This window comes from Mustela nivalis (assembly GCF_964662115.1).
Source record: "Mustela nivalis genome assembly, chromosome: 6".
Classification (NCBI taxonomy): domain Eukaryota; kingdom Metazoa; phylum Chordata; class Mammalia; order Carnivora; family Mustelidae; genus Mustela; species Mustela nivalis.
This window is the reverse complement of record NC_139025.1, coordinates 132,945,797-133,017,885: the sequence shown is the minus strand read 5'-3', so window position 1 is coordinate 133,017,885 and position 72,089 is coordinate 132,945,797. Positions and strand designations below refer to the sequence as shown.

Below are 72,089 nucleotides of genomic sequence, written 5' to 3'. Positions count from 1 at the left end.
GGAATGCCGAATTATCCTAAGAATGTCTGATTTAGTAGAATTTCATGTTGGCCAAGAATGAAGATCATAGGCAGAGAGAGGAAGATGTGTCCTCATCCCTCATCCGATGTTAGACTCGCGGCCAACAACAACAACAGAAAGGAACCACCCCCACACCCACCCCAGGCCTAGTAGGAGAACGGGGTCCACCAGACTCCTAGTCTGACCTGGCTTTCCCAGGCTGGAAATCCTAAAGGACAGGCCCTTGTGTTGCAGGGTGCTTGTGATGATTTAGATGCACGAACTCTGTGACATGGAAGCTTTTTGCTCTCAAGAACACAGATCTTTCAGTACCTCCTGGGTTTCTTAATTTTTACAACCATCATCAAGCAAGAAAAAGTTCCTTTCTTTCTTGTCAAGCCTTAATATACAAGCTGAATAATTAGTATGAGTTATCACCGCTCTTGTTTTAAGCCATGTAGCCACATTCACAAATATCAAAGTACTCTGCAAGATGAAAACAACCTCAGACATGTAGGAGTGAAGTACTGCCAACATCTAGGAGAGAAATAAAATGTCTTTCATTCTTTCATTCCGTCTCTGGACCAAATTTCTTTGGAGAGTAACTTTTACTGGAATGGGGTAAAAATATGAAAAGTCTGAATATAGCCCTTAACTGTCCTTAATTGCTGTCCTTTTTGGCCTTCTGGAAAAAAACCCCAAACACTAAAATGGTTTGGGGGACTAAGTTCTTCTCTGATCCCTATAAGTGCTTCTAGTCTGCAAAGGAAAGAGATGAATTAGGAAAAAAGAACGATTCTCATGATCAATTTCACAGTAAAGAAGTGGCTTTCTATGGCTCAGGTTCTAGTGCATTTCATCCAGACTTACTTACAAAACATCTGCAATAAGAAGGCAAGAGAAAGTTTAGAAGAAGGAAGATTCCTTGGGAAGAAATAAAATTGGATTCTAGGGAAGTTTATTATCAGAGCAGAATTTTCTGATACAGGATTCATATTTCCATGTCAATTTTACTCTGAGATCTTCAAGGAATGAATCCAAGAAGTGTCCCATGCTGAATTACAATAAACAATTAACTGCTTCTAAAATAATCTTAAAATGAGGTGTCCTGGGTACAAGTTAGGTAAAATATTTTAAATTTAAATAAGTAAAAGTATCTCACAGGAATGGTTGCCTTACAGATAGATAGATAGATATTACTTTTTATTTTTTGGTTTTTCTATTTTTTTAATGCAAAAATACCACTGAAATATAACAGCACAGGGTCTGCCAACCCTGACACAGTTGGTATTTGGGACCAGATAACTATTCTTTATTGTGGGGGTCTGTTCTGTACATGGTAAGATGTTTACCAGCATCCCTAACCCCTGCTCCCAGGACCCCTGCTGGAGCAGCCTCTCCATCCCCAGCTGTGACCACTGAAACTATCTGCAGATGTTGCCAAATGTCCCAGCGGCTAAAAATCCACCTGGGGCTAAGGACCAGGGCATTTCTGCTTTGCTACACTAAACTCCAAACCTTCTGTGGCAAAATGTCTTTCTGTGGAAGATTGTATAAAAGTTCTTGTGTTTTAATTATTTTGTTGCTTAGCATCATTGAGACTAAGTTTCTGATACATTTTTAAAAGAATATGTTTGGGTGCACCTGGGTAGCCTCTGCCTTTGGTTCAGGTCATGATCCCAGGGTCCTGGGATGGAGTCTCACATAGGCTCTCTGCTCAGCGGGGAGCCTGCTTCCTCCTCTCTCTCTGTCTGCCTCTCTGCCTGCTTGTGATCTCTGTCAAATAAATAAATAAAATCTCTAAAAAACAAAACAAACAAAAAAAAGAACACATTTTGGTTTTAGTGGGCATAGTCAGCTCCTTTAACACATATCCCTATGACTTCTAATGTGATCTGCTGTCAGATTTCGGACAGGTTATATGGCCCTCTAGCTCTGCTGTCTCCCTGAGAAAACAATGATACCACCAGCTTGCCTTACAAAGTCAGATCATTTAACCCAAAGAATAGGTTAAAAGTTCTGACTGTGTGAAGTAGCAGGGAGAAGCAACATCACACAAAATCATAATACAACATGTATATGAGGTGATACAATTCTGAACTATTAAGCATCACTGGTATAATGTACTTTCGCTCTTCTGAAAGGGTGAAGGCAGGCCCTAAACCATTTTCGAGAATGAACTTAAAACTCTTGCACCGGAACAGTATAAAACTCATCTCGAGAAATATCTTTTGTCCAAGGTGCACTTCTTTTTTAAGTCGGTTTCCAAAAGCAAACTACCCTCTCTTTTCTAACTTGGTCGGTAGACAGCTATGCAATCTCGTTGGAAGGGTGTTTTGGAAACGACTTTGCACTAGAAGATGGGTCACAGGACAAATGTACCTGGGGGAGGATCCATTTTTGCGGGCTCCTCCGTCTTTTAGGAAACAGTGAAATCAGGTAATGAAGGGAAGGAGGGGGTAACATAGAGACTGACTTAACAGAAACAGCAGTAGCCGATTGGCAGCTGGTCTACCTACTGCCCTTAATTCATTTGACTGTGCGTGGGCTGTAGCCGACCCCAGAACAGGGTGCACTGTGGTGTGTACTATGGGACAGAGCAAGTAGGGCAGGAGTTGGGAACAGAACACCAACCTTACATCTCTGTGTTCATTAAGCCATATCGTTTGACGCTCACCTCCCTAAACGGTGTGCCTGGTGTGTCATGGGATACTGTGATGTGTAAAAGAAGGTAATGGAGGCAGAGTCAGTCACTCACGCCAACAAAGACTTCTTTCTTCAGCCTTCTGAAAGGGTCTTTGGACACAGTTTCCTTGTGTAACAATCACTAAATCCTATTCTCTCGGAATTGTGACCCTTCCTTGCTTCTGGCTACCCTTTCAGTAACTTCTCCCCTTTCACTTGTGGTAGGTGACCTATTTTACAGGACGTTCACCAAACGTTGCTCTAGTTACCTCCAAAATTAATTCTAACAAAGGCAAGGCCATCTTGGGGGAATCAAACTGTGCCTGCCATATCCTGGAAAGCTTTGTCGGGGTGGGGGGTGTGGGGTGCCCACGTAGGAAAGGCTGCTAGTTGTGTCTGTTTTCACATTCTCTGGATGGAACCTGGGCTTAAATAAATCTTTTCGTTTAAAACAAATGTGTGAAAAGAAAATAAAACTGTCTCAACCTGCAAGCTCTGATTGCTATGTAGAATTTGACAGCCTCTTCAAGGTGAGAGCACTAGAGCCCAGAACTCGGAAGACACAACATAAAAACTCAGGAAAATCTGTTCTGACTTTCTGTCAAAAGGACCGGAACTTTTACGTGAGCCAGACACGCCGTGTCCATGGGCCTGTGCAAAGGACAAGGTCACCTCTTACTTACAATGTCCTTGTAAAATCTGACAGTTTTTACCTATTAATACAAACCAGCATATTTTCGGAGGTGGAAAGTAGGGGGTGTCTGTTGGTCAAATCAGCATTTGTTCTTATGGGTCCTTCTTAGAGTGGCTTAAGTTGCAAACCAGAGTCTGAAACCAAAATACCATATGTTCTGCTGTTCGTGGGAAAAATAAATTTTAAAACCAATGAACAGGAAGGCTTTTAGTTCATTTATATAATAAGGGCAATAACACCACACACGTCTCCACCACAATTTTATGATTTTCTTGCGCACTGTGGGATAGCTCTGGTTTAAGGCACAAATAATCTCGTGTTGGTTGCTATCTTGCCTGTGTCTGTCATGGATCAAAAGGGGGCCAGGTGAGAACTCACAGTGAGACAAATCTATCATTTCTCCTGGATAAAACAGCCCAACTGTAGTTCTGTGGCTATGTAAGTAGTCCATAAGATTGATGCTCCTTCGAAATATCATCTTCAAGCAAGGGAATTTGTTGTTGATACACCAATGAACTTTCTTCTTATTCCAACTGAATCCATCACCGTGGGCGTATTGATTTCCATTTCTTTGCCTCAGCATGTCCTTCCTTTCCTTTTTGAAGTAATCCCCCTTGAAATTTGTAGTCAAAATGGAATTCATCATGTTCCTTCCTTGGATCCACTCATCTTGGAACTGAACACTGCTTGAACACAGACGTCCCAGAGAGTCCAAATTTGAACTTCTGTTTCTGGGCTGGGAACCATATCAGTCATCCCCTAGGCTGAGAAATGATTTAGGGTTTGTGGAATCTTTTCTTTTTCTCTTTAAACTAATCTCAAACAATACTCAATCGCAAGGTCATTGTCAACAGCTTGCTCCATTTGTCCTTTTCGAGAACCGTTCCTTCCAGGCTTGGCCAGCTGCAACCTCTTCACTTTCATGTGCTGCCATGTAGCAGCCTTGGAACTCGGTCTGGCCTTGCATTTCAGCTGACTTTATAATTTAAATATAATTGCTGATGCACTTTCAAAAAAACTTCAGGAAACTGTAAAGGCTCATTTTAGTTGAGAATAGCAACAGTGTTTTATGCTGGAAGAACGTTAGCATGAGTACCAGAAAAATGCACATTCATCATGCTCTATAATCTTGGACTTGTTAGCAGGTTTAGTCTGGAGAAATTTTCAGAGTGTTTTGTCTATTTATTTTGGAGGGTCCAAAGTGCCTAAAGTGGGTTTGTGACCTAAGGTGAAAAGAGGAGCCAGGAAGGAGTCTGCTTTCTGGTCCCAGACTTACTGTTGATGCATCAATAGCCATCCCTCTTCTTCCTTCATGGATGCTTTCACTGCAGAGCTATAAGGCATGACAGGATGTCCCAGATGTTACGTGCTCTAGTAGGAAGCAAAGCCTAGGGAATTGCCATCCACTGTTTTTGGCAGTTCATAGCATGGCTTCTGGAATCATCCTCAGAGTCTGGTGTCATCCTAAGACTGGCCATGGGTGAATGGACACCTTCTACCTGGCTGCTGACAGTGTAGTCGTGCACACTTCGTGCTAGCTGGGCGTTGACAGGATTAAGATGAAATACGTAGGCGTGGCATTCAAGGCTCCTCAGTAATCCACACCTTCCCTTCAAGGCACTGTGTGTTTGGCCACTCAGAGTCCCTTAATTTGCCCTGATGTCATTCTCTTCTCTCACACCTTCAAATCCTTCTAAGTACACTTCCAGCTGCTTGAATGTTCTTCCCTATTTCTTAGCCTGAGTCCAGAATCCATAAACTTCGGTATCTACAGAGCTATGTCTTCTTACTGTAATCAATCCCTTTAGTCCCAGGGAAGGGAAGGTGGCCTTCCCTTCATAGTTTCTTGGTCCCTTTACATTTAGTTTTTTACCGCTCTTCACCCATTAGTTAACTTGTCTCTGTTCCCACATCTACCACCTGGAGATAGTGATCTTCTTCAAGCGAGGACCTGAAAGCCATGGTTTTTTGGTCCCCCAATCCCATATTGCTTAACAAGTATGGAAGGGAGAAAGAAAGAGAAGGAGTGAATGAGGATGGCCGTAGGTGTCTCCCAGACATTATATTTGGATTTAACAGATCCAAATGGGACATCATAATTTCCCCCACCCCCACGCCCCACACGCCGTAATGGTCTTTCCTTGGACTTGGACTCCTCCATTTCAAGCACCATCTGCTGCCTTATACCTGCAGGTCTTCTGTGGGCCTCCCTTACTTCTTCCATGGCAAGGCCTGTCTGTCCTCCAGGCCCAGTCCAGTGCGGCCCCGTCTCCCCTTCCCCACTCTCTCATCTTCTCTTCCTCGGCTACAGGCACAAGAACTTCTGACAAGTGGTATGCTCATGATACCCTGCACGTTCTTCCTCCACACCCCTTCAACTAGATCCTTCTCAACTGTGTACCTTCAGTTTAAATACTATTTCCTTAGAGGTTTTTTCTTACTTCCCTACTGAAGCATTCACCTTCTTTCTCATTCTCATGCTCCTCATTCATTCTCTATGACTAGCCCATTTGGTCCCTTTACACACAATCCTGACCACCCTGTGGGTCATTAGTTTATCCTCATCCTTGCCCATCGCCATTTGAATTCTTCTGTGTAGTTGTGTGTTCATATGTTGTCTGCTCCTCTCTTCAGAATGTATGTTCCATGAGTCCTTGCCATCTTATTCACCACCAGGTCCTTAGCACTTGGCTTTTTCAAGCTCTTCTTTCCTGCTACCTGCAAAGAAATCTGCTTTCAAATGATTCCATGCAACCCTCACAGGACAGTCTAATTGTAAGTGGGTTTTCTTCTCAGCTCTTTTTCTCACCTGTTGAATAGTAGCCCCTATGAGACATACTGGCTCATGGGAACTCACTTGCTTTGGGAGGGGAGAGCTCCAATAATGTGTGCAGATTTCTAGAGCATTCATTTATAAAGTTAGAGTATTCAAAAACTGTCAAAAGCCTAGATGCTAAAGAGTAAAAATGCCCCCATTAAAGAATAGCTCATTAATATGTAAAATCAAAATATGTAACACTGTCCTGAAGCCCACCAGTGAGAAATGATGCAGATCCTATTAACAAAGTGTGAAATGATGAACATTCGGTATGAGAAAGGAGGAAAGGTCAAATTTTAATGGACCTTAAAAACTTTCATGGAGGTCCCCCTGTTGAAAATCCTATAGTTACGCTTAGCCAAAGCAATAGTTCCTATTTGAAACTTTTCCAAACTGGTTTTACCTTTTATTCCATCTCATAACAAAACAGTATTGTCAAAAGTATTAAAAATATATTAGTGTTGATTTGAAACCATATCTCAAATGGGTGTAAGGTACTAAAGACCATGTATTTTTATTTATCAAGATTTCTTGCATTCAGCCCAGGGAAGGGTTCTGGGCTCTTCAGACTGTGAGCTTTTGCTGCATGTGGGTCCTGTGTAAATAGATCTGGTTGTACTTCATTTCCAGCTGTTGGTGCTTAACAAAACTAAGATGCTCTTGAGAACACCAGATGGTCCAATCATGGAAGTGTAAAGAGGGGATCTCCTTTGGGGTTTTTAGTGCCCATTAGAAGTTTACCTAGCCCCCTTTTGTATGCTAAATTTTCATCATTACAACACTTTCAAAATAGCATCTGAATTGTTTCTCATTGGCATACTTCAGGATACTTCAGGGCATCAAGTTTTAATTTTATTTATTAACCATTATGTGTTCTGGGGCATTTTTCTCATTGGAAACCGAGGCTTTTGACAAAGTCATTGAATTCTCCCATTTAAAGAAAAAAATGAATGTTTTTAAAGCATTTTAGATCTCATGATTTTATGATGAATTCATGAGACAACAATTCAGATGGAATATTAGAAAAATATTCCAGCTGGGAAATAACACCTCAGGGGAAGAGGGAGAAGTCCCGCTGCTTGAGTCAGACCAGTTTGGATGGAACTTGGGTGGGGGAAGGAACAGGGAGACCAAGCCAAAGGGAAATGGCTGCGCATAGCCCAAAATGGTCTTTCCATCTCTAATTTCTGAGTTTGTGACTCTTGTGGGAATTTTTCGGCCCATAAAATGTGCCCTTTTTCTGTCCCTGGTAATGGCCTAATGAAATAAACACACATAAGTATATGCAGATCCTAAAGATAAGATCTGAATATCAGCCTCCCCTCTCTCTCTCTCTCTCTCTCTCTCTCACCTGGCAGTGGATGTTTAACCATCAGAGTATTGGTCATGTGATCTCTTTGAGGTTTTTTTTTTTTTTTCCTTACCCCATTCCACACTGAGCTTCAGAACTTTTGACAAACTGATTTTTAATTTTTTCAATATTTATTTATTTGAGAGAGAGAGAAAGAGAGAGGGAGAGAGTGCATGTGCATGGGAGGAGGGGCAAAGGGAGAGAATCCCAAGCAGACTTCCTGCTCATAGTGGAGGCTAACGTGGGGCTCAATCCCACTACCCAAGAGATCATGACCTGAGCCAAAACCAGGCTCAATCGACTGAGCCACGCAAGTGTCCCAACATTTGATTCCCTTGACTGTTCTGATGCCTGAGTACCTTGCGCTAAGTTATGAAGGAGAATTCCAGATTGGGGTTGTCAGAAAGGCTTGGCTTAAGGAAGTAGGGTTGAAGAAGGGACTTGTCTCACCATGAGAAACGAAGGGTATGGACATTGTGGATGAGGGCCAGTCAGTAGAGGCCAAGGGACGACAGCTTGAGCATTTTCTGTGACATTTCCTTATTGCCCTGGATTTAATTTCTTTATCCTGGTGTCCACCACTAGGCTCTGTAAATGGGGTGCACCGCTATTAGCTCATGCTTTTTCTAGTGCCTGATGAATTTCTTGCCATAGCATGACATATCCCTTCAGGCATGCTGGCTGGGCCCATTCTGTGAACGAATGCACTTCAGAACATTTCCACCTCCAGAATTTCTCCAAGCTTCTGCTCTCCTCTTTCCTTCCCACTCCCATCTCTACGGAACAAACCCTTTTTCATTATGACCCCCTTTCACCAATATCTCTTTTCCTGGGCTGTCTTCATGAGTCTCTTGCTTCGCCCCATGCAGTGTTGGCATTTGCAACAATTCCTCTTTCTAGCCCTCAAGTTTTTTTTGCATCATTGTCATTTACCATAATCTTGTATTCTTACCTGGAGTTTACCAACCAATGCGTTTCAGCTCTCAAGCTGCCTACTCATCCTGGATGTGATATTAGCTTTACTAATATTTCCACTAGCATCTCATTCAGTTGCTTCTCATCCCAGTTCTATAGTAAAGAGTCCAAAATATAACCCCACACCTTAATTGTTTCCCTTCCTCTCAGAGGGAGATCTCACTGCTGATGTATTGAAGACAGGGCCTGCCTAGTTCAGACATTCCCTCTTCACTGATCCTCTTCTCGCAGCAAAGCCACTACTCCAAGAAATCTGGGCTCCGTAGTCCATTAAGCTTAGAAAGGATGACATGCCATGTCCTCATTTGGGATATTTACAAGACAAATCCAGCCAATTAAAAATGATAAAGAACCTTGTTCCACTTAGTTTAGCTTAGAATCTTTTAAATGTTTTTGAACACGGACTCTATTTTTTTTTCCTTTGAGTAACACTCATTGATACTATAACACTCTTGTGATACAGAACATACTTTGGAATACTGCCTTAGCATATAACATGTCCACGTCCGTACTATTGCATAAATTAAAATAAACTATGCCCTTCAGAGTGTTGATAATGTTCAAGATTTTGTCTTCTCATTTCTCCTTTCTTTGACCATTATGCTGATTGAGATGAGGTCTTGATCGCTAACCCTCTGCAGAGTAATTCTCTACATTTTATGGAGTTACCATTTACACGTAGACATCCCATCAGTAGCTCTAATCTCAAACTCTGTCCTAAGTTATAATGCTCTGTTTCTGACTGTGTGCTTAAAATCTCCACCGAGTGACCTCTTGTAGCACCAAGCTAAATATGTCTAACTCAGCTCACTGTGACCAACTCCCACCCTGAACCCGCTCTCAGTTGGTGGTGCCAGGATCATCTTTGTCCCAACATCGATCATTTGAATTGAATAAGGAAAAGTAGAAGTGAGCATTTTCTTTCAAATCAGATATACCTGGAGTTCAATTCGGGTAGTGATTTACTAGTCATTTCAGCTTCAAGGTCCTCATCTATAAAACAATCGTGAGATTAAATAACGTTTACCTACAGAGTCTTCCTGAGTTCAGTGAATGTTTCATGAATGAAATGTCTTTGCAAAAGCAAAACCCTTTGAAATAGCTCATAGATCCATTTCTTCTTTCTATTCCTCTTCCACTCCTGGTTCAGACTCTGATAATCACTTAATAGTCCCAGTATTTGTTTTCAGGACTTTAATATCTCTCTTCCCTCCATACTCACTATGCACAGTTTCATTGCTTACCTACAAAATATAAATATGGAATTATGCACAGTTATATTGGTGTGCTGAAACAATGATATCCTTAGAGGAAGAGAAGAAGACATTTACATGATACATATTCTATCCATCATACAGTCAAAAAGTTATGCTTTCTTTCACTGGGTATTTGGAGTCATGATTTGACTCCAAACTATAACCAAATATTTGGAACAATGGGGTTCTTTAGAATAGAGTTTTGCTAAGTGCATTTCCCATTGTCTCCTGGGAGCAGAGAGGGCTGAGAAATGTGGTTTAAGACAAGAGTACATCATCCTGTCAATACTACTGATTGTTTTACCAACTCAACTTTTAGATACATGGCCCACACCCAAAACAGGAGAGAGAAAAACGACAGTGGCTGAGAGATACAGAATTTCCTTCTAACTTCACAACTTGGCATTTAAAAAATATTTATAGGGAGCTTGCTTCCCTCTCTCTCTCTCTCTCTGGCTGCCTCTCTGTCTACTTGTGATTTCTCTCTGTCAAATAAATAAATCTTTAAAAAAATATTTATAATTTACAAGAATAAACAATGAGGTAATGGTCCATAGGGTTCTCTGTGGCCAATTTGGACTTAAAACAGTGGTAGGTCACTCTCGAATATCTGAAGTTCACATTCAGTTTGGATCATGACCAAGGCATTCAAAAGAATAGACAGAGTTTTTCAAACCACTGGAGATTGGAAATGCGAGCTGGAAATCTCATGTGCCTTCATGGTATTTTTGATTCTTCTGGTTTAGACAAATGAAAAATTAAGTTTAAGTTAAACATTTCACATTACTAGAAAAGAAACTGATGGGTGTCCAAACATGGACTTTATAGTACTCAATAAGCATGCCTCCTTTCCAAAGTTCACCATCATTTTCATAAAATGGTCTCCCTGATCTGTCTTAATTTAATTTTAATTTATCCATTCCTTTGGATAGTAGATAATAGGAGAAATCATGCAGCTACCAAATAGTCTTTCAGTAGAGTGGTTCAGTTGATTTCTCCATTTTAGAAGTCATTTGAAATGCACCTCCACCATCTTATTTTTGCCTTTCTGGTCCTAGAAACAAAAGCATACTTTTCTCAGTTCTTTATAGTTATTTAAAGTGCTGCGCCCTATTGAGAGGAAATCACACCTCATTTGGTTTAGCTACATTAAGGTTGGGTCTACACAACTGGGGATGAAATGGAGCAAGACTGAAAAATATAGGTACCCTGATATCCTGGAAAATGTAGATGTTCTGTCATCAGGGCAATAGTGGGGATGGCATTTCTGGGTCCATGCTCTTTGTCTTGATGGTGAAGAGGAACTGTGACAAGTTAAATCATCTGAAATCGTCTTGGTATGACGTGAATTAGCGGAAATGGCTTAAATGTGCGATATAACACTTTCCAATATATGAATCACAGACAGAAAATTTCAGTGGTTCTCAGGGACAGAAGGACTAATCCGTTCTGAAAGGTATATGAAGATAGTCTCATCTTGGCTTCCTCTTGTCCTAAGTTTGGAAAGATGTGCCCTAACCTTGGAGCTCATTATTCTTTCTATGTCGTCATGGTTTTATTTAAAGCAGAGGAAAATATGACATACTTATGACTGCAACCAATAAGCAGGCAGAATGCTTTCTGAGAGCTACTCCTTTTTGTTTGACTGAGTACAACTATCCTTGCACCTAGCTGGTGAACATTAGAAAATAGGTATTGAATTTAATGTATTTCTTTTGGGCAACATCATTCAGGCTTAAAAAAAAAAAAAAAAAAAAAAGCTGATGAGAAATGAAAATGCCGAGGTGGAGTCATACAGTTTAATTGTTTAGTGTCCTTCCCCCCTACCCCACTCTCAATTCAAACACCTTTGCACAGGAATCAAGGGAAGTTGGAAAATCTTTACTGAGTAAAGGGAATGGTATATTTCCCTAACACTGAATACAGACGGACTTCGGTTCAAGTTCTGAATCCACCATCTCTTCATTGCCATATGGAGTACCTTATGTACGCAGTCCTTCAACAATCCTCCAGAAGGGTCCCCATGATGCACATGATGCTTGGGGCACTGGGGAGGGAGCAGACTACCCAACAATGCTCAGAGGCCATTGCAAGATGCTTATGAATTCGCATATCCTTTTACCACAACCCCACTGTCTTAGGATCTCTCTAGTGGAACCCGGCACTCTGTATGTAGTAGGCATGAGCCAAAGAAACAAATATGGTGAGAACACAGTTTCTTTACTCTAGGCATTCCTCAAGTGGAAGAGTGGCATGCATATGATTCATTCAGGAGACTGCCAAGAATAGAGGTACAAACTTAGCATTCTGGCAATAGGGTATTTTTGAAATCTGGCCACGGGAGTTAGAGAAGAAGCATGGCATGTTTTTTATGGGAGGATCACTTGGGACAAGAGATGTGACAACATTTTAAAAATTGCATCATCAATATAAACATGTAGATATGTTTGTATATGACTACCCATGCATATGTATGACTATATGTGTGTATGATCTCGTCAATGGCATGTGTATCTTACACACTGTCGAGCGTGTTTCAAGTTGTCATTATGTCAACGGACTTAAAAAATATGCTCTAAGTTGTTCGACACATGAGATCAACTTTATATTCTGAAATTAATAGGCAACTTCATTAATACTTTTTTGATAAGTATAATTATGTTTTCCCTGAACTTTTAGTATTATCTCACTTGGGGTGTCTTTGTGGTGTGTGTTTGTATGTGTGTGTGTTTCTGGTTCCTTTTTCTTTCTTTCCTTTTTTTTTTTTTTTTAAATCCTCATTTCTGGTATTTGTTTATTTGTTTGCTTTACTCCAACACATTATGTGGGCAAAATCTTTGGTTAAGACGAATCAATACAACATTGGTCAACATTCACTATTTATAGCCTACATTATTTCTCTTTCATGTCTTATTGATAAACTAGAAAAAAAAAAACTAGAAAAAAAACTTACTCTTTTAAAACTCCTCAATTAGCATTTCCTTTAAATTTTTTTTTTTTTTTTTTTTTTTTTTTTGTAGTCTACAATCAGTGGGATTCTGGAGAGACTATTTATTTATTTATTTATTTATTTATTTTCCCTTTTCTCTTCTTCACCCCCTCCCACCAGATGCCCACAGGCATTTGAGCAACCTTTGTGCACCCTCAGTGGAAGTTGTCACCCACTCCACACCAATATCTTCTACAACAGCGCCAATGAAACGATCAGCACAGAGGCAGACGGACAGCTGATGTCACAGCTGTAAGTCATCCTTACCCTTGGAATCTTCATTTTGTCATTTTCTGCTCATGACAAGTCACTACTAATGGAAACGGGAGAGCTCTGGAGAAGGTCCTTGAGCTACTCTTCCAGAAGCATCTTTCCTGCCAGAGAAAGCTTCTCTCGGTGCCTCCTCCTCAGCCCTAGTTTGGACGCCAAGGCTCTCCACCGCCAGCCTTTGTACTACACAGAGTACACCTTGATTCGAAGTCTTATTGAGCGCTTTCCGTTGATGGGGTCCAGACGCCATGTGTTTCTGGGCCGTGCATGGTGTAATACCTACATGGAACTATCTTTCCTCCATCAATCCAGCAGTCGGCCTCAGAAGAGCGCCGGCTTTTCAAAGTGCTCTTTAGCTAAAGCCCACTGCAAACATGCTTCGTTATTTCCTTTCACACCTGATTTCTTTCCAGAGCCCACGAACTCAGCACCTGGTGAAGCCATACTTGAAAAATAATTTAATGTCTCCATTCAGTCAGTTGTCAGTTACAAGGCCTGAAATTCTTCTAGGGACATCTCAGGATGCCTTACTTTTATTCATTATTAAGAAGCATTTAGGCAGTTGGAAGACTGAGCTTTGGGAAAAAGGCTGCCTAGGAGATCAGTTCTGACTTTGCCATTAGACACATCAGAAGAGTTCTTTCACCCAGCATTTCAATCTGACCTAAAAATGTAGTAGTATATACTATATCAAGTATAGATTGAGAATAGTTGCAGGAACTATTTTTTTTTAAAGTATGTGTGTAAAGAGCCCAGCACACAGTAGGCCTTTCAAAAATAAAATAAAAAAACACCACCATCTATTGAATACAGTTCTAAGGACTTTTTAAATTAAAAATAAAACAAAACAAAACAAAACAAAAAACTCTTAAAATGGATTGAAATTCCTTTTGTTCTCTCAGTATAAGACTTCTGGAAATTTCTCTAAAGGATGAGGAGGCTCTTCCACTTTCTCCATCACTGTAAAGTCTGAAGTGACAGAAAGCTTTGCCTGAAGAAAACTCGAGTTCCCAGATGAAAATGGTTTCTACCAACTGGACCCAAAAAGGGGCGGTTGACTTCAAGGTGACACTCCTTAAAATAATTAACTACTCCCTACTTAAGAGCTGGACATCATGGCCCACTTTTATTTGTTTTACTTCACACACCACTCCCTCATTTCCAGCAATTTTTCAGTACACTAAAAATAGTCTCACCCTAAACCTAACTGGGCCGGCCTCTGATTTTTTCATTATACTCCCCGGTCTTCTCACTCCTCTAAATCTCGAACTTTCGTGCCAGAATGTTATGGAGAATGTGTTTTGTTTATTTGAACTAAGCCAATGACCTTTTCAAACATTCTCTTCATGAGCTGCCTATTACATAAAGGACCTTCTGTGCATAATGAACAGATAGGATCACATTCCAGGACCTTATGGGATAGAGCGCATTTCCCCTTAGATCGTCAACTTTTTAAAGAGATGTTCTGCAGAACCGGCAACGTTAACATGATATGATAGAGACACATCATGGCAAAATAGCATTTTGTCACAATGGTGATGTGTGAATTTCAGAAGATTTGGATCCCGAGTTTGGACTCACTGCCAAGAATGTGGATTCTTTTTAAAGTGTCCAGATGTCTTATGTCTGTAGGACTGGGCTTTTAGAAATTGTTTATTTGTTGGTTTATATCAGGACAAGAAAGAGTACATTGCCTTCTTGAATCTAATTCAAGTCGCTTTAAGAGTATGAGAAACAGACCATACCTTCAGACACTTATTTTTATCTCTTCTGTGGTAGTCTTTGATTGACTGAATCAAAGCTAGGCTTATTAAAAAAAATAATATACAAAAACAAGCCCTTTATTTTAAACCAAGTCAAAATGTTAAATATAATTTCATAAAATCATAGGGAATGGGATGGAAAACGAAGAGAATTATTAGAAGCTGACTTTTTCTAACCTTGACATCTCTCCGTAAGCGCCAAGCAAGCACGGTTCTTGGGACTTGTCTCCACCATGTGCCTGAGTGTCTCCTGCCCCAGATTTGGCTCAGTCTCCTGTTTATGGTGGCCTCTATATGCACACTCCACAGGGGACCCTCCGTGGTGGCAATGGGATGGCCAAGGTACAAATTAATCATCTGATTCGCTTTGACCATCCTTTTTCTAAAACATTAAGAGCACCAAGAATTGTAATTCTCTCAGAAAATCAAGACTCACTTTTTTTCATCTACTTATTTCTTGGGAAACTTCACCAGCTCCAGGTGACAAAGAGAGGGACCCAAAGGGCGCACTTAAAAATTCATGTCCTTTAGGAGCAGAGAGTTTTACTGTTTTGTCCACTCCTGTGCCCACAGTGCCTAGAAACATCCAGAGCATGTGATGGGTGCTGCTTACCTATGTATTACAGGAATGAATAAACTGTTCAGACCAACATTACTGACGGTCTCCATTTGAGCATAAAAATCAGATATGCATTCTCCTACTCACAGTTAGCTGTTCTTTTTTGGTGGTTTGTGCAGATGAGAGTTAAGGTTCCCTACAATATGGAGTTAATTGTTCACGAAAATGATTTGATTTCAAGGAAAGCCTCATCCTTGGTGGCAAGACAGAGGATGCATCTTTGTGATGTGGTCCCTGGGTGATACCGTAGATGGCTTTCACCTCCCCTTCTATTGGATTTGTTCCTATATTCCTCGAAGCACTTTTCCAAACATTGTAAGCCATTATGATTTTCATAATTCTGGTTAGCAGGTCCCAAGTCCTGTTCTTCATTTTTGCAAAAGAGTCATCAAGAGGAAGAAATTACGGAAACCTTAATGAAACCATGGTCGTTTCATACGCACTTGCAGAAAACAAAATAACGGCAGGCCATAGGTTACCTAAATGGTACAATATTTACACCCAGGACCACAGCACTGGCGACACGGTTGCTCAAGACAGCCCCTTGAGGAACTGAAACATCAGGGAGGAGCCCTTGAATATTACACTGTCCTGAGGTCGAACATCAAATCACATTTGGTTTGTTCGTTCACTTTTCAACCAGCGATACACTTGAAGATATGCAGTCTCCCAGGGAAAGAATAATTTAGAAACTTGTCAATTTACAGTTAGTTAATTGACAAGCCTAACAAAGACCCAGGAGAGACCTTAAGAGTCACCCGGCCAATCTTTCTGCATTGTGCACTATTTATACCGGGATTGGGGAGCTCAGGGGTGGGGGTGCGAAGATGTGGCGACTCCCTTGTACTGATGATCGTTATATAAGTAATGGACACATTCCGGGGAGGGATGAAAGTGATATCTACGGAGTATCTGTGTGGTCCTTCAAGTGTCGCCTTATTTTAGCCTTTCAATAACACCACGTAATGTCATGCTACTCTCTTTACTTTTATGCACGTATAAAAGTATACAAGTATGCAAATACACATGTGAGTCACCACTTTGCCAGAAGATTAAATGAGATAATGCACCCGAAGTTGTCACCTAAACTGCAGTGCGCCATGCCAGTATTAGATACTGCTAGAGCACATGAATTTATAAGGACACACTGTTCTTACAGACCTACAGTCTCAGTGAGCTGGTAGCAGAAGGCCTTCTGTCCTGCTGTGCAGGACCTCACAGCAGTGACAAGAGGGCACTGGGGTAGGGACGGGGGGGGGGCGTGGTAAAGAACTAATTAGTGCACAATTTGTTAGTTCTTGGGGGATTTCACTTCCATTCCTCTGGCTCACTAATGAATAATAAGCCTTTTACTGGCTTTCTGGCTTTTCAGGACCTAGAAGTCAGGATGCCAACAGACTTTCGCTGAATCTGGTAGCAGGAAAGAAGGAAAAGCTGGTCCCTCCCCAAGGGGTGTTGTAATTGGCAAAGAAAATATGAGGATCCTGGCATCGGAAATAGTCTCAGGAGCTTGAAGCTAACTAAGGCTTTTCCTAAACTCCAGTTCTGGGTGAGGTAAAAAGCAGTGTCCACAGTAGAACCTGTCGGCAACTTCTCAGGGACAAGAAGCAAATACCACAGCAGAACAGGGGTAAGATGGGTTGCAATGCTTCAGTGCTTCTTCATGAATACGTCAGGCTCTGGTGAGCAGAGAAAGAGCCAGGTTTGAATAAATCAGGGAGGTGGTTAAACAAGTGTTAGTTGGGACTTAAGGAAGGGGTCCTTTGTCTTGAAGGCCCACAAACTTGTACTCTTGCCTTAATTATATAGTGTATCTCCTTAGAGAAGGGCGTGTGTTGGTCGGCGAGACCGTGACATCATCTGTCAGCTGGCTAGAGAAGAAAGTGCTGGTCTTAGGAGCACGGAAACCTGAGTTTGGGCTGTGATGAACATAGATGATCTTCTTGGGTTTCACACTGCCCAAAAGAGCAATGGCTGTGATGAAGACATAGAGTAGGGCTCTCAAGTTTGTGGGAATATAAAAAAATCCCTGAACCTCTCCAAATCAAATGTCCGTGTGCACCCCAACCCCAGACCAATTGAACCCAATCTTTATTGAGTGGACTTGGGCATCTATATGATTTTGGCTTTTGTTGAAATCTCTCAAGTGATTTTCACTGCCGTCAAGCTTGAGAACCATTGGCTTCAAAGATCGAGGATGGAAATTTCCAAGATGATGTTTAGTCTATACAGATCACTTTTCCTGTTGTTTCTCAGCTGTTAGTTACCCAAGGCGACATCTGGATATATGTCAAAGGGCCAATTATTAGGATGCAATTATTCTGGCTGGTGGAAACTGCCACCATCTTGGTGGGTCTTATAAGACATTCATTGCTACATAAGCTTTGGAGTCTGTTCCACGTTAGGAATGAGGAAATAGCAAGTTAGGAGCCCAACATGGTCGGTTTCATGGGGGCACATACTGTAAGTCTTATTTCTTTGATTATACAGAGGAGTCTCAAGGAAAAGCTTGTCCCCATTTCTTGATAATCCCCATCTCTTGGATTTAGGGGGCTGCTTCCATCTGAAATTAGCCAGCTTGCCGATCTCTCTCACTGACTGCTACAGATGGCTACTGAAGTTGTATAAAGTTTGTTGATACTTCTTGTTTGGGTTCACAGATGATAACATTTCTCTACAGGGCTGGCATTGATGGGATTATACTACAAGGCTGGAGACAAAATTCCCATAGTTTTGGTGGACAGAATGACTAGTTTTCAAAGTGGTGACTGGATAGTTACAAAGGGGTCAAGGATCTAGGAGATATTAGAAGGTAATTAGAACAAGGGACGTGTGTAAGGAAGCCTACTGATGATTGTTAAGATTTCTCCCCAGTTCCAAAAGTTAGAAGAGAGACCAGCCAGAGCAGAATTGGCAAGAACCTGGGGTTCTGACAGAGCATCAGAGGCTGCATCTTAAAAAAAATAAAAAAAATTCAGACTGTAGAGAGATCCAAGAGTAGTTGAGTGGTGGATATGGAAGCAGGAAGACAAAACAGGGCTGCTGGGATGTCTAGCAACACACATGGGGAGAGGTGGAAGACAGGGGACAAACAGCATTTAGGAAGTATGATTGAACTCATAGAACTCTAGACTTCACACTAGAATTATGGGAAAATATGTCAGAGTCTAGGAGAACATTGTTCTAGGTTCTTTGAAAGACACATACCATGTAGGAAAGCAAGGTGACAAGTTGTATTTGGGTGAGAGGAAGTATATGGAATTGGGATAGGAGTTAAAGGCTTGGCCTGTGAAGAAGCCTGGACCTGGCCTCAAGAAATGGGGAACAGATTTTGTCCAGCAGCCAATGGGACTTTGTGCTTGGCCAATGAACTTCTGGTCTGTGGCTCCCTGAATTCCCCCTGGCCCACGGGCAGGATGATTTCCAGAGTCATTACAGGGCTGGACCTGTAGGTTGAGGTTAAGTGATTCCAGCTTCTGAGGTTGGCACGATGGAAAGGCAAAAGCCAAAGGGAACCTCACCATTAAGGTTTTTGCTTTGTTTTGTTTTGTTCTGCTTTGTTTTTTAACTCAATTTTACTTTCCCTCCCCAACTACAGTTTTGTTTTTGTGGGGACATTCTAAAAGTCTGTTCAGAGAAGAAGATTAGATAAATGATTCCAAGTCAAACATAGTTAGAGACAACAGCATTGTGGTAAAGAGCAAAATGATTTACTGCCCAAAACAGTCAAACGTATTTGATGTTCTTTAATGCTCTAGAATATCTGGTATTATATGGGACCCATAAATACACTTTAAGTGCACATCGCTACGTACTAAGAAGCCACAGCTAGGTGTATAGTAGAGGTATATTATTGATAGAATGAGGTATATTGAAAATCACTACTATCCCCATTTCAACATACCTTAAAACGTGCCCTTATTTAAAACATGTTCCTTTTATTTAAGTCTCCTTAAAACTTCATTCTCATATTCTCACTTGAAGAGAGAAAGTCTGAAATCTTTGGAAGATCTAGTGTTGCCCTATTACATATGATATTCACACCTACCGCTCTCTCTCCAGTAAAACCACCTGAAAAGGAGTTTGGGAAGTGTTGTGTTAACCAACAGAATGCTGAGTTAGCAACTAAATAACCGGCTCTAGGCCCCCCTTTTGTGTCATCAAGTAGTGTGCATTCTTAAAGTGATAATGGAACTAAATTTGGAGAGAACTGGGCTCTCCAGTTTCAATTTATTTGTTTCACAATCACAGACTCCAACAGAAGGGGAAATTAGGCTACAGTTTGATAAATAAAGCACTATACATTCAAAAACAAAATGCAAAATGAAAACTTTGAGAACTTCAAATAATCAAGGATCTTAGATTAATTCCATCAGTGGTGGAGCTTTTTTTTTTTTTTCTTGTTGTTGTGAATTTGCTGGAGAATTTAGTATGAAAGCACTCTAACTAGTGTCTGATTATATCAGCGTCTCCGTTTCCTTTTAGCACACACATCTGTTGTCGTGGGGGGTTTTCGGAGGGGAGAGTGTGGTTGTGGTTATTATGGAAATCCGGCAAAACCAAATATTTTAAAGCAGATGAGAAGAAATCCGCAAACAGTTGGCTTACAAATGTTGTAATGCTTTCGGCACCCAGGCCCCGAGCAAGCAGCACGAACAGCCGCGTTCGGCGTTCCCCGTTCCCGGTGGCCTCTGTTTCTCTGTTTCGAACAGGCACTGCCCTTCTTAGTTCACTGGAGATTGTTTTCACCCTTTATTCCCCCTCTCTCTCTCTTTTTTAATTGTTGTTACTCTGTTTTGCCTGAAAGCTGCAGTATCTCACTGTTCATTATTCCTGGTTCAGTCAAATCCTGTCCAAAATTAACCCGTCGCGTGCTGAGCTTAGCCTCCTACTCCCATTTCTGCAGGAGATGCCCAGAATGGACTTCACTCAGCTCTTCTCCAGCCTGCAGGGCAATGATGGGGAACTGTCCTGGAGATCTCAACGCTGATCTTACCGGCTGCCTGGCTGCTTTCATATTTAAATTCACCAAAGAGAAATGTTTTCAATTATTGACAAATCGTCCCCAAATCCTCAAGTTCCATCACACTGGAATCCATTCTCTCTGTCTCCCTAGACCTCGTTACCCTGTTCTATTTTATTCTGAACTTTTAAAGGAGACTTCTGAGGTTTCAAACTAAAGATATTAGACAGAGAAGGAAAGAAAGAGAGAAAGAAATAAAAAAAAAAGAAGGAGAAAGAGAGAAAGAAAGGAAAGCAGAAAGAAAGAAAGAAAAAGGAAGGAAGGAAGAAAGAAAAAGACCAATGATCAATGAGCAGGAGAAGCAGTTTCTCATATCTGCATCAGATTCCACAGTATTCAACTTGAATTAAGTGTAGCCATCAGAAAAACCATAGAAATGGGAAAGTTGCTGTTATAAATTAATGATTATTTGCCGTGTGCGTTAGAGTGGCTGTTTGTTCCACATTTTATTGTGATGTTTTATTCTTACTCGGTGCAACAGTAATTGGGTCTTAAACATGATAAAGTGTCTTCAAGCCGCATTGGTAGCTGAGCTGCCTACAGCAGGTTTTTAACTCTAGTTAAAGAAGGTTAATCAAAGTTAATGAATCTGTTTTATCCAATGCCACCGAGTTTATCACAAGAACGTCCCAGGAGGTGACTGAACAAAAATCCTGATTGTTCAGCTGTGTGTGCAAATACATTTTTAACGTCAGAATTTTTGCAAGCCTCCTGGATGGGCCCTGGGTCCGGTCTGGGGATGGCTGGTCCCTGCAAACTCAGTAGTGTCCCTTCTGCTCCTTACTCTTCTGCCGTGAAAAAAAAAAAAAAAAAAAAAAAATGAGACTTACTGGAAATACAGGGGTAGGAAGCACAATCCCACATCCAGCTTTCAGGGTGAGAATATCAGGAGACTGTTGCATTCAGAAGTTCAGAATAGCTCTGCTCTTTATGAAAGAATATGAGGACCCCTAATAAGGCTAATTCATTAGAACAAGCATTTGTTACTAAAACACACCACGCAGGACCACAGGCATCCAAGCCAGCCAGCGGGGCAATTAAAGTTGCCTCCCTCCCAACGCAGGCTCCCCACCAACTCTGAGCCCCGGAGTTCTGTTTCGTTTTCTCACCAGAAAAGGCACTGAGGAATGCAAGGTCATAGTTTGTCAGGCACCAGAGGACTAATACGTCTCTGGCCCTGGCCCTGACACCCGATTGATTCACTTTATTTATTCATTTATTTATTTATTTTTTAAAAATTCAAATCCAGAGTGTCTTTTTGGTAGGGTACAGGAAGCAAAGCTGCCTGCTGGGGATTGCACCTTGCAACCTGGAAAACACTGCCTTGTTGCATTTGAAAAACCTCACAGGGAGAGATCATCCTGCAAATACCTAAATTCACAGTGGTGGAGAGGTTTTCATCTTAATCCTGGCATTTAGAGAAAACACACACACACACACAGTCTGCAGTGACACCTTTTCTTCCCCCTTTGGGCTCCTGGGCGCCCGATGCTTTGGAATGAGATTCAGGGCAACTCGGGACTGTTGCTGGCGTGGAAAGTGTCCTGCCAAGGAGACAGAAAGGAGGGGCGGGTAGGACCATTGTGGCCTTCCCTCCTGTTCTCCTTCTAAACCGAAATAATATCTGTACTTGGGGGGAAGAGTGTGAAAAAGGGATCGACCTGGGAAGCAGGGTGGAACCCAAAAAGTGAGGGGTTGGAAAGGAAAAAGAAAAAAAGAAAGCTGGAGGACCCAGTGGAGCTTTGGCCCCAGGAAGGCCTGTACCCCAGGTTTCAAAAGCATATTTTCCAGTCTCCCAAACCACAACCCCCTTGACGAAAACTAGTTGCGAAATTCAGTGCCTGTTAGGCCTCAGCTAATTAGAAAAAATGGGCTTTTTTTTCTTTTCCTTTCTTTCTTTAGCACCTTTTCTTTCAAGCATTTAGTCTCAGGAGGGGGATCCAGGCTCTTGGCCGGGCTGTTTTGAAAACACGCTTTTGAATGCCTCTCCCTAATTCACGCCTTTTGTTTTTCAGCTTTTGTGTTTGCCAGTTTGACCATATAACGTTATACATCTGGTGTATAGCTTGTTGGGGGCTTTTTTCTCCCAGGGATCCTGTGCATTCCCTATAGGACCCTCCTGGGCTTCAATTTGAGCGATCCGTGTAACATAAAGGGGGTAAGGGAGAGAGAGGACGCTGGGGGAGGGGGGAGCCAAGGGGGGGGGACAGAGGGAGAAATGAGTGAAACATAAAAAAAAGTTGAAAAGAATTCTTTCGCTGTCCTCTTTTCTTCTCGCTGTTGCGACTGGACCCTGAGTCAGCCGGCGACAAGGCCTCGGTGGGAAAATGACGGGGCCACAGAATAGATAACTCATTGGAATTCTGGCAACATATTCGTAAATAAAACAAAAGTGGAGAGGCGGGATGGGGGAGGGCGTGTGTTCCTGGGGACGCGCAGGGCTGCCGGCGCGGGGCTGGGGGACTTTGCAAGGCTCTGGGACGGCGCTTGCAGGGCGGGGGATCTAAGATGGTCAAATGAAAGGAATTCGGCCGGCCTTGCCCAGGCTTGTTGAGCAGAGTTCTTGCAGCTGGAGATGTTTATTACTGCAGCTAGAAGGATGCTCTTGCAAACACACTCTCCAAGCAGGGAGAGAGCTGAACGAAGCCGTCTTGCTGGCAAGTTCTGAGCTCCAGCACCCGTTTTTCTGTTAAAACAGGAGCATACCTGCCTGGGGCTCCTTGTCCCCAGGGCCCCTCAAGAAGAGAGCCCCCCCACCCATAGTAGGTGTGCATGTTTCTTTCCCAGCCCCTACCTCCCCCACAAGCCTTGATTGGAACAGCTTGGATACGTTTCCTGGGAATTGTGGCATTTATGTAAGTTTCCTGATGGGAACAGCTCCCAGTCTGCTTAATTTAACACCCCAGGGGAAATCTTCTAGCCAAATGCTCAGCTTACTCAATTTCCCCATCTGCGAAATGGACATAGCAGCACCAAACCATGTCAGAATTCTCAGATTTCACATATTTGGCATTCCTTTTATAAGGGGTTTATTTCTTATCTGGTGTGCAATAAGGTATATTCTGCAAATAAACGTATGAAATCGACCTATCTCTAGGATATAGGCACAGGTTTCTATCATGTGCAGGTTTATCTCATATTTATGTGAGTTTATTTTATATGATACCATTATCAAACTCATTATAAAAAAGCACAAAGTGTGGGGTGAAGTTAAACCTGGGACGAACGGAAAGGAAGACAACATGTTTGTAGCTGGTATTTAAAGCTAAAATGAGCAGCGCTCTCTTTCCTTGACTTCTGAACAATTTCAAAAGCGATACTAGGCAGGAAAGCAAAACAAACTCACTTCAGTGCAAAAGCTCAGGAGTTATTTGTGTTTCCCCAAATTTAACGAGGGGGCGGGTGGGTAGAGAATTTGTTTTAAATATAGACATGTGGAAAATACAAGAAACTCGGCAGAATATCCGGGAAAGTTCTGCAGCTCACAGTGCAGTTTATTAGAAATGTGATGGCACTCCTAGATACGATTTTCAAAAATAGCCCAGGAGAATACTATGAGAGGATCTTACTGAAATACCATTTTGGGGGCTCCCATATTTGCAAGTCAGGGGCCAGCTGATGAGTCCTTGGTGGGTGTTTGTTTAAATGGAAATGTGTAACCCTGCTTGTCCTCAATCAACCCAGCCACCTGATCAGCACTGCAGATCCCAGGGCTAACACCATTAACCAGCAAAACTTGGGAAGGATGCAGTAAAACCTTTTTTAAAGAGACTTTTAGCTAAGACACTTTGCCGTTTCATCAGACACATAATTATACAATAGGCTAATTTTCAAGAATCTGTTTTTTTCCTAAACATCAATCAGACTGGTAGAAAACACCTACTATTCAACATTGACATATACTGTAATTCCCTTGGAAAAGTAACTTACCTTAGGGAAATATTTTACTTAACAGAGAAAGACTGTTTATTTACTCCGAGCTCCTTGCAAGTTTGTTGTCTGTTTTTGTGTGTGTGTGTTTGTTTGTTTAAACTAGTTTCAGAACTTGGAGAAATAAGACCAGACTCATACACAGCAACGAAAACAACAACAACAACAAAAAAACCCCATGAACTTTAAAATTCTTAAATGAATTCTTTAGCTTCAAAATGTAAAGCTGCCCCAGCAAGAATGTCACCAAGTGTAAACACAGAGTGAGCTACCATAACGTCTATGTCCATGTCTGTATTTATCATAAATTTTGGACACTTAACAATTTGAAACTATTTTCTAAAAGATTTCTCCGACTGAGACTCTGACCCCACTCAGCCTCTCTTGTAGTCCACACATAGATCTGCAGGAAAAAAAAAAAAAAATGTTCTCCCTGTTTCTGTGAAAATTGGCTCTATTTCTAAATATGATGGGATTTAGAATTGGTGGCAGGTAGCAGCAGCAAAGTAAAGAAAGAAAGAAGCAAAGAAAGAAAGAAGCAAAGAAAGAAAGAAAACAGTTAACCCACTTAAGAAAATAACATTCTGTTGATTGACCAACACCCTTTAAATTTTTGCTATTAACGGCTCTTACAGAAACAGGAACTGCCAATAACAAACTTGATTTCCAGGGTCCCCAAGGTAATAATAATCCACTAATTTAACTATATCTCCAGCTGGCCTTCTGTAGCAGTTTCTATTTGGTTTTTGAAGCAGGGAAGGCTTATCTTTCTTTGGAAAAAAATGGGGGGGGGCGGGCAGGGGGAAGTGGGCAGTGAAGTTAAGGAGTGTGGAGAGAAAACACATGGAAATTTAATGTGAAAGTTTCTTGTTGCAATAAAGCTGTTAGGTTTGGCATGAAGACTGTTATCAGATGGTTTCTTTGACATTACTTGAGCCTTTCAGTAAGTAAGACAAGCCTGAAGGATTAGGTTGTCAACTTCATCCTGTCATGTTTGCGGGGGGGAAAAGTTTATTTTCTTTTCCTTTTCCTTTTTTCTTTTCTTTTCTTTCTTTTTCTTTTCTCTTCTCCTTCTTCTTTTTTCTTTTCTTTCTTTTTTTTTTTTTTTTTCCTTCTTTTTTGGTTGCATGTCCCTTCACCAGCTTTGGAGACACAGTAGAGGTAGTTAATAGAGGACAGAGGACAACCCTCAACTCAACCCCACATTGATCACGAATGTCCTGCTTTTAAAGACAAGTGAGCCAACCAAGCTGGAAGGCTAATCACCCTGAGCAAGTATGAATTTATCTAAAGAGGATTTCATGTGGAACCCCCGGAGCCCGCCGCCAAACGGATGACTGCACATTTTAAGAAAGTTAGTGGGCCTTCTCCCAATCAACTGTCAGGCCGCATAAAAGGTCTGGAACGCGCTGACTTAAGCAAACGATATTTAGCCGTCTCAGGATACCAGAAGGCCCGAGATGTTGCTTTGTTGGAGCTGACAGGAAATATTGATACGTATCAAGTAACACTCCTGATGTAAAAAGGAAGATGGGACTCCTCTCAGCTCTATCTCTATTTGCAAAACTGGCTTGTGCTTTCAAAACAAGGTGGGGGCAGGGGAGATGCCCAGCTCAGCACTTTACTTGGGACTTTTCCAGCTTTCCTGGGACTGCGCAATTTAGTGAAAATGGGAACCGAGCTCAATTTGCCTGTATTTAGAACAACAGAATGGATGGGAATTTGGATTCGCAAACTCTGTGAATGTCCAGCTGACAGGTGGACCCTACAAACGATCCCAGATCTCTTCCTTTGGTTTATTAGCTTAGAAAACCTGCTATGAGTTATGTTTCGGTGTATTAGTATTCTAAAATATCTGAGAAATCGCTGGGAATTGAGTCTAAAAGGCAAACGCTCTGAACAGGTCCTGTGAATTGAAGCTCTGTTCTTAGGAGAAATAACGTTCCTAATCCCACTGATTCATCACTTTTAGTGTTTTAACCACATGGGGAAGAAAATCATAATGTCCCGTTTGGCAAAGTTTGTTTGTGAGCATCGAGCTGTTACCCTAGAATAAAGGTTGGGTTAGAGGCTTTAATTTAAAAGGGGGAGGGCGAGGAAAAGCTCCACACTATTTCGTCAAAATGCTTTCAATGTTCTCCACTGGTAATTTTGCACCCCAGGTGATACCCTTGAAGATGCTGGAGGGGGCGGTGTTAATGAAATGCCCACTGGCATTAAACAGCCTTTCTAGAATCCTGATTGTGGTACTAGAAAGGAAAGTGAAATTTGTAACAGCACAATAAACAAGGGGAATGGCAGAAAAGAACCTGCTTGTTCTGCGAGGAAGATCGCTTCCAGTTAAACAAAGAAATTTAGGGTCGTCTGCTTTTCATGAAAATCGCATACATATGGCCTTTGAAATTTGTCACTGAAGATGGTTTTGCTCTAAGGTAAAATTCACCACTTTATAGCTTTTCAGCTGCAAATCTCTGGCTTTTTTTTTTTTTTCTTCTCTTTTGGCCTGGAGCCCAATATGAATGTATGATCACTAGCACAATAGTTAAACATCTGAGTCTTTTTGAAGTGCCTTCAATGTTTCAATGATGTGATGGTTGATTGCCTAGCAGTCAGTTTAGAAAAGAACTTCATTCTGCCCCCTAGTGGTAGAGATTAAAGTTTAATGACTGCTTCATAATACATAAAGTGTTCTTTTTTTTTTTTCTCTCTCTCGCCCCCATATTTTTAAGGACCTTGTGTATTGAGGAAGTACTAATGAGTTTCTTCATAATCAGTGAGATGTATATTTTAAACAGGAAGGCTGCTATACGGAATGAACTCTTTTAGAAGCCGCAGGATCATTTCATACAGGTTTTATAGGCATCGCTGAGCTTTGCTGAGCAATATATACACTACGGCGGTAAACACTATTCCCACTGCATCATTCCTTCTGGAAAAAATTCTGGGACTCTTAACGGAAGCACTTAACCGAGGAGTGTATGGTGTTGCCAAAGTTATGGGAAAAATATATACACTCGAAAAACACATTGCAGGTTATGTGATATTGGTGGAATGTTACCTTTTTTTTCCCCCTTTCAGGTTACTACTTTGGTTCAACGGGCATTAAAATTATTTCTCACTAATTATAACACTGGCTACTCCACAGTTCACGTTCCCTTTGTGTTCAAGTTCACAAAGAGAGCCACGCACACCCAAGGTAAAGAAAGAGTTTAGATGTCAAGATTTTTGATATGGGAAACATTGATCACAGTTCTTTTTCAGGGGTGGGGGGGGGCACTGACAGCAAAGTAGAAAGGATTTATTTGGGTTTTGATCCTGCCCTGGTTTTGTTTTGTCTGTTTATTTGTTTTTCATCTTTAATGGAGAGTTACTTTCCTGCATGCTGACAAGCATAAGAAAGAGCAGGAAATCAAGCTCCTCTAAAATAGGGAGCATCCAAGGGTGTGTGCTTAGGTCTTGCACCAGGGAGAACTCACGCGGGAGGGAGATGAAGACTGAAGGCGGGGGGGTGTGGGGTGGTGTCCGTGGAGAGTGGACGGGCCAGCTGGACCGTGTGTAATGTGTCAGTTTGCTTCTGTGCCACTATTGTGCGGCTGATGTTGGAATTCAGGGAAGGCGCTAGTTTATTGAATAAGGAGCCATGTAAATTCCAGCTGTCAACATGTGATCACTCCTTTGGACAAAGAAAGAGGTTTTCTCCTTACCCATATTTGATTTCTAGTCACAGCCACACATTCTCCTGCGCCCTTTGCCATCAGGCTGCATGTATCTGGCTAGCCTTTGGATCTCCTTCCCTTTGCAGACTGGTTCTGCAGGTACAGCACCTGGTTTGGAAAAGTGCATGCATTGGAATTCACACACCATGAAGTCATGCTTTATTCAGGAAATAATGGTTAGGGAGATAGCGATGTCAAGTGATCAATAGTATTTTGAAAGGGGCATACTTGCTATAGTTTTATGTATTTTAGTGTAATAGGCAAACGCTTTATTCGAAAAGAATAGTCCAAAACAAAAATTAATAACTAGATCAGCTTTCCTTATTGGGAAGCATGTCGACTGGGTTGTAACCATATCAATTTAATTCCTTTCTTTGAAAATGGCTCTAGGGAACCGCATGAGCCACACGGGGCCAGAGAAGCACTCCTGTCTTATCAGGCCTTCCTGCTCTCTAGCTCCCCACCCTTTCCATGTGGTTTGAAAGAGGCTGCTGACATTTCTGAGATTTGAAGTGGGGTTCTGGGAAGCTCTCTACAAACTGGCAGGGGAGGAGGAAAAGGAGGAGGAAAGGAAAAAAAAGTAGTATTCTTTGAGTAAGACCAACTCCAAAGCAGCTTGAGTGTCATAAGAGTTTAATTAGAGGGGGAAAAAAAATCATCCTGTTCATACAGGCAAACATTATTCACATCTAGAGATCTCAGATGCCATTTATTTTTTTAATGATGGGAAGTCTAGAACATTCTGTGGCATGTGGCAGGATGGGAGGCCTTTCCTTCTCCTCATTGCAAAATTTCATCTCTGAAAACAACCCAGGTGTTCACCGCTCTCTTGGAGTCACTGATGTGGTAGTCCCCACTGATTCTGGCCGAGGGCAGCCAAGGGGACTTTGATAACTCCTTTCTGTAATACAGATTACACACAAACGGATTATGTCCGTGTTTCACTTGAAGTTACTCAGCGCAGCTCAATGATTTCCCCAAGGTTATGATACAGAACTACGTGGTTAAAGGTACAAATAAAATGGAGAGATTTCTGGGGTGAAGTTCGCTGAGACGAATGACTGGGACCTGAGGACACCATAATCTTGTCGAACTCTCATGAATTTGCTACCAAAGTAAATCAAGAGCAGTTTTAGAAACGCTTTGGTGACACATGTCAATAGGGATTTTAAAAAAGATGAGTCAGGAAGGGTGGCCTGGGTTTAAAGTCCTCTGCTGGCCTTTGGAACATCTCCACCATCAAAAGCCTTACCCACGACCGAATGGTTCCTACTAGTAAAAGAGGTTATGCTTCACCTGGAAAGGCCACCAAAAAAGTTAAAGAGGATGTTTTTCCTCACCTTGACTGAGCTTAAGTGCGGGCTGTCAACATTTTAAATAAAGACAAGGTGAGTAGCAGTGATTCTCGCCAGCCCCATGGGAGCCCAAGGCGAAAGAAAGCTCAATAATAAGTCTTATCTTTTTTTCTTAATTTTTACTTTTTGTTCCTCATGAATTTTTGCATTACTTTGTTTTTAGGATATTTCATTCAAACATTGTTTCTCTCCATCCCTCAGTCTTTCGGTGCCCTTCTGGCCTCACCAGATTCCCAGCCCTGCTCACACGGCAGGAAAAGATGGCGGCACACTTGTCTTATTTCTGTCAGTGCAGCTTTTTAATATTCGATAGAAATCGATTTTAGCCAAAACATCCTTCCACAGAATCATTAAAAACACATTTATATACAATGACTTTCCGAATCATCTCTCTGAGGTGCTTTTCAGGGGCTCCTGACACTCGGATAAAAACTATCGCTACACAGATTACAGGGAGCACTGGGTGTGGTGCAAAAATAAGGAATACTGTTATGCTGAAAATAAAACAAGACAAAACAAACAAAAAAATAGTACAATGGCTAAACAAAAAAAAAAAAAAGAGGAAAAAAAACCTATCGCTACATACTCCGTTTTCTCTCTCTAGGAACTAGTTTTTCACAAATTTATCACAAATTTAGGATGGAGTAAAAAGCCATTTTTCCCAGGGACTGCCTGTTTTCTGTCATTACCAACCAACCACCTCTCAAACCGACCGGTCGGTTTGCTTCCCAGGTGCAGAGTTCCTCATCAGGCCCACTGGTAACACAGCATTTTCCTTCACTTTTCCCCTGATTAACGGCCCCCATCTGATCCAGGCCAGTTATTAGTCACGTGTCTCTCCCTGATGCGGCCCTGTGGGCAGTGGATCTCCGATTCTATGTTCTTCAACTCTAGAACCTGGGGTCGGACATGGCCACCGCCAAGAATGCTTCGGTGTGGCCTGCCCCCAACTTCCTCCTTACTACTTGGGCCTAGAGAGTCAGCATCCCAGTGTGGAGATAACGCACGTTTCCAGGGCACGGAAGCACCGCTTGACACCGTTTGACATATTTGACCAGGGAGGAAGAAGAAACAAAACAAAACAAAACAAAACAACCAAAAAAACCCATCATCCTCGATTTTGGCTTTTTTCAGCAGATTATAACTTGACATAGATGACTAGAAAAGACAGAGATGGGAGAGGAGGAGAGAGAGCAAGGGAAAGAGAGAGAGAGAGAGAGAGAGAGACAGAAAAGGAAGGGAGAGAGAGGGAGGAGAATACACATCTCTATTTGTACCATTTAGCTACAGAGAAGGAGACGCAGCAACCACCTCTCAAGTCAGGAGAATACTCCAACCAGCCAGGGTGTTATAAATTAGAGCCTGTCAATGTATATTAATAGTCACACCTCTTTTTAATGAGTTTGGCATTGGCAGCTGAGAGGAAATACAAGTCATCATGGCTCTGCTCATGCAAACCCCGACAAAGGAATCCGTAATAAATCTTCCTAGAACAGCACTCACCATAAATATGTATCACATAAGGCATCTGTTTTACATTCTGCATATAAATCAGCATAGCGCTGAATAGCAATGAATCAGCTTCTCAATGCCTGATTTGATAACAAATCGACTTGGATCTTAGGAGAGAGAATTTACAGCCTTCACCCTCAAGACAGATAGTCAATACTTAAGACGGGTGCCAAGTTAACTTTTCTTCAGCAAGCAAGTTTCCAGAAGGAGAGTCTTGGGGCTCAGGGTGGGGGGGGGCACAGGGGGCACAGCTGGGCAGTTCCAAGGGGGAGGGAAACAGCCTCCCCTCTAGTGGGGGAGGCTTTGGGGAATTTTCCATTCTGGGTGTGAAGGACCCTGAGTGGAATTTCTCTGTGGCGAGCATTTTTCTCTCTGCTCTGTTCCCTTCCTTGGGTCTCCTGCAGGCATGTGCTCTACAGGACGTGTTGTCTGTGGAGACATCTTGGTCATAGAACGGGACAAACCCCAGGGCCCCCCCAGGCTGGATAGGGCTTCCTCTCCGCACACTCCTTTACCTGTTTCAGCCTGGCGGGGGTGACTCCTATGGCTGGGGGAGGAAGCAAAGCTCTGACCCCTTTCTTTACAGATCGTTGATAATAACTTCCTATAAAGACCTTTGATTCCATGCTGCAAAATGAGTGAACACTATTTATGGCGGCTTTCCAGTATCAGAGTGTTAATGGGATTGGGTCACAGGGGGAAACTTGAATGCTCTTCATTTTCGGAGCCTTGCTTGACATGGACATGTCCAGCCACACAGAGCTATGAAATGCTTCAAGACCACACGGGCAGAGCAGACGCTTTCAAGTCTTTGCCAAGATAAAGGTAGCTGTTTGGGCCTACTTGGGTTGGCAGAGGAAGGAGCAGGTACTTGGTGTAACCTGATGAGGTTACACTGGGGCACTTGGTTCGGGCACTTGGGGGTGACCTGATGAGGACAGATGCTCTCTTCCGAAGTTATGACGGCCACGTTGTACTTGCCCCCGATTTCTTTCCCCCGGCAATCTGTCATTTCTCTGTCTTTAGAAACATCAATCTCTTCGTGGTAGGTTGCAGCGACTTACCACATTGTGAGATACGAGTCTTCTGGAATATTGGCCATCCCCAGAGACTTGTGATATTTTTGTAGCTTAGCTGTTGCAGCTTTTCTAAATAAGCACGTGTTCTGTGGTCCACTTATCAACCCAGGTTGGGAAATATATTTCAAAATCTCTCCAAAGACTGCCTTTATCCAGTGCTTTAAGATTGAGGTAGACAAATAGAAACAAAACAAAACAAAACAACTCTTCCCTCATTGGGACTAGATAACTAGAAGAAGATTCTGAATTTTCACAAAATCCTATCCTTTTTGACCTAACTCATCAGAAGTCTTCTAGCTACTATTTTTTTTCCCTCATTCTAGGAGATAGGCAGGTATAACTATTAACTGAGGACCCTGTTGTGTTCTCTCAAAATTCCGGTTTTTACTGGTCAGAATCTACAACTCTGAGAACAATGACCAAAAAAAAAAAAAAAAAAAAAAGTACAATCCATTTCAAGGACCAACCCACTTAACTACGTTTCTCTTCGCAGATCAGTTTGGATACGGGTAAATACTAGAACAGTAGTCCTCACATAAAGATGGATTTTGTCCCCCCAAGGGGCATTTGGCAATGTCTGGAGACATTTTTAGTTATTTTCAGTTGTCATGTTTTGGTGACTTGGTGCTAAGGCATCTGGTGTGAAGAATCCAAGGGTGCTGCTAAATACCCATCAGTCCTCAGGCAGTCCCCCACCCCTTCCACAGGCACCCATGCAACAAAGAATCACCCAGATCGAAATACCAGTAATGCCACATTGAGAAACTTTATGCTACAGAGAATAAAGGCATGGATTATGGAGTCGAAAGGACTTAGATTGGAATCCCAGCCTGTCGTTTCCTACTTTGTGACCTTGGGTAAGTTACTTAACCTGTCTGATCCTTATCTCTGAGGTAGTGACTGACCTCACAGGTTTTGTGTGAGAAATATATGGAAAAAAAATAAAGTATATGAAAAAAATTATATGCAAAATCTCTGGCCAGAAATAAGTAATTAAGCTTCTGTCCTCTTCCCTCAACAGTAAAGTATAATATAAGTTCCACCTCAAACTGAATTTTGGAAAAGAAGAATTCTTTATGTGCTTATATTTTTCATGGATTTGATCCTATCTCAAGGTTTTGTTGTTGGTCTTGAAATAGTAAGGTCCAGGTTGACTTTATTGAACTGAAGAGAATGTGTCCTATTGGTTTGAGAGAATGCCGAAAAATTCTTGGTTCCGGTCGGGATCTTTTTGGTCACAGTTCCAATGGCATCATAGATTTTGTGTGATGTAAATAGGGAATGGGTAGGTTGGGGATTCAGACAGATCTAGATTCAAATTCCATGTGTGCTTTTTCTTTTTCTTTTCTTTTTTTTTTTTTTTTTTTTTTTTTGTTATGTGACCTTGGGCACAAGATACTCTGATTAAGCCTTACTGGACAACTGAGGATCATGGTCTTTATTATTCATATTTAATTTTGAATTTGAAATAATATAAGTAAACAGTCAACACAGAGCTAGACAATGCTGACTTAATTGCAATAATTTGAAGTAACTATTCTTCTTGCTTTTGTTTTTCTTGTTTCATTAAAGACATGAGGGGTTGGCCAAAGGGAAGAGAGAGCAACGGTAGATTCCAAGGTGGAGAGAATAAGTCCCTCGGGAGAGACCAGGGAAGAGAGCTCGCTTTAAGTGAACATCCTGTTCTCAGAAATCAACCCTACACTTTTGAATGAGATCTTTGAGTATATTGAACTAAAAAGGCTCCTAATATTCAGCGTGTGGTTTTTAAAGAGAGGAAATGGTCAGGTACCGCATGTTACCAGAAGGGTTCTGTGACAGATTGTATTTTCCAAAGATGGTTGCAACAATTTCCCATCCCAGACCACACACTGAGAAACTCTGTAAACTAATTCAAGGTATTTTATTTCAATATAATTTTTGATATGCTCATTTGTTTCAAATTATAAATGTAATATGTAATATAAATTTCAAATATAATTTGTTTCAAATTATAAATGTAATATAAATTATGAGAAATTTGGAGAATACAATAAAAGAATGTAAGATTAAAAAAATCAAGTTAACACTGATATTAAAATATCTTTTGGATGAATTTCTGTTTTCAAGTGTGTTTAGCTACATAGTTCGGATACAAAATTATAAGTGACCATGATGCTAAGGCTGTGTCTTCACATGCAAAACAAAGTGCAAATTAAGATAATTATTGCAAAAATTTAGGCCCAGAACTTGCTTACCTAGACAATCCCTATAATTAAGGAAAGGTGTTTGGGATAATTGCCTCAATTTACCACTTCAGTTGGTTGACGGAATGAGGTATCAGGAATTGGCTGGCATAAGTTTTCTTTTCTGATTGTATAAAATGCTTAATCAGACCATTTTTCTCAAAGTATTTTTTTTTTTTGCTCAATGAAAAGCCTTTAAAAATATTAAACATACTTTGATTCAATTGTCAAAAGAATCTTCCTGTTTTCAATACCCAAATTACCAATCAATTCTATCAATTTAGTTAAAAAAAAAAGCAAGAAAGAAAAAGAAAATCAAAAAACAACCAACTGATTTAACAAATTCAAAACACATATTTCTAGGTATAAAATCTTCCCTGGAATATTTGTAACAAGTAAAATGAAATGTACCCTCCACATTGCACTGAGTTATATATACTATCAGATTTATAACAACAAATGTGGGTGAGCCAGTCTTGGATAGAATTTCCATTTGCCTCCACAGCATGTGCATATCGTTGGGAGGTAGACAAGGAGATGGTCTGAGGAGGGAGTAAAGAGGGGGTTATATTCCAACAATGTAGATCAGATTGCAAATATTGTTTTTTAAGACTTACCCAAAATATAAACTTTTAAAAAGATGTATGGAAAGTAAATTTTAGGAGAACCTGGGTGACTCAGTCGGTTAAGGTTCTGCCTTCAGTTCAGGTCATGTTCTCAGGGTCCTGGGATAGAGTCCCACATTGGGCTCCTTGTTCAGTGGGGAGTCTGTTTCTCCCTCTGACTGCTGCTCCCCTTGCTTGTGCTCTCACTCTCTGTCGCTCTCTTGCTCTCTGTCTCGGACAAATAAGTAAATAAAATCCTGAAAAAAAAAAGGAATGTAAATTTTAGGAGTGCTTTTAAGCTTATCCTCTGTGTCTTATATTAAAGAATGCTGAATAAGTTAAATAAGTTATCAGGTAGAGCTTACTATGAAGAATCATAAAGAAAATTGATATAACACGAACAAATCAGAGGAATAGATAATAGGTAGACAAGAACTACCTGTGGACTCTGGTCTCATCTTGAAGAGAAATGTAGATCAGAAAAAAGCAAAGCTGGGACCCAGAATGGCATAGGCACAGAGGCACAGGACGCATGCTAGGGAAAAAAACAAAACAAAACAAAAAAACAATAAAAGGATGGATAGGTAGGAAGGAGATGTAGTGGACACAGTAAGTGTACACTTGTGAGGAAGAGAGATGAGGGCTTGGGTCAGTGAAGGAAGGATCAGATTGCTGAATGGAGGCAGTGCAAAGCTGTCAGCTTAAACCTTCCCACCAGCACACAGTCCATATTCCTAAACCGCAACTCCATCATCGGTTGGCTCAGGGTTTGGTTGTCTCTTACATTCAAGATGGCCACCTTGAGAATGGTCTGCCACTCTTGGGTCCTATCATACCAAAGGGAAGACCATGCAAATGTAGGGAAGATCTACCTTGCAAAACAAAGTCTCTGGTCAGTTCAGAATTGGTTCATTTCTCAGTCCTCACCCACGATATCACACCATTTAACTTTCTACCTGTCCTCATTTCAAAGATGTCCGTGTGTAAAATCATGATTTCCTGAGGAATGGTTCCTTGCCAAGATCTGTATTATGTTTTGTAGAACACAAAAGTACACGCTGAATGGGAAAATCCATAAGCTTTGTTCGAAGACATATGCTGCCTTGAAATGCAACAGAGGCTAATAATCTAGACAAGTACTTTTCTAAAATTTTGAATGCTAGTTTCAGAAAGAAATGTGGCTGGTTTCAAACATTACTGGGGGGGACAGTAGATTTACCTGGTTCTTTTCACAGGAGGTGGGTGTCCTGGTGTGGTGTGGATGGTATGTGAGTCAGTCATTGTCCAACTGGGACTCCAGGTTTCCTCACCTCATCTCTCTCTCACTTGTGTTTCCTGTTACAGCAGTAACTGGAGGTGATCACAAAACAGTAGGATATTTATTTCCTGGTTTTAGCTGACTTATGAGAATCTGAGAGATACTTGTAACTTTTGTATGTTGGCTTAGACAGTGGGATTTTTCTTTCCACTTGGGCAGTTCCTCTTCTTCTAAAATCAATCCCAACCATATCCTCAACTGGTCTTATATTTAACTGACTCACATAAAATAAGCCAGAGCCTTTATTCAGAAACTTAGGGTACATAATAACTGGATCATTATCTATTTTTAAGAAAAAGAGCAAGTATTAAATGATATGATTTTTTTATATAAAGATAAACTCTCTTCAAATTCCTGCCAAGAGCCATTTATTAATTAGGGTACAATGAGAAGGGAAGGTAGAAAAAAAAATCACCAAAAATAAGTGTTATATACGAAAATCAGTTGATGAATATAATATCATCTCAAGAGAAGAAAAAAAACAATCATAATAAATGGCAAATCAGAAACGGATAGTACTAAATTTCCCTCCCTTTCACCACCTTACAGGATATCCCGTCTAGCTGCAGAAACAAAACATGGAAATGAATCAGTCGATAAAGGATTTTGTCCCATTAAAGATGTCAGTGATTTTGTCCCATGTAGGGGAAGTGGAACATTAAGATGGATGTTCTCAATCTGTGCATGCCACAGCATCCCCCCCGCTCCCCGGAGGGGGAAACAAACTTTTCTGTGTGTGATAAAGAACATCAAGTTAAAAGCAAAAACATTTCATCTAAGTATGATAATAAATCACACCACAGACTGACCTAAATATTTAATTTTTTCCAACATTGATAGTCAATATCTTTTGACTGCTGCCATAACTGATGCCTTTTCTTTTTCTTACTAAACTTCAGAAAAAATGACACCTGGTCTCTTCTAACTTCTTTGAGGGGCCGGGGATGGAAAGGAAAGCAGTAATGAGGACCAAAGAGAGAAGAGAGGCTATTTTATTCAGGAGAAATTCAGAGGTCATCCGAAAATTGTCGTGGTCATGGGGCACCTGGGTGGCTCAGTGGGTTAAGCCTCTGCCTTCGGCTCAGGTCATGATCTCAGGGTCCTGGGATCGAGTCCTGCGTCGGACTCTCTGCTCAGCGGGGAGCCTGATTCCCCCTCTTTCTCTGCTTGCCTGTCTGCCTACTTGTGATCTCTCCCTCTATCAAATAAATAAATAAAATCTTAAAAAAAAAATGAAAAAGAAGTTGTCGTGGTCGTTATCATTTCTGAAAGATGCAAGTTACATGTAAATAACTGATATTTTTCACAAGTTAAAACTGAAAAGGTTAGTTTGATAGTGGTGATCGTTTCACCAAGTTTTCATGTATCAAGTTTTATACCTGAAATATCTGCAATTTTTATTTGTCAGTTTTGTCTCGAAAAAGCTGAAAATTAAATTAAATTAAACATCAGGTGGGGTTGTCTGGGTGGCTCAATGGGTTAAGCCACTGCCTTCGGCTCAGGTCATGATCCTGGAGTCCCGGGATCGAGTCCCACATCAGGCTCTCAGCTCTGCGGGGAGTCTGCTTCTCCCTCTGACCTTCTCCCTGCTCATGCTCACTCTCTCTCTCAAATAAATAAATAAAATCTTTAAAATAAAAAAAAAATCAGGCAAAGGAAGGAAGGAAGGAGGGAGGGTGGGAAGGAAGGAAAGAAGGAAGGAGTGAAAAGTCCCTACGTTCCCAGGATTCATATGACCGAGAAATAGACTTGTTCTGAAAATCAGGTTTAAGACCTTTCTGTGACATTTAGAAGGACTTGGGTTTTTCACTTTCCCAATGAGATAAATTGCATATTATGCACCTTATTATCGTGTTGGGGTCAAGATGGAGGATTCTCTGGGATGAAATGGTTAAAGGAGGTGAAGAACTATTGAGGTAATGCTAATTTCAGGGAGTTCCAGGTAATGCCCATCTGCATTGGCACGGCCCCTCCCCTCACCCCAGGAGCACGTGGTCAGCTGCGGGCAGGTAGGGGGTGGCACAGACATCTACCACTTTTGTGACACAAGGGCTCCATGTCAACAGTGAGGCATGCACATTCTCTCCTGAGCACTTGGGGATCCTGCAGGCATGGAGGTAGGATATAAACAGAACAAAATAAAGGGAAGAGTATGATCTTAACACTCACCCTTGTAAACCGTCTAGGTGTCCTGCTCAGGCTTCCAAAGTGGGCACTGAGACAGGCCACCCAAACTGCGGACATCCCTCATTGACCCCTTCAGAGCAACTGGGAGCCTAATGACTTTGTTTTTAGGTTTTGGAACCGAACTTTACAGGGACTGGTTCCAATCCTGGGTGGTGCTGAGAAAACTCAAAATCTCAACCAGAATTTGGCAGAGACCACCAGACGCGTTTCATGTGAGGGCCTTTTCCCATAATCTGACCAGCATGGTTTATGAATGTTCTGGGGAGCAAAAAGCAGGTCCCAAAGGCCGAGAAAGGGCCGTGCCCTGCTCCCAGCTAGGAGACCACACAGCCGTCCTCTCTCCCCTCTGAGCATTTAGATAGTTAGAAAACCACACCACCCTCTCAGTTCGGAAGCTCAGGGTGAAAGTCTAAAAAGCCAGCAAACACCAATTGCATCCTACAGCTGAGAAAGCCTCTCTCTTGGAAAAGCTAGAAAATAAATAAATAAAGGGGGAAATCCAAATGGGATTGCTCTTCAAACACACAAATGATCTTATGTTAACAGTTGGGATTAAACAGCTGTCTCGTGGTTATGTGATCATAACAGATGCTGTGTGCAAACGTTTCCTGCTAGCTTTGTTTTGGTTATTGCTGTTTGTGCAGTTCAATGGGCTGAATTCAGCTTAAGGGATACAGGTTTTTATTATCCTTCTGTGCTGCACGGGCAGCTTCATCATCTCTTTAAGAGGAAAGGAGGCGAGTGTGAGGCAGAGATGGAGAGGAAATGGAGGGTGGGCTCTCCGATGTCACATCGGGAATGATGTCATATTGATGAAATTCCAACACACTGGTTTATGGCCACGTTGCCATGAAAGTGGTCCCCAGTTCTAGTATGTGGTTGTGTTTCTCTCCCCCCTCCCCTCCCCGCCTTCATGGAGCCTGTCCTTGGGTCTAGTGTAGTTTATGCAGCTGGAATAGAATTTATAGAACATAGAGAAAGATTTTTTTGATGACTAACAGCTTACAACATCGTAATAATCCTGATTTTGTCTCTTTTCTTCCCATGCCCTCCAGAGATAAAATATCCAAACTGATTTTGATTTTTCCTAGAAATTTTATTTCATCCGACGAGTGGGGATCGCCTTATCCGTGTCGGCCAAGTTGACATGGTAAGCCACAACTCTTTTTTTTTTTTTTTCAAGTTCAAATCTGGAAGCCATTTTGTCCTGAATTACATTACTTGTTTAAACCAAAATATCCTCTTGGCTTAAATTCCTCCGAGAACGGCCGTGATTCATAACCCGCTTTGCCAACCAGCAGATTTCACTTTTATTACTTATATTTTCCAATTTTTTTGATATGATGTAAATGGCAGAAATAATGTTTCTGAGTTCAAAAAGCACCTGGTTGCCATGAGGAGGAGGCAGGGGAATAATGTGGTCCCTACTTAGCAGGTCAAGCGTGGGTTCTGCCTGGTGCTCCCCCCCACTCCCCAGGACCTCAGTCCTCAGGTCAGGTGGAAAAGTCCGCTCATCATGCACACAGCCCCCCATCCACTGGCAGGTAACTCATCTGTGCTTTTTGAAATTTTGGCTGGGGAAAAGAGGGAGTGGCTTCCACTGCTTAACACTTTATCTTAGGAATCATACCTTTGAATCAGAGGTCCTACCATGGCTAAGTCTCTCCCAAAAACATCTTTATTGCAGAGGAGGTTTTAATAATATATACACATATGTAAGTAACCATACTTAAACCCCCTCTTATTCTCACTCAAAAAATGGGGTTTAATGATCACTCTTTGGGGTTCATCAGCTCAAAGAATGAAATTAGACCTCTGATGAGTTGTCAGAGCAGGTCACCTGGGTGGTTCAGTCGGTTAAACGTCTGCCTTTGGCTCAGATCATGATCCCAGGGTCCTGGCATTGAGTCCTGCATCAGGCTCCTTGCTCAGCAGGGAGTCTGCTTTTCCCTCTGCCCCTTCTCATGCTCTCTCTCTCTCTCTCAAAAATAAATAAATGGTCTTTAAAAAAAAAAAAAAGTTGCCAAAGCAGTGACATTCCTATAATGTTTTCAATACATTTTAAAGCAACTTCATTTACATTCAACGCTTGATCTGACAAAGAGCTCCTGGAGGTATTTTCCTGACTTTACAGAAAAGCAAGTCAAGGCCCATTTTATAAGATAAGTACTGCATGGAAGTTGCCCAAGTTTACAGAAGCAGTAAATGGTAGAGGCCACAGTGGTTCCCACAACAGCGATCTTTGGCCACATGATGGGGAAATGGAGAGGATCTGTCCAGGGACCACTGTTGCTGTCATTGTCCTTTCTCACTGGGTGAGTTAGTGGGAGGGGCCTGCACTATTTCAGGGTTACTTCTGTCGCTTCTAAATCATGCAGGCAAACTTCAGGACTCTTATTCCTGGTCTGGATGCTGTGGGAATTTGAACCTAGAACTGAGTATCAGCTTCCTTTGTGGGATCAAGCCCATGCCGAACTCAAAACAAAGGTCCTTCCAAAGATGATACCCAAATAGCCAATAAGTACATAAAAAGATGTTCACCATATCTCATCCTCAGAGAAATGCAAATCAAAATTATGTATGATATTACTTCCATCCATTGAGATGGCTACTAAAAAAAAAAAAAAAAAGGTGTCAATGAGGGTTTAGAGAACTCAAGACCCTAGACACTGTTAGTAGGAAGGTAAAATGGCTTAGCCACTGTGCAATGCAATATGGCAGTTCTTCAAAGATGAAAAGTGGAATTGCCATATGATCCAACTATTCTGCTTCTGGATAGGTACTAAAAATAAAGAAAACAAGAACAAGGTCTTGAGAACATGTTTGTAAACCCATGTTCACGGTAGCCTTGATCACAATAGCTAAAAAGTGAACACCCAAGTGTCCACCGGTGGATGAATGGATACAGAAAATGTGGTGTATGCATACAATGAAATATTATTCTGCCATAAAAGGAAGGAAATTTTGCCATATGCTATAACATGGAAGAACTTTGAGGTCATCATTCTGAGTGAAATAAGCCAGTCATAAGAAGACAAATAACATGATTTACTCCTGTAAAGTACGAGAATAGTAAAATTGACAGAGACTGGAAGTAGAATGGTGGCAGTCAGGGGGCTAGCGAGGAGAAAATGGGGAGCCTTTATTTAATGGGCACAAAGTTTCAGTTTGGAATGATGAAAAAGTTCTGGAAACTGATGGTGGTGATGCTTGTATAACTATAAGATTATATTTCATACCACTGAACAGAATTGTACACTTAAAAATATTATTCTATATGTATTTTCCCACAATATAAAGAAATCAGAGTAAAAAACCAAACCAAACCAACAACAACAACAACAAAATACAAAAGGTCCACTCCTGTCACCTGGAACCTGAAAATTTAAGTCTTTGTGAATTGCTCCCATTGGCATTTTGTTCCTGCCCCTTCTCCTGATACGTTCTGAACATAACAGATCCTCACCTTTTCAGCATCTTCCTGTATCCAGATACTGTAGGGTGTGCAGATTCAATATCTACAGGAGAAGTGTGAATCAAGCACCAGAGAGGTTTGATTTATACCCTTTCCCTGATGATTAGAAGTATCTCTAGGATCTTCTTTCTTTTCAGGCTTGATACCAATTAAAATGCAAATCTTTCCAAGAGAGAATGTTTTAAGCATTTTCATCTCTGAATGAATTTCAGATCCTTTTATCTTCTGCCTTTTTTTTCCCTAAAATAAACCTCCTTTTTATTACAAAGGTAATAGAGTGAAAGAGTTAATAACGAATACATACCAACAGCTCTTACCACCTGTCAAGATGCAGACAAACAGTCCGCCAAAAGAATGAGCATGAGCTGTGAGAAGGTGGGGGAGGAGCCAATCCACAGGGCCCTGAGAAAGACAAAGATGGTCAGAGTTGCTTGGCGGCAAGAAAATGAAAGTAACAAGATAGTCATTGTTACTTAGTATCATTAGTATCATAGTATCATTAGATATTCATCAAGCTGACAAAATGTATCATCTATTGATGGGAGGAATGTGTGTCAAAAAATACAATTCATACATAGTTTGTAAGAACATCAAGACTTTTTGCATTCTAGGAAAGCAGTCTGATTGCCTATCTTAAATTAAGAGTGCCTTTATCTTCCCATTCTGGATTTCTACTCTTAGGAATCCAGCCCCCAAAATAAAAGCTATCTTTTTTCAGGCAGTATGTGGGAAATATAGAAGGATGTTGGCTCTAGTACTCTTCATAGCTAGAAGAAAGAAAAGAAAGGAGGAAGGAAAGAAGGAAGAAGGAAGGAGGGAAGGAGGGGAGGGAGGAAGAAAGGAAGGAAAAGAAAGAAGATAAAAGAAGGGGGAAAAAAAAAGAAAAGAAACAAAAAAGAGTCAAGCTCAATCCCCCCAATGCATAGGCTATGATGTAGTCCCTAAAAAGAAAAAGAAATAGAACCGTATCAGGTGACTCAGATAGAATTCCATGAAAAATTCCGAGGAGGAAAATCCTTGTATAGGAAGTACAGCTCATTTTGGAAAAATAAGTAATCACACACAGGCACGTGTACGTGCACACACATACAACCCTTTATATCTACTGATTGAGGATCATAGGATTATATTTGTATAAGAATGTATGTGCTTGAAGACATATGGAAAGATTATTACTGGGTAATTCATATTATTTCCCTGTGGAGAAGTAGGCTGATGTGAGCAGAGAGGGAAGAGGGGGGAGGAAATTCATAAGCTGAAAAGAAAAAGAAAAACAAAATATAATGCCATCAAAAATGAAATGTATTTTCTGCATTGTATGTTTCCTTTATGTGGGTATACACACAAAGAAATTTATATTAAAAAACCACAAATGATAGTAGTTTTTAATAATTAAATACCCGGAAAGATGAAACATCGCAAAAGATACTACCTGCTACTCTTGGGATTATTATGATACTTTGCTCAGTTGAAAAGAAAAATCCGTGACACAGGTCATTCGATAATGAGTTTTGGTGATGCCAAAAATTCATTTGGCAATGGCCTTGAGAATGAACTGATAATCATTTTTGCTGCTCTGTGTATCTCTGGCTCAAGGAAGCAAAGGTAACTTGGAGGGGGTAGCTCATGATTCAGCGCCACATTCTCCAAATGTAAGAGTGGGGTCATCTGTAATGAGGGCTGAAGGTCACTAGTTACCATCTGAAGTCACAATCAAATACAAGCAACCGAGTTATACCACACAACATCATTCCTCAGTTTCAGGAAGGAGTCTTCAACAGGACTAGCTGAAGGCAGGCAACACAGGATCATACTTGCCTCTAGGGGCAGGATACACTTCTCGAACACATAATCATCCTCTAAACTGGCTTCCTAATTTGTATTTCTAAAATCAGAATACAATTTGCAAAAGTGAAGATGGGGCTGTATGGTGCGATGGAATTCTCATTCCTGATTTTATCATTTTGATTCATCACTCTGTGGGCCACTATCTAAGTGTGAATTTGTTTTAAAAAATTATGGTACATGGATGATCAATTTTCATCTTATTTGAAAATGTTCTTATGAATCCTTCCCATAGCAGAGAAATAGTGGCTAGTGACAGTACAGTGAGTCAGAGTCTAAAGTTCATATATCTTTAGCACTTTCAGCAGAAAAGTCTGAGGTCAGCCTGTTTTAGTTGTTTATTCTGCTATGAAACTATTTGTGGTGCCTATTTTAGTTTTTATAATGCAGTGAAGTTTTCTTTAATTCTGTCTTTGAATACTGTTTCTGTTCCAGTTGTTTTGTCTTCTTCCACCAAAGCTCTTACGAATTTCTGTTTTACTATCAATATCTTCTACATTTTTATTTTCCCTTGAGTATTTACTTCAGTGTCAAGATCAAGTGTCTTGATATCAGCAGTGGAGTTTTTGTGGGTTTTTTTTTTTTTCCTCAGTATGATTTCTGCCCATTGTTACTATCCATTCTTGCTCTAGCAAAAACAGTTATATTCTTAGTTTATTTTGTGTCACTGGTATGATACATCGCAGTTATGATACTCTGCAGGACTCAGAATTGAAAATTTCTTTGTAACTTAGCTTAATTTCTCTCACATAGTCTCTGTCTCCACAGATGCCAAAATGCATGTTATTGTTTCCAGGAACCTTCCTTAAGTTATGTACTAGTTTTCTATTGCTGCTGTAACAAATTTAGTGGCTTAAAACAACACATTTATCGTCTTATAGTTTTGGAAGCCAGAAGTCTGAAACCGACGGACTGAGCTGTGTTGCTTCTAGAAGCTCTAGGGGGGATATCTGTTTTCTCGCTTTCTACAGCTTCTAGAAACCACCTCCTTTCATTAACTCATAACCCCCCCCACATCACCACAACCTCATCCCTATCTCTGAGCTTGACCTCCCTGCCTCCCTCGTAAAAGGACACTTGTGATTACATCAGATATCCAGGATCATCTCCTTGTCTCAAACACTTTAAACATTAAAAACAAAAACAAAAACAACAAAACAAAATAAAAACCTTAATCACAATTGCAAGGTTACATTTAGCCTTGTAATAAAAGTTCATAGATTTTAGGACATGGACATCTTTGCGGGGGGGGGGGGCTATTTCTCAGTCCGCTACAGGAAAATTCATATGGAATCCTCCCAGTCATGGCAAGTGTAGAGATGCCCACTCGGTCTTTGTCATCCCCCTTCCAGTGTGCTGGAAGTCCATGAGGATGGCTGCCGTATCTTTTCATAATAAACAGGTAAACAGTAAGTCAGCTGCTTTCCTGAGTTTTGTGAACCACTCTAGCCAATGAGTTGAACCCAAGAAGAGGTTCATGGGGGCCTCTGATTCATAGCTGGTTGGTGGGAAGCCGAGGGGACAATCTGGATTCTCAAATGGCATCTGGAGTGGGGGATGAGGTCGGTCTCATGGGACGGAGGCCTTGGCCTATGGGATCTGACACAATCTCCAGGTATATAGGGTTGGAACTGAGGCACGTTGGAGGACACATAGCAGGTGCCACAGAGAATCACTTGGGGTGGGGAAAAGTCCTCCATAGCTGGTATCAAAATGATTTTAGTGTGGTACCAGGATGAGACTAAAGGAGACACACTCCGGAGAAGAGGGGATTTTCCATCGGTCCTCTTGCATTTTACCAATCAAATCAAATTGTTTCTCAGATTTTTTTTTTTTTTCCTGGTTCTGGCAATAGACTACATGCTATTTATTTATTGCTTCAGTAGTAAAATTGTCTTGGTCCTTCAAGTTATTGTTGGGGCCACGTCCTCTCCGTACCAGTGTTTAGCGCGTTAAGTGGGGCCCTCTGAATACCACTCACAGTCCACTTGGGTGCTCACTGAAAATCTCTTCTAAGAGGTTCAGCTGTTGCCTGTTCCATGCCACCTGCTCTAATTCCCAGTGTTTAATACCAGTGACCCTGCTAGGCAAAAATTAGATCTGATCCTAATCCCACTGCTTGTGTGTGGCTTATCAAACACAGAGGAAAAACTCTAGAATCTGCCATTTCCCAAAGGACTCCTCTTGTATGTACCACATTTCCCACAACGAAAGTCACTCTGGCCATTCCTCGCCTTATGCTCATCATTACACACACTCAAAACCCGTGTCTCCTTATCTTTTTCTGGAAGGTAGAGAATGCTTATCAATGTTAAAAAGCTAAATATTTATCAGCGGGAGATAGAAGGGGGGAATTGAATTCTGAGAGCCTCAAAGAATCTGTAGCTACATATCCTATGACTAGAGAACCTAAATGACGGTTCTCATGGGAGGCGGTGGGTCTGGGGGGGGTAGTTGGAGGGGGGAAGAAAGTGCAAAGAAAGATCTTCCAACTAACATTCATCTCAATGGCATTGTATGGGTGATGGATTGATTTCCCTTTTCTGACCAACCTTCCAATTAGTGACAATTGTTCTCAATTTTGCTAAAAGTTGTCTGTCAATAGTACTGTTCATTTTTATCTTGTTCCATGACTTCATAGCACATTTTATTTTATTTTTATTTTTTTTAATATTTTATTTATTTATTTGACAGACAGAGATCACAAGTAGGCAGAAAGACAGGCAGAGAGCCGGGTGTGGGGCTCAATCCCAGGACCCTGGGATCATGACCTGAGCTGAAGGCAGAGGCTTAACCCACTGAGCCACCCAGGTGCCCCCATAGGACATTTTAAATCCAAATTCTTACATTTCCTTTTTCTTCTCAGAGTAAACCAGAAAGGACTGGAGGGGTAGGGGAGTTGGAAAATGCGGAGGAAGGTCTATCCAAGGGTAGCTGGCGGACAGTGGGCATACTTTGAGGGATGGGTTATGGGTTCTGAGTCTTATTCTGCGAACTACTGTGAAGACATATATCAAAAAATAAAAAAAATAAAATAAAAGGCACTTTGGTTTCTGCACACTCCAAATTTATTTGTCAAGTCTGGTCCCATCATTTATTTAGTCACAGCATTTGGGTTGGCTCATAGCTTTCTTGCCATCAGCTCTCTTTGTTTCCAGGACAGACAGAATTTTTTACTCCACAACTAACTCCCCTTGTCCCAGTAATTCTAGTTTCTCATTCAGCTGGATTCTTCCCTCCACCTCTTCTGGGGCCTGCTGTGACAGATGTGGAGTGGTCCCTCCCCTTTTCCCAGGAATTTCTAGCTGGCTCATCCCTGGACACTTCATATCCTTCTAGTTGTCTCTGAACTCTGCCACCCACGGAAACTCATCCTGCTGGGACCTTTATCTAGAGGAAAAGCTTCTGTGTTGTTCTTCATTCCTGTCCCTGCCCTGTATAAACAGGCAGGTTCCCAGCCAACACCTTCTTACAAGATCCACTCATCAAAAGCTTTTCCAATTACCCTTTCAAAACCTAGTCCATTTGCATTGTTTGAGGTTGCTTTGTTTTGTTTTCCTCCAACAAACAGAGAATGTTTGGAGGAGGGTTACTTATTTGCCACATTCTTCTTAGAGTTTGGCTGAAATTACTGAGTCAAACGGAGTTTGTCCACAAGGGAGGGAAATTGCCCAGCCCTCCCTCTCTGAGCCTTTGGGCTGTTGATACCCTAGACCTTTTCCGGCCTTTGCTAGATTGGCCTCATGTGCCTAATTTTGGCTTCTGGAGGGCCCCAGGTATTCCATGCGCTTTCCTCAGCCTCTTTTCTCCTTGGATCTTTTTTTCCCCTGAGGAGGAGGCTACAATCACCACCGTTTTCTCCGTGGACTTGTAGCTTCCGATAGTAAGTTCACAGATTCCCTAATTTTATTTAATGGTTTCATAAAGAAGCAATGGGGATTGCAGTTTTTCCCCAAAGTTGACACCCAGGGCACTGCTTGCAGGAGGTTTAGAATATCCTTGTTTAAATGAAGCAGAACCAGAGCATCTTTACAACAGTGGTTAGTTTTCAGCTCTGTGTGGGGTGGGATAGAGCCATTTTGTTTGCTGGGAACTCTGCTTGTTTCTGGGAGTCAAGTCTCCCTAGTTGTGGCTCTGAGGGGAGACGGTTTGCTGGATCCTGTCTGCTACATGTACCTTCATACACCCTCCTAGTTAAAAACTCTTCTGGAATCTTCTATTCAGGTTCCCAGTCATTGGTCTGATTTCACTATATGGAAGACCTGTCCTGATAGCCCCTAAGATTCCTTTCCTGAACTCCAGATAATTGTACGGTAGCATTACATACTTTTGCAAAGCTCCAAGACTCTCCAGAGTCAGAGATGGGCACACGGCAAACTAACCGAGGGCATGCAGGCTCTGTGCATCTCAGACTAATGTTTTCTGAATGAGTACAAAAAGGACAGATTGGGGAGATTATGTGACCGAGAGTTGATGTCATCCAAAAATTAGAGTATCACCCTTCTTCCATCTTCTACATCTGAATGGCTCTGTGATTTATTTATTTTTTTTCCTTATAAGATTTTCCATACCTATTTCAAGAGAGAGGGAGAGCAGGAGAGGAGCAGAGGGAGAGGGATAAGCAGATCCATGCTGAGACTGGAGCCGGCCACAGGTTCAATCTCAGGACCCTGAGATCGCGACCTGAGCTGAAACCAAGAGTCAGACGCTTAACCCACTGAGCCACCGTGGTGCCCCTGGTCTGGGATCCTTAAGTGAGTTTTGGATATCAACATGGAGTTACTTATCATTCATTCATTTAACGACTACATTGTGAGCTCCTACTCTGTGGCAGGAATTTGCTAGGTAGGAGGCAGAGGTTGATAACAAAGCAGGCAGTCACTGATGTCAGTCTTGTAGCCTTAGGTGGAGACAAATTTAACAAGTTTTTAAATGTTCCATTTAAAAATAGTGAGAAGGGGCACCTGGGTGGCTCAGGGAGTTAAAGCCTCTGCCTTCGGCTCTGGTCATGATCTCAGGATCCTGGGATGGAGCTCCCTCCTCTGCAGGGAGCCTGCTTCCTCCTCTCTCTCTGCCTGCCTCTCTGCCTACTTGTGATCCCTGTCTATTACATAAATAAATAAATAAATAAATAAATAAATAATCTTTTAAAAATAAATAAAAATAAAAATAGTAAGTACTGTAAAACATTATATGTAATAATCCAACGTGGTAACGATTCACATAACTAACACATGGTGAAGAGGAAAACAAACTATAGCATAGCCACATAATGAAACATTATTTGGCAATAAAAAGGAATGGAAGATTGGTGTGTGTGATAACACAGAAAGATGGATGTTGAAACATCATGCTCAATGGAGGAAACCATATACAAAAGACCACATTTTAAATGTATCCATTTGTATGAAATGCCTACGAAAGACAAGTCTATAGAGACAGAAAGTGCATTAGTGGTTGGTTGAGCCTGGGGTGGAAATGAGGAGTGACTCTGAAAGGGCATGAAGGAAATGTTCTGAAATTGAATTGAGGCAATGGCTGTACAACTCTTTAGGTTTCCTTAAAGTAGAAAACATTGAATGTACACTTAAAACAGGTGAATTTCATGGTATATAATTCATACCTCAATAAAATCATTTTTAAAAATGTTAAGAATTAATTGAGCGAATGCATTCCAGAAATTATTCCTTAAAAAAGAAAAATTATTGCTTTAAAGGAATTTAGGAGGGGAGTGTGGTAAAAGATCAGTGTGCCTGTGTATGTGTCTCCTTAAATAAGCTGGCCGATGAAGATTTTGCTCAGGCAGTAATACTTAAGGAGAAATCAGAAGGGTAAGAAAGAGCCAAGCACAAGAGCTCTTGAGGGAAGAGAATATAAATGAGAAGGATTAGCTTTCTGGAATGGGAGAAAACTTCAGCTTTTCTGAGAAACTGAGGGGAGTCCCATGTGGGAGGGAAGAATGTCATATAGGGCCATATGATGATCCATGGTAACTAGCTGAGATTCTCTTCTCAGTGTGGTATCAATTCACTTCAGAGTTTGAGACAGGATAATAGCAAAGGTGGGAAAAATGAGATCAAATGCTGTTCCATAGCTCAAGAGAGAGATGATGATATTGTGGATGAAGGTGGCAGAAAGATGGACAGAAATAGATGCATATGGTGTTGATGCTTGAGATAGACTCCACCACAATTGCTTCGAAATTAGGGTTTTGAAGAATGAGGTAGAGAGAGGAATCAAAGCAGACTTCCATATTCCAGTTAGAGAATTTACTAAGATGATTTACTATGACGAGGAAGAGAAAAGTAGGAACATGTCTGGGAAGCAGGAGAATCAGGAGTTCCATTTTGAACTCAGTGAGCTAAAATGTCTCTGAAACCAAAGGAGGGGTGCTGGAGAAGGCCAATGGAATGCAGGTTTGCAAAAGAGACCAAGGCGTAGGGACCCGTGAGGCCAAAGAAAACACAGAAGAACGTGATATATGAGAATCTTATAAGAAAGCAACTTGAGGGGCGCCTGGGTGGCTAAGTGAGTTAAGCCGCTGCCTTCGGCTCAGGTCATGATCTCGGGGTCCTGGGATCGAGTCCCACATCGGGCTCTCTGCTCAGCAGGGAGCCTGTTTCCCTCTCTCTCTCTGCCTGCCTCTCTGTCTACCTGTGATCTCTCTCTGTCAAATAAATAAATAAAATCTTTAAAAAAAAAAAAAAAAAGAAAGAAAGCGACTTGAGAAAGAGAGTGTAGACATCATCAGGTACAATGAGGATTGGCCAAATGGAGACCCTGAGTCTGACTAAAGCAATTTCTTGTAGGAATGATGATAGGAGACACATGGGAATCTGTTGAGATATAGAGGCTGTGTGTGGGGGGTGAAGATATAGAGGGGGTATATGTGTATGACTCAAAATTCTTGGACCTGGATGGAAGATGAGGGAGTGGCAGTATGTTTAGGGAAATGAGAAATTGAGGGCATGCGAGCCTATCCATTAGGATTAGTTTGGGCTCCAAATGATTGAAAACCCTACAACAACTTAAGAGACATCTATTTTTCTCCCCCATTATGTCAGGCATTAAGAAGTTCTGGACTGCTGTGGTGGCTTTCCAAACACCAGGACCCCAGATTCTCCTCTCTTACAGTTATGTCAACAAAAACAGGAGAGGGGGGTTGCCTGGGTGGCTCAGTCAGTGAAGCATCTGCCTTCAGCTCAGGTCATGATCCCAAGTCCTGGGATTGAGCCCTATATTAGGTTCCCTGCTCATTGGGGAGTCTGCTTTTTCCTCTGCCTCTCTCCCTGCTCATGCACACAGGCTCTCTGTATATAAATAAATTTTATATATAAATTTTATATATCTATATCTGTAGATATAGATATATAAAAGATGGAGTCATGATAAGCTTGGGTCCTCTCATTTTGAGGATGCTTCCAAGACGTTGAAGTACTATATCTACTAACTCAATCCCATGGCCACACCTCGGTGCAAGAGAACCTAAAGAAAGTTCTCTCTTCTAGGTGTTGATGGACTCAGCTAAATACATGGGTTCTTTAATCAAGGGAAGAATGGAATGATGGACACTGGAGATCAATTATCATCCTTCTCCAAAAACAGGGTTTGAGTATTATTTGTATGTTTGCTTTTTTGTTCAGGTGTTTGTACAGTTGAGTTTGTGAGCTGATCCATTAAGAGTGTTGGCTACAGGATCAAAGTCCACAAAATCCTTGAGAAGGATGAGGAGATAGGATTCACAACCTAATAAAAGGCTGGCTCTTTGAAAGCAGAAGGGACCCATCATCAATTGTAATTTTGAAGAAAAAAGGTAAGTCAGGGCAGTTGGAGGTAAGACTTAATATTTAAAATCATGTCAAAGATGAGAGATTCCCAGCTGATGGCACTTATGGTCCTGGTGACATCTGTAGAAAGGTCAGCTAAAGCAGGAAGTTTCCGGAGAGAGGGGAGGTGTGGGATTTTTTGTTGTTGTTGTCCAACAGATCCAACATTGTGGGGTGACAGGATGGAGTTACAAGGCAGTGGTCAGAGCACAAGTGAAGCTGAGGATTTTATTTTAAAGTAGAACCAAGGTTAGCCAGGGTCAGACCATATTAGCCAAGTGAAGCTACTGGCACAGATATGGGGAAGGCAGATGGTTGAGTTAATCCAACGTTGGGGTTTGGCGAAGCAAGTACTAGAGGCTAGAGAATGTGATGTTGTTAAAATACTTGTAAGGAAGTAATCATAATGATTATCACCATAATCATCATCAATCGGTTTCAATCACAGCTCTTTATTGATGTAATACCTCATTTGCATAGGGCTCCTCTTGCTTATCAGAACTGTGACTTTGTAACTTCTCGTGGTGTTCCTTAAAACTTTTTTTTAAATTTCCATGGTTCTTTGGCTGTTTTCCGGTATACCTGAAATTGTTCCTAATTTAAGTCCATTCCTCAGTTATTGCTTCTCCCTTTGAAGAAAAATGGTCCTGCCTCGGGTCCCTCTTGTCTGAACTCTCTCCAAGTTCTCTGTCCCTTTTTGAAATGTGGAATTGAAAGTTTGTCTCTCCAAAGGGCGATGATGGAAGCTTCATGCTTTAAGGCATCATGAAAAGAAAGGGAAAAATGCAGAGGCATGTCTACAATCTCGAATGTTCCCAACCTGTGGCAGGTTGGGCTTTCCTTAACAAGTTGGTTGAGGGTTCGCTTTTATTTCCTGCCGCACTGCATCTCTTGAAGGCATTTTCTCTGGAGACTAGAGTCAGGCCCCTATAGCTAGATGAAAACAAATGCCACTATTTTGTTGAGTTTTCCATTTATATTTCCATTCAGAGACAATTTTTAAAGTTAACTTGTAGAAGAACCTAATCGTTCCTTTTAGCAGTATTCTATGGGAAAATCTATCCAGATTTCAAAATGTTATTTAAAACCAAGCTGTGATATGGAGACAATAACTAAATTGTAATGAGGAGAGGACAATTCCTGGCCCTTAATTTTCTTTTCCCAGGCCCTTCATTGTCTTATTCCAAGGCTAGTCTACCATGGTATCTTGGACTTCCTTACTTTTTCATTCCCCTACACTTCCTATTCCTCAACCATTTCCTGGGACCTGTAAGGAATACCCAAACTTCTCCTGTTTTGTTTGGTTATTAAATGTATTATTGAATATAATTATATTTCATAATTACTTCTGCAAGAACAGCATCTCAAATTACCACTCTCATTCTGCATTTGATTTCTAATATCTGGAATATGTGCTTAATTTACGGTCATCTCCAAAAGCTAGGAAGCAAGCTCTTGGTTTTAAACTCCCAGTTTGCTTCTCATCACATTTACTCAAAAGATGATAGAACGAGGTCCCTGTGACAGCTCCACGAGGCCCTGTAGACAGAGGTCCACCCACAAGGGCTAGGGTATGACTCATGCCACAGACTCCCCTTCCTTCCTAAGTTTTTTTTTTTTTTTATTAGGATCCATGCTCAGCATGGGACTTGAACTCACGACTCCAAGATTAAGAGTGGCATGCTCTATTGACTGAGCCAGCCAGGTACCTCCAGAGTGTTTTTTCCTTAAGCTCACAAAAAAGTAAATAAAATGTATATGTGTGTGTATATATATGTGTGTGTGTGTGTGTGTGTGTGTGTGTGTGTATACATGTATATACATGTATAATAGGTATATATATGTGCATGTGTATGTAACTGTGTGTATAAAGCACACACATAATTTGTATAGATGCATTTCTCTACGTATAAATACATAAGCATATATTATATACATACGTTTAAATATGTATGCTCCGTGATTTACCACTTGATTACACTCTAGAGGCATTATCTTAATTGCCCCCGAAGCAAACGAGAAGTTACAACAATAATAACCATGCTTTTAAAGGAAAGAGAATGCCTTTTGCCATTTACTTTAAAACTCTTCATTCCTTTCTCACCAAGCTGTGGTCTCAAACTCACTAATATCTTTCCTACCGTACTTTTCAATGTACTATTTCTTGTGCGTTGACGAAGGGTTTCCGGTTGCCGGGCAGTGTCCCCACCCGATCAGGGTACTCGTGGTACCTGGCCTTTGGTTCCCAAACCGTGCTCCCCAGACGCAATGGAACGTGTGAGGAAAAGGATGTCTCCATTTGCCTTTGTCTTTAAGAAAGTGAGTAATCGTCTCCCTCCTTGCCTCTTTCCTCCATGGAGAATTTACTGGCCCAAATTTTTAAAAAAGCTCCTACCACACTCCCATTCTCTGTAAGTGCAATTAGCGGCAGGTACAAAATTTGGAGCGAAGAGGTCTCTCGTGGCCTGTTGTGCCTGCAGTTATCCGACTGTGGCTGCAGGTTTTCAGTGCACAACTGATTGCACCCACAAAAAGAAGGGCTAAACTCTGAAAATGGGTCCCTTTAAGACAGTTGGGGGATTGCATGCCTCCGGTTGGTAAATTGCAATCTTTTACAGGGACACAGCCCTTGCTCCGGCTTGTGCTGCAAGTATGAAATCCAGGTTAGGCATCATGGGCGAAGGAGAGGTGTCCCACTCGCATCCCCAAGGCAGGTGCTGAGCCCCTCCCCAACTCCAGCTCGCCCCCAGTTTCACCTTGAGCTACCAGTGGACAGTGCATTAGTATGCAGCATCCCTGACTCCAACCCCTGCTTAGTTCACCAGTCACTCTCCAAAAGGGTTTGAAGAGAGAAGCTCGGTCACACTGTCAATATAACACATTTAACCAACTCTAAATTTGCTTTAAAGAGACAGCTACAAAGATTGACTTTTGCAAAGTGACTCACTCCACCATGCAGCCAAAGACGTCCGTTTGCTCCCGACTGTTATTAACTGTGTCACTGAGTCCATAAGAAAGGGTTTTGAAGGAATTCCAGTGTGAATCCACTAATTCAATAATCCAATAACATAAATTCAAGTAATGGATATTAATAATATGTTCAAAACAGGCTCGCAACTTTTCTATCTCTTTCTCCGACAGACGGAGCATGCGTCGCCGAGAGGCTCCTGATGAAATAATAAAACCCAATTCTCATCTAGAAAAAAGAATCATTATAGGAGGATGGTAATTTACTTTATATGACCTTCAATTGATTATTCTGTGGCTGCTACACAAATACCACAGGAGCTATTGATCGTAAAACCTACCAAATAGATCTCTAATAGCTTTTACTGGGCAAAAATAATTATGCTTGCACTGTGGTCAAACACACATAAACCAATGTGGAGGTATTAATGTATGCTATTATTACCCATCTGTCTGCGAGGTATGGAGAAGACCCTTCATGAGAAGGGTTAGACACTATGTCTAATCCCATGAAATCTCAATATCCAAGCCAACAATTATAGCCAGCCGCCCTAGAAAAGAAAAAAAAAATTGATTACTGTAACTAAAAGCTAGGGCTGGAAAAACAGAGGCTGCAGCTTGCTTAATAAAAGTAAAATCATAACAAGAGGAATCCTAATTGAGGAGGAGTCCCAGGCCGGGCGCAGGCAGAAATTGAATTTCCTCGTGGTGTTGGCAACAGAGTAACTTTTCAGATTCAAGAGCTTTCTATCCAGCCCAGATCAAGATCAATGATCAACACCCGTAAAAGGTCAGGATGTCTAATCAAAGAACAGATCATCTATCTCTCAAGGAAAAGTGTACAACATAATCCAGAAACGCGGCACTGCTGGCCACGGAGAGTGAGAAAAACCTGAGGAAGGAGAGATTCCAGTTCTACTTCGGTGAACAGGCAGAACGCTCCGCTCATACAAAACCCGTGGCCAGACTTGGGTAGGCGATGTGAGAGGCTCTGGTGGGCCCGGAGCCGCGCAGGAACCGAAGGTGCGGCGGAGGAAGGAACTACCCCAAGTTCGGAGAAAAATATTTTAGACTTCAAAATTCCCCCTATCGCTTGCTCTCTACCTGCCCCCTCCCAGTCAGTATTTCAAATATAATGAAAACATAAATGCATTAATAACAACAACAACAAAAAGCCCTTGCTCCCAAGGTGTTAAAATGAGGAGTGATCGATTTCTAAAACCTGGACTAAACAGAGCAGCATGCTAATAAGAGTGAGTGATAGATGGCAAAAAAAAAAAAAAAAAAAAAGAGAGAGAGAGAGAGAGAGACTGTCAACTTGGTGTGGACTGTGTGTATTTGATGGGGGAGGGAAAAGGGGGCGGCTGTATCCCATGAAACAGAGCAGAATAATATCCCACGATTCCTATCCATGGATCCCTTGAAACAGAACAGAAATGGAATGTGCAGCTGGAAGGGCGTGCATGCCAAAGACAAAGAAGGTTTTCTAAAGTACTTATACTCAGACCACACCTCAGAACAAGAGAATCAGAATGATACTCTAGGCATTGGCATTTTCTTAAAAAAAAAAAAAGGAAAGAAAAACCAAAACCCAAAAGAAAAAAACAAAAAACAAAAACACAACAAAACCAAACCTCACAAACCTAGGCTTGGGTCTCCTGGGAAGCCAGGTTTGAGAACCACCCACTTGGAGGATCCAAGAGCCTTCTTAGCCATGGGAGTTCCAAACGAAGGAGAGACCTGGACCTTCCCCAGCGTACCCCTCCTCTGGCAGCAATAAGGCTCACATGGTTTGTTTCTCTTCCTTTTTGGCATTATCAGTTCCAGTTGTTAAAGGCAGGAAAACTGGACTCACTGATCTCTCTTTCATGATTTATGATTCAGAAGGAAGCCAGGGGTGGAGGGTTGGAGGTGATGCTTATTGCTGTGGTGGCTGTTATTTATTTTGTATTTGTATTTTTTAGACACACGCGTTTCTGGAAAACCTTGAAGCCCTTGGCAAGGCTGTCTCACCTTCCCCCACCGCCCGCCCCACCCACCGAACCCCCAAGACCTTGCCTGGGCATAACTGACATTTACATAGACACACTCTTGGAACATAAGGGAGAGGGTTGGGGATTCTGCTTGTCCTCAGTTGCTCTAAAATTACATGATCGAGTAGATGTATTGGATTGTTCACACCAAAAGGAGCTATGGAGTCCAGCTATAAAATCCACAACACGTTCGCAGAACTCCCAGTAGTTTTCTTCTCAGAAGAGCCAAGGAACCCAGCCCTGCCCTTAAAGGCAAGGTGATTGCACTACAATTAGTTGACCTATTTGGAAAATGAAGGCTTCCCTGTGGTTTGAGGTTCTGCCTTTTTTCTTTTTTCTTTTCTTTTCTTTTTTCTTTTCTTTCTTTTTTTTTACAGCTCTTGAGATCCAGGTTAGGTTTTTGCTTGGAGTAGTTTGGGTGTCCTATGGCCTTGTGTTACTATCCTGCACTTAGGTCTGGGGGTGGGGGCGGGTGTCAGGGGGGAGTTCTCCCTGAAGTCTGCACGGGCCATGCTGAATTCAGACTTGCTTTGCAAACTCATGAAAGTCCTTGCTCTCCAAGGAACGGACCAGAGGCAAGGAATTCTCTCACTCAAATGTGTTCTCACTTACTCGTCCCTTTCCCAAGGTGAGTATCGTCATTCTTCCACTTTTTAGAGGCTAAACCCAGGGAGGGCCCGCGTGTCCGCACCCACGGATGTCAGACCAATCCAAAGCGGGCGTGGGCATTAAGGGAGAACGTGTCCCCCTACGTTCCTGCGGCCCCCCTGGCCGCCCGTGGCGGGCTCGGCCGCGCACACCGTCCCGGTCACCCGGACGTACCTGCCAGGTTCTGGCCTTGGAGAACGCAGGGGCTGCAAGGGCACCGCCAGCCGGCGCAGCGCACGGAAGGGAGCGGCGGGGAGCGGCGGGCCGTCCCGCAGGTGCGCCCCACCTGCCGCCGGATTGGCCGCTGCGGCGGCGCTCGGCGGGAGGAGGGCGGATGATGGATGGCCTGTCTGCCGGCCGGGGTCTGAGCAGCGGGGGGCTGGCCAGTGTAAATACGACCGTGCTCCGCGGCTCCCGGCACAGGGCAGAGAGAGCAGGATGCCTGCACAAAAGGACCCGGCTCGGAATGTTTAGATTTTGAAGATCAGTTTCTGTTATATCTCTGTGGGAGAAAGGAAAATGCACTATGGGAAAGTGGAGGGCAAAGAACCTGGCATCCTTGAGGACCAATGTTTGACAAATCATTGAGCCATCGGAACAAGCCCTCAACCTCTTCTTCCCAAACTGCAAACAGTTTTCAAGTCCTATTTGCCATTTGTGGGAATGATCCTCTATCGGTTATCCGAAACAATATGATATCAGACCTGAACGGTTGCATTTTCTTATCTCAGGCAGCATGAAGATCATGGAAAATAGATTTCAGAAAAGGGGGCGGGAGGGTGGGCAATGCACTTTAGTTAAAAAATAATAAGAATAAGAAAATTGGATATTAAATGCTAAAAGAAAAAAAAAAACTTTAGCCCAAAAGGAATAAAATAAAATAGAAGAATGCGTTCTAGAGATAATTCTGATCTTTAGAATGTGTAAAATTTTCATAATTTGTCTAGCTTTTATGTGCTTAAAAGTCATGAGCGACTTGGATATGTTTTGTTTATCCTTGCAAAAAGATGACAGCACATGTTTTTAGGCAACTAGATTTAAGAAGTGTCCTTTTAAAAACTCATTAGGTTGAGAGTAGGGATTGAAGCAGACAGAAGGATAACAGGAAAAAATATGTCATGAACCACCATGGAAATGGGGTTGTGGAGAGCTATTGTATCATCTGGGCTCTTCTTTGGCAACTGAAGGACAGGTCCATTCACGGTGAATATTTCCTCCTGCACGAGCTGCCGTGTGCAAGCTAATATATCTTATGTCAAGAAATAAGTCAGTCCTGCCTATAAGCTGATTCTTTTACCTCTGCCAGCAAAATAGTTTAGAGAAAACAGTGGGATTTCTTTTTTTAATATGGGAATATCATTCTATCTCATTGTGTATTAGAATACCCACCATCCCCTTCTGCCCTAACAACTACCACCACTAAGAAAATAAAACCCGTGTTTAAAAATAGCAATAAGTGAAAATGAATCATGTCACAGAGGTGTATCTTATCTCATTGTGGTTGAGAGTGAGTCAGGGGAGAAAGAACCCAGCTCCACGCATTTCTTTTTGAAATGCCATATTTTAACAATGTAAAAGTAAGTTCAAAAAACTAAAGAAACTTATTTGTGCTAGCACAGACAGCGTATCTGCACTCCCCCACAAAAAAAAAGCACACATAAATTAAATTCATGTATGTTTCTTTCTAGAATTCTTTTTAATGTATGCTTGAACAGCTGTAAAAGTGTTCATTTGAATCCTGTGTGGGGTTTTTTCTCATAGATATGTCAAAAGAACTTTTTAAGATTAGTAGAAGATTAATCAATTTTAATAACATTTAATCAATTTTAGCAACAGCGTAATATTTCCTTGAGTGTATATAAAATTTGACTAACCATTTCCTCCTTTTTGGACACTTAGGTAACTTCGAGTTTTCAGTAAAGTAAATAATACAGTAAGGAACATCTTAAGGCAAAATTTTCATCTTGTAAATTGTTGATTTCAAAGAACCTTTTTAAATGGGCTATATAGGCCATGCTTAATGAACATCTTGATTTTTTTTACAGTAATTTCCAAATTGCTTTACAAAAAAAAAAAAAAAAAGAAGAAGAAGAAGAAAAAGAAGAAAGGAAAAGAAAGATAAAAATGCTGTAGCATTCCATCTCACCAGCAGAAAAATATCAGACCAGCCTACTTTATTTACAGTATGCTCAGTGTTATTGAGAACACTAATAAAAAATACTTGGTAATGTAGCACTTGCGATTCTTTGATTTTTATTTTCTTTGATTATTAATGAAGTTCTCTTTTGGCTCCTTTTGAAAAGTTGATTTTGCTTTCCCTCTTTTGAATTTCTGGCTCCCTTTTTATGTAATTATTGAGAGACCTCTAGTCAACATATCAAAATGAAATACAGCATTTTTACAAATTCCTCTTTCATGGTATTCATTTTGAAGTAGGGTGGTATCCCCGGGTTAAAATGATCAGAACAAGAAATCCCTGGCAAAACTGGGTTAACCTGCAGTTTGAGATGATCTATTGAATTTAGATTTCCAGCAAGCTTCTGCTTCCTCTCCATGGTGACACATAAAACGATATTATCATCTGTGAAATTACCGCGGAAACTTAAGGTACTTTATAGCAAATCGTATTCTCTCATTAGGAAACTCAGAACCGTCGATCCTTGCACTAGGTTTCCTCCTCGTCTGAAAATTTGTGTTGTTTTCTTAAGCCGTGATGTGGTCGTTTAAAAATGCCTTCGTGCGCTTGGGCACCTTTGCAGTGCACCCGCGCCCAGTAAATAAAGTAGCAGCCCATGTCCCTTTTAGCAAAAGCTATATATCTGTTCAGACTTGTAATTTGCTCCGTTTATATCCTTTGCCCTTGAACTCTGGTTATTAACGCAATGTTTCTCCAAATGATGCCATATAACTCTGCTCCGAGCACATTCGCGGTGACACCACGCAAACATTCCAAGGGCCAGGGCCAGAGGAGGAAGGGAAGAAATGATGACTGAATTGCGGGAGTTTCAGCGCATTACTCAAGAGGGGGCAGTTGTAAAACTATGGCTGTGAATATTCAAATGGCAACAAGGCCAGCGCCAGACTTTTGCTAATATTCTGAGGTCTGGTCGGGAAGCAATTTCGCCAAGTAGCTTTGATTAAAAAGGAAAATGCCAGAACACTTCTCCCAAGAAATGAACGAAAAACCCCTCAAAGGATTTGAGACAGGTGTACTAATTATACATCTTTAAAAAAAAAAAAAATTGTGGTCAGTCTCGGGGTTGCAGGTGGGAATTTTTGCTCTGTTATAAACCCCAGATTGCACAGGTAGTGGAGCTATAGACCGAATTCCTTTGTGTAAATTGTAATTAAATGCACACTTTTTTTCTGTTGCTTGCTGTAAGCAGTTTGAATCCTATATCTTATATAAGACAACTGAGCATTGACTAGGTCTAATACTGTTTTCATTTTAAAATTAAAAAAAAAAGTACTAATTAATACTGGGTGAAATTTTGGAGAGGAAGTAGGACCTGTCTCCTTCAGCAATTTCTGTGAAAGAACTGTACTGATTAACCAAATTAATAATTCAGGTTTTGTGGCAGAGACTGTGTGAAACCTACTTTGGAGAGGAAATTGTTCTCTCACATTTTAGAAAAGAACATTTACCAAAAAAAAAAAAAAAAAAAAAAAAAATCCCTTTCTTTTAAAATAAGAAAGTCATACATAGACTAATACGTGGAAGAAATATTTCTTCCACTAATTGCTTATTTTGAAATGTTGTATTTGTTTCAAAATAATATTTGTAAGATGTTTATTTTCTCCAAGCTCTTTATTTGAACAGGTTTTGGTAGATTCAGGTTGAAATGACCTTACAAAAAGTTTTGGTTTTGTGGGGGGGGGGGGGTGGCGGCAGCACTTTACCCTTAAGCAAACTGTTCATGGCATTCAGATTTAATTGGTACACCTCCTCCAAAAATTTCTTGGCTATGCATAATGCAGTTCATACAAAAAATGTTGATGGGAATGAGAAAATAATATATCATCAAATATCAAATTTTATGCTGGAACATAAGCTTCCATAAAACCTCCAGGCACAGGTCTTAGAACTCACTGTGTTCCTTTTGAAAGAAAGAGAGACTTCTAACTACTCCAATTGACTACACTATCAATGCACAAAAGATGATTCGAGTACAGTTAACATGTGTAAATATCCATGTGAATATTGCCAGTAGAAAATAAGAAGTCATGGCTTCCCAAGAACACCAAGCACACCTGTAAAATATTAGCTGCCCCCATTTCAGTATTATTTCCCGAGGAAAATGGATTCTAGGTCCCAAGTGAGATACATGAAGAATACTTTGGAAAACAGTCTTGCTTCATGAACATGGAACTCTCCATTTTCTTCCTATTTTCCCTCTAATCAGTTATACCTAAATGAAAGGAGATTTTTTTCACATTTACTTAAAGACACCCTTCTAAGTGATCTTAATTTGAACACATGTCTTGGCTAAGGAAGATAAAAATACAGATAAGGGAATTTTAATTTTTTTTTTTCCTGAGAATTTTAGAATCTCATACTTACGGGATGAGCAGACTCCTGAGGCAGACACCTTGGTTACGTCATTCATTCCTCAATCCCCACGTGAGAAGTACCTGAGGAACGTCCCCAATGTCATTACTGAATTAAATGAGTAAATAAATGCTATTGAATGTTTATTTTGCACATCATGTGACAGACATGTATTGAAATTATGGGCTTTATAATATTAAGTGATTTTAATTAAAGCAGATCTTATGTTATGGTTTCTCAATCCTAAACTTCACAATGTTCTGTTTTATATATTTCATTCAGGCACCTGGCTGGCTTAAGTGGTAGATCATGCAACTCTTGATCTTGGGGTTCTGAGTTCATGTTGGGCATTGAACTCACTTAAAAAAAAAATGAAGAAAAAAAATAAATTTGAAGAACCACGCTCATATTCTTTTTTCCATTGTCTGGGCTAACTGATTGCTAAAAGCACATGTGAACTAAAACTGTGGATGATGTTATGTGCATATTTTATACAGCTGCAAAGGAAAGTTATATTATTTGGTGGAAAGTATGGGTTTCATTTTTGATAGAATGAGAGCATAGCTTATTAAAAATTCTGAATGACTTGAACTTTGACTAGTTGTTCACAGACTAAACTTTGGATTTTCTACCTTGTGTTCCCAAATAAAATACATTTATATATAATGCAGACTTTATGTAGTAAGGTTACACTCATCATTTTCAAACATTGAATTCTGAAATGTTAAGAAAAATATCATCCTTCATTCTGCCTTTCATCCCACTTCTCTTTTCCTAAAGGCAAGTATTTCTAATATTTCCATTGAATTCTATTGGAATTGGCTTCCCTAACATATTTTTGTGGCTACTTCTTAAAAATTCCTTCCTCTTCTTTTCTCCCTTACTATTATTATTATTTTAGTATGGGAAATTATCTATTACTTTCCCTAAAGAAGATCAAGATTTGTCTATCTTTACTAAACCTGTTCCCAACAATACCCATATCCTCTTTTTCTTAAGAGTTACCTTATAGGGCGCCTGGGTGGCTCAGTGGGTTAAGTCGCTGCCTTCGGCTCAGGTCATGATCTCGGGGTCCTGGGATTGAGTCCTGCATCGGGCTCTCTGCTCAGCAGGGAGCCTGCTTCCTCCTCTCTCTCTCTCTGCCTGCCTCTCTGCCTACTTGTGGTCTCTCTCTGCAAAACAAATAAATAAAAAATCTTTAAAGAAAAAAAAAAGAGTTACCGTATAATTTTTTAATTAATATTGAGGGTGCATTATCACTAATAAATTCCACTGAGGGCTGTGCTAGTGAACACTTCTTTTTTTGCACAATTTCTTTTTCCTCTGGTGTTAATAATTGCTTTTTTGTTTGTTTGTATGTTATTTTACTTTCTAATAATTGTCACTATGACATCATCAATTCCTCCCAATCTCTGAAACTTCTCTCAAACACTCAGATACTTCATTTTCTCTAACCAAGGCTTTATTAATATATTTTTAATTAATTAACATATAATGTATTATTTGTTTCAAGGGTACAGGTCTGTGATTCATCAGTCTTATATAATACCCTGTGCTCATCACAACACATACCCTCCCCAATGTCCCTCACCCAGTTTCCCCATCCCCCCATCCATCTCCCCTCCAGCAACGCTCAGTTTGTTTCCTCAGATTAAGAGTTTCTTATGGTTTCTCTCTCTCTCTGGTTTTATCTTGGTTCTTTACACACACACACACACACACACACACACACATATGTGTGTGTGTGTGTGTGTTTGCAAATGATCTATCAGATAAAGGGCTACTATCCAAAAATCTATAAAGAACTTATCAAACTCAACACCCAAAGAGCAAATAGTCCAATAAAGAAATGAGCAGAAGACATGAACAGACATTTCTGCAAAGAAGTCATCCAAATGGCCAACTGGCAACATGAAAATGTGCTCAACATCACTTGGCATCAAGGAAATACAAATCAAAACCACAACGAGAAACCACCTCACACCAGTCACAATCCCTAAATTAACAAGTCAGGAAACAACAGATGCTGACGAGGATGCAGAGAAAGGGGAACACTCCTACATTGTTGGTGGGAATGCAAGCTGGTGCAGCCACTCTGGAAAACAGCACGGAGGCTCCTCAAAAAGTTGAAAATAGAGCTACCCTATGACCCAACAATTGCACTACTGGGTATTTACCCCAAAGATACAAATGCATTGATCTGAAGGGGACCTACACCCCAATGTTTATAGTAGCAATGTCCACAATAGCCAAACAATGGAAAGAGCCGAAATGTTCATTGACAGAAGAATGGATAAAGAAGATGTGATATATATCCAATTGAATATTATGCAGCCATCAAAAAAGATGAAATCTTGCCATTTGCAGCAACATAGAACTGGGGGTTTATGCTAAGTGAAGTAAGTCAATCAGAGAAAGATAATTGATCTTATCATATGATCTCTCTGAGATGCTGAATTTAAGAAATAAGACATAGGATCAGAGGGGAAGAGAGGAAAAATAACTAAGGCTTTCTTAAAAAAAAAAAAAAAATCTTTCCAGGGAGCACTTGCCTGGCTCAGTAAATAAAGCATGTGACTCTTGATCTCAGGATGGTGAGTTTGATTCCCACGTTGTGCATGGAGTCTACTTAAAAAATTAAATTTAATTTAAAAAAGAAAAAAATCTTTCTAGGACCTTCTGGTCTATCTCCACTATACTAACTGCCCTTGTAATCTGGGAACAATGGTTATTCTGGGCTCTCCTTTACAACTGTGTTGGGAGATGCCTCAACTGTCTCTTCTGTTGGATATCCCATTTTCTATATGCCCTTTCTTTCTGTTTCTTTATTTATTTCTTCTATATGTGGCTGGCTATAAAAATATGAGCAAGTCTTTGTAGTCTAAAAATGTTCTTATTTTATACAACCTGTTTCCTAGTAGTCTGGCTTGGACTGAAACTCTAGGGTAGGATACATTTTTTCTTGTTGCATTTTACAGATATCTGTATTCAGAAACCTTTAAAAAAAGTACAAATACATGATAACATAGTTTGCATAATCTGTTAAAATGAAAAAGAAAGACTTATTTCTTTAAAGAAGAGTTTATTTTTATGTGTGCTTATAAAGTATTTTACAGTTTTTGAAAATATCAGTAAGAAATACTAAAGTACCATAATGTGTAAGTTTCCATCCTTCTAGAAGATTCTATGAATAATTGATTCTAGAAGATTCTAGAATCTAGAAGACTCTAGAATCAATTGATTGATAGACTCCATATAATTCTAGAAGATTCTATTCTAATGATAATTATGCATACTTCATGTCTTAGTGTTTTCTTGAGATTATTTTGACAACTTATATTGTTTACATGCTATTTTGAGGGATGCTTGGGTGGTTTAGTCGGTTAAATGGCCAACTCTTGATTTCAGCTCAGGTCATGATCTAAGGTCCTGGGATGAAGCCACCTCTGGCTCCATTCTCAGCAGGTAGTCTGCTTGAGGATTCTCCTTCTCATTCTCCTTCTGTCCCTCCCCACCACTCATACTCTCTTTCTCTCAAAGAAATAAGTGTTCTAAAAAAATGCTATTTTGAAGTATTTTTGTTGTTATTTCAACAGTTGATTATTGCTGATGTTAGTGAAGAATGCTGAGTATGGGATGGAAATAGGCAGAATGTACGATGCAGAATTGAGTTCTGTATTGGCCAACAGAGCGAAAGGTACCCCAGATGAAAGATGATTAATTTCGATTATGAGATTATTAAAAGGTGAGATGAAAATAGGAGAGATTATTGAAGACTCAAAATCAGCAATGTAAGATTTAATTAAAGTAAGTTATTCCAAACTCCTCTTGCAGATGCAATGCTAATAAACTGAGTGCTAGATCTCAAACACACTTTGCTAAAACCTTCAAGTAAAATCTGCTACTCATCGTCAAAATATTGAGACAACTATTCTTCTGAATACGCGATTCTCCACATCGTGTTTGAATAAACACTCCACCTTTACAGGTATTTATTGAATTAACCTTGATTAATTCTAATTAGCAAGAAAACCAGCATATATCTAAGAAATCTCCATAATATCAATGCTTTCAAGAATTATACACAGTGAAGTAAAAAGCAGAGTGGATATAAAATAAGATTTAAAAAATAGTACCAAGTTTAATATCATTCTCATAAGCTTCCCAAGTCCACTGCAATATATTCAGGCCTGTGAAGGTCAATTCAAAATGACAGATTGAAATACTGTACGTGACTTGCAAAAGTCATTTTTGGGCAAGCTGTTTTCTAGGACTTAAATTAAATTAAAGCACACCTTGCTTGAGACTTTTTTTTTTTTTAAGCTGGATTGTGACCTCGTTTTCAAAGAATATCACTTTTATCCCTGGTTGTCAAATAGATATTACCATTGTGAAAATGAGCTTGATAGCATGTGGCAAATACTGATTACGTGCTGGCCCTGGTGCTCGAAGAAATGATTTTTTTTTTTATCATTGAAATAAAATGCCAAGGGTTTTCCCTTATAATTTTCAACTTCTTTCTGAGACTGTAACTGGTAGAGGGAATATGTCCTATTGTTTGGGAACACAAGATTTGAGCCAGACAGAGTTAGGTTCAAATCCCATGTCTGCCGCCTATTAGAAAGATATTTAACCTATCTGTGTTAACTGGTCACTTTACATGTGAGGTGGAGATAATAACAAATGTTTATCAGAATCCAGCAAAGGCATGTAGCCCGGTTCCTGTCTCCTAGGTAGCACATATCTCAGTGAGGATGAGTCATTGTTGTTGTCGATGATTATATCATTTCATTATTTTGGCTTTTTATCATTAACTTTCCTGTCACCTGATACTATAATTTTTTTGTTCTTGGCTTTGTATTATACTAATAAAATCAGAGATGAAGATACTCAAATGACATGATTTTCCATCAGATTAAACATTTTTCTGTGCACGAGTCTCTAAGATGTTGCTCGTCGTTGACTGGTGGTGGATACCTCTGCAAATCTCACTTCTATGAACTTTCTTTGGATGAATCTGATTTAGAGAAGAAGCCTTAATTTTTACCCTTGTTGTGTTTTTCTGCTTCTCTCCTTTTCCTTTATAGGGTTTGCCATCATTGCTGCCAAGGAGAAGCCAACTGGACGTGGGGTCCAGATCTGTACGGCCACCAGGGCTCTGTAAGGCAGCCCCCCGTGTACTGTCAGGGTCCGTGCTGTATGTCCTTTCATTGCAGGAGTCATAATGAGATAGATGGGCTGAATTAAATCGATCAGTCCTGCCTATTTCAGTCATACTTCTTCAGGCTGGATCAATGCTCGCTAGGCACAAACTGGAGGGAAATTTTGGCTCCATTTTATTAAAAACTGTTTTACTTTATCAGTGTTCAGGATAAATAAACTGTTCCCTAGCAATCTCCAGCAGTGGCCAATGATATGTCTTCTTTTTAAAGTTTTTCTTAAGTGCCACCTTGAACTTGTAGACTTTTATCTAGTTGATGTTTTAATCCAGTTATTAGTTTGCTAAATAAACAAATAAAAACCCCACACCTATCGCTAAGCATAACACGTAGAATGCATAGAACAAATGTACATCTTTTGTTCTTCTTTCTTTATTTTTTTCTGTTATTTTCTATTTAGTTTTTTGAATGCCATGAAATTTAGTTTTTAACTTGATTTTAAATCCCAGTATAGGTAGCATGCAGTGTTACATTAGTTTTGGGTGGGCAAAATAGGGATTTGACAATTTCTCACATCACCCTCGTGTTCATGACAAGTGCTCTTCCTCATCCCCATCAAATGTACATCTTACTGTATTTTGAGACACATATGCTTTTGTACGTTATCTTTGCCAAACACCCCAGTGGTTTCCATTGGTCCCTCATCCAAGAAGTAGAAGAGCTTCATTTACATTTATTCACATAGAAAGAAAAACTAGATAGTTTGGACCTTCAAACCTTCAGGTCCAGATATTTGAATGTATCTTCATAATCTGAACACCTCAAAGGGTGAATCAGATGGGCAGAGCTTGGACACAGTATGTCATCTTGTTCCGTCAGGTGCTGAACAACCCCTCTGCACATCTACAGGAACAGAAGCCTAGAAGGGAAGCTGAAGCAGCCCCAGATGAAAGGTTGGGGCCAGCTTTCCCTCTCTTCCCAAGTTCTAAAGCAGATTTCCAAAATAATTGTCATAGTAGAGAATAGTTAAATTATTATATTAGAATTATTTTTGAAGACCTTATTATTTAGAGAAATTTGGGTTTACCACAAAATTGAGAGGAAGCTACAGAGATTTTCCATTTGTCCCTCATTCCCACACATGCTCCCTCTCCCATTACCAACATTGCTCACAGTGCAGGACATTTTTTGCCAAAGATGAATGTACAGTAACTTACCATAATCACCCAAAGTTTATAATTTACCTTGGGGTTTACTCAGTGATATTACATTGTATGGATTTGGACAAATTCATAGGAATACATATCCATCATTATAATATACAGAGTGTTTTCACCACCACGCAAATATTCTCTACATTACCTTTTCATCTCTTGTGTCCACTCCTACCCATGGCGACTGTGGATCCTCTTACTAATTCCATAGTTTTACATTTTCAGAATGTCGTATGCTTGAATTCGGGCCATACATAGCCTTTTCAGATTGACGACTTTCACTAAGTAATATGCACATAAAGTTCCTGATGTCATTTTATGGCTTGATAGCTCATTTCTTTTTGGGGCCAAATAGTATTCCCTTGCATGGCTGTGCCAGTTCATTTGTCCACTCATTTCCTGAAGGACATCTTGGTTGCTTCCAGTTGAGGCAATTATAAGTAAATATTCCCTAAACATCCATGTACAAGTTTTCGTGTGGACATGGGTTTTCAACTCCTTTGGGAAAATACGAAGGTCTGTAACTGTTGGATCATACCCACCAGCATATGCTTCATTTTATAAGAAACCTCCACTGTCTTCCAAAGCAGCTGTGCCGTATTGCATTCCCATGAGCGGGGTATGAGGGTCCCTGTTGACCCACATCCTTGATAGCATTTGTTGTTGCCAGTATTCCAGATCTTGGTCATTCTGACAAGTGCGGGACTATCTCACTGGTGTTTTCATTTGCATGTCTCTGATGACAAGTGTGTAGAAAAAAATTATATGTTTCTGTGCTCCCTGTATATCTTCTTTGGTGAGATCCCTATTAAGAATTTTGGCCCAGAGGTGCCTGGGTGGCTCAGTGGGTTAAAGCCTCTGCCTTTGGCTCAGGTCATGATCTCAGGGTCCTGGGATGGAGCCCCACATCGGGCTCTCTGCTCCGCAGGGAGCCTGCCTCCTCCTCTCTCTCTGCCTGTCTCTCTGCCTACTTGTGATTTCTGTCTGTCAAATAAATAAATAAAATCTTAAAAAAAAAAAAAAAAGAATTTTGGCCCAGTTTTTGCTTGAGTTGCTCATCTTAGTATTGAGTTTTAAGAATTCCTTGTATATTTTGGATAATAGTCTTTCATCAGATGCAATTTTGCAAATATTTTCTCCAAATCCATGCCTTGTCTTCTAGTTCACTTAATTGCCTTGCATAGGCCAGAAGTTTTTAAGTTTAATGAAGTCCCGTTTCTTGGTTATTTCTTTCATGGATCCTATCTTCTGTGTTATATCCAAACACATCATGTATCCAGGGTCATCTAGGTTTTCTCCTGTGTTATCTACTAGAAGTTTTATGATTTTGCATTTTACATTTATGTCTATTATCTATTTTGAGTTAATTTTTGTGAAGAATAAAAGTTTTGTGTCTAGACTCATGATTTCACAGGTGGATGTCCAGGTGTTACATGCCATTTATTCACTATCTTTGCTCCATTGCAGTGTCTTTGCTCAGAGATCAATTGAGTATATGTGTGTGGGTTTATTTCTAGACTCTCCATTTTGTTCCATTGTCTGTCTGTTCTTTTGCCAATAACCACACTGTCTTGATCACTGTCACTTTATATTAATTAAGATTTGAAGTTGGGGAGAGTCAGTCTACCCACTTTGTTTCTCTCCTTCATTATTGTCTTAGCTATTCTGGATCTTTTGCTTATCCATATAAATTTTATAATCAACTTGCCAATATCCACAAAATCACTTGTGGGTGATTGTGATTGTAATTGGGTTGCATTGAATCTATAGATCAAGTTCAAAGGAACTTGACATTTTGACAATATTGCAATATTGAATCTTCCCATCTATGAACATGGGATATCTCTTCATTTAGATAATTCACTTTGATTTTATTCATCAGAGTTTTGTAGTTTTCCTATAAAAACAAATTTTGTACATATTTAGATTTATACTTAAGTGTTTATTTTGGGAGGCGATTACGTAAAGGGTATTATGTTTTTAACTTTAAATTCTAGTTGCTAACTTTGGTTGCACAGGAAAGCAGTTGAGTTTTATCTGTTAACCTCATATCCTGCCACTTTGCTATGGTCACTTGCTATATTTCCAGAAGGTTGTGTGTGTGTGTGTGTGTGCACGTGCGTGTGTGTATGTGAACTCATTCAAAATTTCTACATAGATGATGTGATCTGCAAAAAATATGACACTTTTATGTCTTTTTTTCTAAGCTGTATATGTTTATTTATTTATTTATTTATTTTGGTTTTATTGAATTAGCAAGGACTTCTAGCACTAAGTTGCAAACGAGTGGTAAATGGGGATGTCCTTGCCTTATACCTGATAAAGTAGGAAAAATTTGAGTTTCTCACCAGTAAGTATGATGTTAACTGTATGTATTTTCCAGATAGCCTTTATCAAGTTGAGAAAATACCCTCTATTTTTAGTTTACTGAGAATTGTTATGATGAATGAATGTTGGATTTTGCCAAGTGCATTTTTTGCATGTAAAAATATAATCACATGATTTTTCTTTCTTGCCTTGCTGATGTGATTAATAGTTTTTAAACTTCTTTAAAGTTATCCCAGAACTTTATTTTTCTGTCCAGTGTTATTGACATATAGCATGTATAAGTTCAATATGTACAATGTGATGATTATGTATATATATATATATATATATATATATATATATATATATATATAAATGGTTGCCACAAGAACATTAGTTAGCACACGTAATTACTTCCCATAATAAAAACTTTGTGATTTTTGTGTGTAATAAGAATCCTTAAGATCTACTTTCTTAAACACTTTCAAGCACATAAAACAGTATTGTTAACTAATGTCACCAATCTGTAGCTTTGATGCCCAGAATTTATTCATCTTGTAATTGGAGGCTTGACTCTTTGACATTTTCCCATCCTCCTCTCCCATTTGACTTTCTGAGTTTGGTCTTTTATTTCTTTTCTATATTTCATGTATAAGAGAGGTTATACAAAATCTGTCTTTCTCTGACTTATTTCACTTAGCATAATGCCTTCAAAGCCCACCCATGGCATTGCAAATGACAAGATTTTCTTCTTTTTTGTGGCTGAATAATCTCTCTCATTCTCTCCCTTGCCCCCACTCTCTCTCCCTTTCTCTGTGTACCTGTGTACCACGTTTTCTTTAACTATTCATCTGTTGATGGAGACGTAGCTTATTTCCATGTCTTAACTATTGTGAAATATGCTGCAACGATTACGGGGATGCAGATATCTTTTTGCAATAGTGGTTCCATTTCCTTTGGATATATATCCAAAAGTAGAATGGCCAGATCATAGGGTGTGTCTATTTTAAATTTTTGTGGCACTTCCATGCTGTTTTCCATAGTGGCTGCACCAATTTACCTTCCCACCAACACTGCATTAGAATCCTCTTTTCTTCACATCCTTCTTAACAGTTATGAATCTCTTATCTTTTTGATAACAAGCCATTCTAATGGGCTTGAGGAGATAACTCCTTTTGGTTTTGATTTGCATTTCCATGATGGTTAGTGATGTTGAGTATATTTTCATGTATCTGTTGGGCATATGTATGCCTTCTTTGGAAATGCATCTGTTCAAATCCTCTGCTCATTTAAAAATCTGATTTTATTTTATTTTTTTAAGAGAAAGAGAGAGAGAGCAAGGGGAAGGGCAGAGGGAGAAGGAGAGAGAATCCCAAGCAGACTCTGGGCTTAGCACAGAGCCCAAAACCAGGCTTAATCTCATGACCCTGAGATCATGACCTGTGCCTAACCAGGTAAGCCACCCAGATGCTCCTTACATCTTCCTTCTGATTTAGATTTTTTTTTCCCCTTTATAAGTGCTCTGGCTTGCAGTTGTGGTACTGTGTTGAAAAGGAGTGAGAATGGGCACTCATGTCTTATACCTGATTCTAAGGGAAAAGCTTTCAACTTTTCACCATGAGTATGTTAGCTATGAGTTTGCCCACATGCCTTTACATTTTGAGTTATATTCCTTCTGTACCCAATTTTGTTAGGA

At 40.6% G+C, this 72,089-nt stretch overlaps 2 long non-coding RNA genes across 3 annotated transcripts; one reads left to right on the top strand and one right to left on the bottom strand.

Annotated features, from left to right (window-relative positions):
* Positions 1–34,741: 34,741 nt before the first annotated feature.
* Positions 34,742–57,438, bottom strand: LOC309866033. Of its 2 annotated transcripts, none has more exons than XR_014312379.1 (4): positions 57,339–57,438; positions 42,150–42,247; positions 36,085–36,215; positions 34,742–35,093 (listed from the first exon to the last, which is right to left on the bottom strand). It is a non-coding gene; the product is annotated as an uncharacterized lncRNA (long non-coding RNA). The 2 variants fall into 2 exon arrangements; XR_014312380.1 differs by lacking the exon at positions 34,742–35,093 and adding an exon at positions 35,311–35,400.
* On the top strand, positions 55,054–59,396 carry LOC309866032. The gene is made up of 3 exons (XR_014312378.1): positions 55,054–56,273; positions 56,448–57,144; positions 59,210–59,396. It is a non-coding gene; the product is annotated as an uncharacterized lncRNA (long non-coding RNA).
* Positions 59,397–72,089: the final 12,693 nt, after the last annotated feature.